The 72,089-nt window shown below is 38.0% G+C and overlaps 1 long non-coding RNA gene across 2 annotated transcripts; it reads left to right on the top strand.

The window, feature by feature from the left end:
• Positions 1-27,757: 27,757 nt before the first annotated feature.
• On the top strand, positions 27,758-41,161 carry LOC116232972 (uncharacterized). 2 transcript variants are annotated; one of them, XR_004167852.2, is made up of 5 exons: positions 27,758-27,805; positions 29,977-30,202; positions 34,090-34,214; positions 37,293-37,487; positions 39,344-41,161. It is a non-coding gene; the product is annotated as an uncharacterized LOC116232972 (long non-coding RNA). The 2 variants fall into 2 exon arrangements; XR_016464649.1 differs by having other exon boundaries at positions 27,765-27,805; positions 29,959-30,202.
• Positions 41,162-72,089: the final 30,928 nt, after the last annotated feature.

The following is a 72,089-nucleotide window of genomic DNA, read 5'->3' as shown; positions in this document are numbered from 1 at the left end:
ATTTTTCCTGCTCCTTTAAGTTAATCATAGGATTCCATTATACTGACGATAATCTACATTATTCGTATCTGAACACTGATCCCCAGTGAAGCTGGGATGGAGGTAAAATGCGTGGAATTTCTTCTCTTTAGTGCTGCTTTTCATGTTGAGCAAAAATGCAGCACTTACAATTTGTTCTCCTGTAGTATTTGTCATTTTTTTACCGTTCTCTTAAGATTATAATTCCTGCCCGATATTTTCTTTTTAAACTACCTCTCATTTTAATACAAGCTTTGTGTTTTCTTAAAATAAACGCTGTCATGCAGCTCTTCTACTTCCTTTATTGAGAAAACAGTAATACTCATACAATTGTGGAAAAAAAAAGTTGAGAGGGAGGGAGAGACAGGGAAAGGAAACAGAAATCATAACCAAAAAGTTCGCACTGATTATTGAAGTAGTCAGTGCTCCCTTGGGCTGTGGGGAAGGGAAAGGCACTTTAACAGTGTTTTGGAACATTTTTCTTCTTCGCGATTCTGACTTTTCACCACGTATTTATGCTACATTGAAAGAGGAGAAGAAAAGAAAAAGAACTCAAAGGTTTTACAGTAAGTTTTTTCATTATTTTTTCTAGCAACACTTACTCGTAACAAATCCCAGGAAATATTAATAGCAAGTTCTAAAAAACTGTGGTTCTTGATATTCCTGTGTAAAATTAGTTAATAAGCATATTATTTTAATACTAATTGTTTCTCCTTCTCTGCAAAACTTTTGTGGCTTATAATCTGCATGGTCAAAATGACGCTGTAGAGTCATTATGCTATTTATTAGTGTGTTATTACTGGTGGGAAATATTGATGTATTTGAAGATTTCAGTGAGTCTGACGTGCAGTTTTGAAGGAAGTTTTTAAATACAGAAAAGAGACAAGATAGTGAAAGACTGCTATGGAGCATTTCTCCAAGTCATAAAGGGAGAGCTGCAATATTTTAAGAAATTCTGCCTATCAAATTCAATTGAAATCAATCTTAGGACTCCTATTTATTTCAGCCAATATTGGATATTCTGAGGACAAATCACAGGCAAAAATTGTTTCAGACTTCAAAGGAAATAAAGGGGAGATGCTGTTGTGGCTGCAGAGGTGAGCAATGGACAGCTGGTGGAACAGAATCAGGCCCTGTGGTAGAGAGGGAAAGGATGGAGCAGCTCTGTCATCTGCCACAATGTATTGTGTACTATTTGAAAAATCAACTGCATTTCTCTAACAGACTAAAATATATGCCATAAAATGTCATTCAGTATAAAGGTATAAGTAGCAGTAAATTACCCATCTCCTTTTACCAAAAAAAATACAAAATCTTCCCACTATGAGTGCCAGATGACTACCTGAATTTGCAGTAGTAGCGTATTTCTACTCTAAAACTGCTACTAGCCTTCTGAACACAAGCAATAACTACATATGGACGTGTTTAGCAAATCAGAAAGTAAAGATTGTTTGCTGGCAAATGTTTTGTCTCCAGTTATTTTCTCCAGAAAAGCTAGAATTCCAGGCAAACATGGTCACAAAATCCCAACATTTTATCTGTAAGAATACACCACTTTAAAAGTGCTACTAAACTGCTTGTATTAAAATCACCTTAGCAGAGAAGACAGAAAAAAACCTTTTCATATTGGTCTGCTTTAGGGTTACATTTCAGTATTTTCTAGTGAGTGCCTCTGTGAGTAAAATATTTAGTGCTGCTTCCACCAGAGCTCTGTGTTTTAGTTTTATTTCTTTTACCCTCTTCTATTAAACGTACCTGATTTTTCATGCTGACAATATGCAAGATGTATTTCTCATGTCCAGCATGCATGACATTTGCTAAATCAACTCCTGACACACTAATTTTAACTGGGGAAGTTAAGAGATACAGCATTACTTATTATTTCTAATGTGTTTCTTAATATGAAACTTGTCATTTTCAGCCACGATGCTGACTCAGCAGTAGGTTTATTTCCAGAATTACTAAAATAACTTTCCACATAGAGTAACAGGGGACCTATGATTCACTGGTAGAGAACCGTGAAACAGAAGGAGGCCTTTTTCAATCTTCTAATATTAAAAAATAAACTGGTAAGTGTTCATAAAATAGTTCTGGGGAATTTCTAGGGTACAGAAAGTAGCAGTAGATTTAGGAGACAAATTGAACAAAACTGTATTTTATTTTGGATTGCATCTTATATATATAGCCTGTGTTTTTTGCACATTTAGCAGTGCTGCAAAACAAGATTTAGAGGGATCACTTTTTATTTCCTTATACCTACTTCATATTTGTCAGAATCAATCACTTATTCAGACAGATGTTTTCTTATTCATACACTGCAGTAAAGTGACATTTTGTACATGTAAACTTTCTTTTGGTTCACAGCATTTAATGACTGCTCTCCCATCCCAAGTTTTTGAGAATATTCAGATGACAATTACAAGATTCAGAGATTTAGTCTGAGCTGTTTTACAAAATACTGGAGACCCACTTAGCTCAAAAGGAGCCTTTGTTTTCTTCAGGTATTTTTTCAGGCTGTTTTTTTTTCCTTCCTTTTCTGAAAATGAAACACATTTTACATCAAGCATCTTACATTCATATCTTTACATTTTGATAATGTTTTAAAAAAGAGCAGAGTACTGCCTATTACTCCTCAGCTAATAAAAAACATGAGGCTTTTGCTAAGATAATTATCTATTGAAATGCTTTTGTGAAGTCTTTTGCAGGTATATGTACATGTACACATGGATTGCATGTATGAAAAGCCCAGATCTGAAAGCTTGCATAAGGAAAGGAAAGACTCTTTGTTTTCTACTGTTTTCATGATTCTCACCCAGGAAAAATCACACCATTTCTGGGCACCTCACGCCCTTTTTAAACCAAGAAGAAAGCTGTAAAGAGAACCTCTCTCTTAAAGGGAGAAAAATTATCCTATGGAACAAACTTTTCATAAACAGACATAAGCTACTATTCCAAGATGGGGAACGGTGATCAAAGATTTCCTTTTTCACCATTCTCAAATGATGCCAGCATTTCTCCCATATTATTCCCAAATTGTACTGATGACCTAGCTTCTTCCTCTATGTCCATTTTAAAGCTATTGGATCTTTCTCATCTGCAGCAAGGAGCACTGGGACACATCTGGTCCTTGATATCGGGTTGGAGTGATGGATAAGACACTGTGGTTTCTGCCTTTCCTATTAAATCCCATACAGTTCCAGCCTACAAAGTCCCCATGAGTTGTCTGCTATCAAAACTGCCCAGTTCAGCATGGACATGATCCTTCTACAGTGCAGAACATCAGCAAGGCATAGACAGTTCTTGTCATGCTCTCTTAATTGGAAACTGCAGCTGGAGACAGACGAAGCTGATTCTGAGAAAAAAAAAAAAAAAAAAGGAAACTCAGCGATGAATGCCAACCTTTAAGCTACCTTCCCATTTGCTTTCCCTTCTTCTTAACTTCCCATGGCTTGCTCCTCTCCTTGAGATCTGAGTATTCCTGAACGTCCAAATATGGTTCACAAAAGTTTTTTGAAATTTACAGAGAGCATTTTCCTTCCTCACAGATATGGACATATTAACAAGAATTAGAATGTTGGATTTGTAAAATTTTTTGTTGGTATGAAAATGCTTGATTTCAGGGCAGAAAATAAAAAGCAGTTGTTTTGGCTTAAGCATCCTCCTTAGTGAGGCTATTTCCCCTTACTGCCTCAGTGCTATGTCCCTTAGTGAAACTCTTCAAGCAATTCACCCAAGCCATAGTCTGGCTTTTTCTTAGCCCTGTTTCATGACTTTACATAGCACCACTTAGCTGCAATATTTTGAAATTTGGTAGTAGAGGCTCTTGCAATTAGAAAATTCTATTAGACTTGTACAGAGTTCTTGATATCCAGAGCAAAATACAGTACCTAGTTTGAACTCAGCCATCCTGCAGAGAAAATGTGCTTCAATCTCTTTTTATCCTTAAAATCATTTCATAGAATTAAGTCTAGCTCTTGATGTCTGTAAAAAAAAAGACCAAGTTTAATGTATCTTGAATGTGAAGGAACTGTCAGAACTAAGCATGGACAAATGTCTTCATACATGTTCTCTTTAGTCTGCTAATGCACTCACTGCCGAAAGCAGCTGATCACAACTGGTGCATCTTCACTAGTAAATGATATTTTCTTTACTGATATTAACAAACTTCTGAAGTCAGGACAATCTGTAACCTCCCTGTTTACCCACTACAACTTAAAAATAATGGTGTAATCAAGCACAGGTTTTTGTCTATAATTTGAGCAAACATGTTAGGCCGCCGTCATAACTAAGACTTGGCCTCATGTTAATAGACTTAAGGTAGGTGAATAAATCAAGAAGCATATGTTGTTAATGCACAGAAGGCAATGGGATCCCAACATCCCATCCCAGGCAGGATGTAACAGTTTAAGAAATGATTAGCCACTGGCTGATTGCTTTTATTGGATAGACATGTAGAGAAGATGGCCGTCACGCTCTATGCTCTACTCTGTGGCTATTTATATGTCAGGTATTAATTGCTTGGCACTAGTGTACAGTGACCACTTTGAGGAAAGCCGTAGTATAGTTGTACTATTGTTCATATGACTAATTGGTAATCAGTACTATTTCATTTTTTTAGATGGGTGATCTTAATTGCTCCTCCTCACCACTGCAGGGTAAGGGTCCCAGTTTTCTTCTCCTATAAGCATATTAAGTGATGAAGCCAAACTGTTTAATCTTGCTGTAGTTTTGTCTGCACAAATATGCTTTCCCATTCCAATTTTATGTTATATTTATTAAGCCTACAAAATGTGGAAGAACAGTGTCTTACTGTGCATATTCATAAAAGAAAGTATTGAGAGTTGCAGCAGACAATATTAAAATCTGAATAAAAATGTGCCATTTCCATGAATGTTTATCGTCTGTATATTTTGGACATAGACATTTTATGTTATAAATTTTCATAATGTTTTTCTCTGTCAGATTATCATTTTGACAGTCAATTGTTTTTACTCTTAAAAAATGCATTAATACAGATCCAGAAAGAAAACATTTGGAGATGTTCACTGTTATCCCAGGATATTGTGTTCATTTTCTAATAAGTGTCTCTAGTGCACTCGGAACCCTAATCAATGTAAATATTGTTTAAGATGAACATTGCAGTGGGCATACCATGGAGCCAGACCACCAGCAGAGCATTAAACAAGGACAGATGTGAATGCCAGCATAAAAATGAAGACATTCCTGAAGTGTAAGTATGTTACTTATAATATATCTGTTTATAGGAAATGGTCATGAAAAGGGAAAAAAAACCTTCTGGAAAATAAGAATGCCAAATAAAGTCATTATACTGAGATACTGCAGTTGTATGTTTGCTAAAGAAGCTAACATAAAGTGTTTGTTATTCTTGTATCTTGGAAATTAGGATCCTAGAAACTTAATCTTGTTTGAATATTGTTATTGATTTAATAAAGGTCTAATCACTTTGGAAATTATCTGTACAGGAAAAAAAAGAAAGCATTTTTTATTTTGTATGCAAGGTTTTCTGTCAGTGGTCGAATCTTTTATAAGATTGGAAGACCTAATTAGGAAAAGAGACAAATAGGCTTATGTTGTCTCAAAAGCCGTTTTTCAGTTACAAAGCAGAAACAATGATCTTCAGAGCTTTTTCTGCTTACTGTTTCTAAAGAAAATCTGATTTCTAACTCTTACTTAGGATTTACCTTGATTAATTCACTAACTTCCAATTTTCATGAGCTACCACACAGTGTGTCTTTTTGATGATATTTAAACATTAGTTTGTTCCTTGCTTGGTAGTCAGACTTGTGTATGCTGTCCTGCTTTGGAGATTACGGGTGACATTTGCAAAGGATTTGGAGCCTTCATCACACTGACTATTAATGGTACATATATATTTACTGCCTGAGCTGGGATCAGCACAGGCTGAGACACGTGGGTCAGGCAAGGACAGGTGTGCCGTCTTGGGGTAGGCAGGCAGGATGGGGATCCCCTCTGGGAAAGGGAAGGGCCAGGCAGGGAAATCCCCCGGGGAAGTAGGGAATGGGACATGGCAAGTGATGGAGAAATAGCATTGGAGTGCTCTGGAAGTAGGACCCAGTATTGGTCATGGGATGCCAACGACATGATCTCAGAGGTTCTCATATATCTTAGATGGATTTTTAGAGCGTGCAGTCCCCAGAAGCACAGAGAGTTGAAAGGTCTCAGCCCATCACAGACAACTGAGAGCTGAAGAATCTGCTGGGTAGGAGTCCTCGCTACTAAGCTATTAGAGGTCTGAAAGCTGTGTTATGATCTATTTAACCGTGAATGCAACAGGCAAATTTAAAGCAAGCCATAGTGTTAAATAGCTGGGTAGATATCAGGTTCCCATTAGTGCAGAGTCTTTAATAAGAGTCTGATTTAGCTTGAATATTTATTTCTCAATTAGTAATGGTAGAGAAGCTGTTGGAACTAATACACTGGATTACTATCTAAACCAAGAATGATTTTGAACCAAGTTGATTAAATAGTGCAGTTTGGCACAGGACAGAAGATTTTATTGTTCACTATTTTATAACAAAATCAACTATGATAGCAGTGTTCTAAAATGTGATTAGCACAAGTGCTGTTGTTGTTTGACATGGCATATCAAATGTAACAATTTCCATCCCGGTTCTACAGCTTCACTTGCTTACATTTGTGATTGCATAATTGAAAGCAGCAGCTTTATCTTTCCTCTACCTTTACCAATACCAATACCACTACCAACAAATAGTACCAACTACACTGCAGCTTAGAGATGGTCTCATGTAAAAGGCACTCCGTTTTCCAGCTCTTATTCAATAGGAGAATACTCTGTTCTGAACCAAGTCATTACATTTTTTTATAAGACAACAACTGAAAGTAAGCAGAGTGCATGTCAATATTGAAAGCACCATGCAGACTGCAGAAAAATCACTTAATGCCTGAATTATCCCATATTCTGTATCACCCTGCTGGGTTGTTATTCATGTCAAGTATAGGGTTTAATATTAAGATCAGTCACTGCATTAAAAGGAAAAATACGTTTACTGCCATCAGAATTTATTTTGAGTTTGTCCGAAAGCCTACTGTTACCAGTATCGCTTGTTTTTTTATGGAAAGTGGGACTCAGCTCTAAATATGGCTTGTCAGAAAAACAGTCCCCTGAAAAACTCAGAAAAACCATACTTACGACTGACACATGCGAATATTTCCATGGCTACAGAAGATATTGATTGATCCTGGTGGGACTACTCATGTGTAAATGCTTGAAGGATCAGGTTCTAATTTTGCTCAATACCAGAGCTAATTACTGCAGATAGTATTGACAAAAACTGGAAGGTGTCTCCATCTTCAGCATGGTCGCTGAAGATGTTCTGCAAAGTTTTTTCACAGGGTGATTTATTACACATTCACTTTTTTAAAACAGTCCAAATGAAGTCAGCAACTATTTATACAATTAAATTTAACAACTATGAAAGATGTGTTATGGTGCCAGTTTGAAACATATTCCTAATTGCTAGTTTTATGTATGATGGACCACCAGGAAGCTGTCACCAGAATAATACTGTGCCTTTTATACATTCTCTACATTTCTTTTTACTTAATAACCTGTTTAATAATACTGTACTCAAAACTGAACAATAAAGATTAATGATTTGGTGTAAGAACACTGCAAGGTAAAAATTAAATGTGTATAACATTCCAGCTGGTGATAAACTGTAAAAAGTTCTCGAGCACGGAAGAGAAAATTAAGGACTATATTAGAAAAGTACCACATATAAAGAAGTGAAGGGTGTGTGTTGTGAAGTGTATCCCCATGCAAGTTTTTCTCTCTATGGGAAAGATACTATAAAGACTACCAAAAAAAAACCCTCAAAACTGTTATTTCAAGGAACTCCTCAGAGCGAAAAGAGATGAAAAAGTGACCTATCCATAAAACAATAAATGGGGTGAGGGGAAGATACATTTTACTTATTTTTTTTTCTCAGTTATCCTTGCACATGAAAATTACTGTGTAGCAGACAGTGCATGAAACAGCAATGTCATATATTTCTTTCAGGCTCTTGATTTACTGGGCTCATAAAATGTAAGACCAGAAGCTATTCTTAACACGGACTCATTCTACCACTAACACATGCAGGCTGCTTTTTGTCTTCATGTCACTGTATGAGAACCTCATTCCATCCATTTGTAACACAACAGAAATGCAGCCTGCAGAAGAAAAAAACGTGTGTAAAACATGTTGAAACATCAGCTGTTAGTTTTCTCTTTTTAACTTGAAAACATGTTCAGAAGAAATAAAGAGGAAGAAGAGAAAGTCCATTTGAAAGCACCATTCTGCTGGTCTGTAGACAGTCCCAGCTCCAGCAGAATCACTAGTGCTGCTGTTCTTAGCCTCAGCAGAGTTGGCCAGATGGGTGCCAGTGGTCTGGGCATATCCCTGAGAACCAGGGTGCCCAGAAATACTCCCGAAAAGATTCAAGCAAAATCCATTCCTACTGAATCAAAAGCAAAGTGTCACTGAGTTCAACAGGAAGAAGGAGAACAGAGAATGGAAATGGTCTTCATTGTGGCTTTTGGCTTTGCAGTCACTTCCAGTAGGCAGCACAGGTCCTTCTGTCAGCAGAAGCTAGCTGATACACTAAACTATGCTAAAGTAGTGTTTAGAGAAATAGTAATTACTAACATCCTCTCCCAGTCAAGCTGACACTAGCCAGGCCTACTGCTAGGTGTGTGTATATATATACTCACACTCAATAGATAAATAGGTACGTGCATATACCCCAGGAAAAATATCTCTCAGTAAGGTGACGAGGTCTTACTTTAAATCAAGCACTTGACACTAATAAAAACAATGTATTCGGCCATAAGATCTTGCATACTGACTGGCTGTGGGGTAAGTCAGTATTAAATCTTTATTTTCTGCTTTCTCCGTTGTTTGTTCTGTGTCACAAGTATTCCTTACATCTTGCCAACTGTTTGTAAACAGAGCCTTAAAAATGTAAGCTTATTATATTGTTTGCTGGAAATGTATGTAATCAAAGGAAATACGGTGGAAATTTGGCAAGAATTGCATGCATTCATGTTTTGTGGTTTTAAAATGACCCAAAACGCTGACAATTTCACTTAAAGACTATATGTCACTACTTCCTTCCTTCTCATAAGGGATTTTACTATGGAAATTGTTTTGTCTGATTGTTCTTTTTTAAATACATCTGAGAGATAAAATAGTCCTAAGTATCAGCACGATTTGAGAGATTACCAAGCTGATTACAGTGTCAAAGTACCTTTTGCAGGGGGACAAAGTCACATAAACTGTTCTGATGTTTTGAAAATTTTATCTTAATGCTCATACCCAATAAATTTCCCTATGATTTTGGAAAGGCTATAAATCACATCAGCAGCTTATTTATAGTAAATAGCTGGTATAAAATACTGTTTGATGATTTGGTGAAGCAGTAAAAGGTTAATTAGGAAGAAAATTCAGACTAGGCCATCTTACTGCCTGAAGCCATTTATTGCTATTGTTTCTAGTGGAAAATATAAACTCTGCACAAACACGAGCACTGATAGCTAACTTGCAGATGCTGTAAATAAAGCAATATATGTGATTTTTGTTTCTGGCAGCATTTGTTAGAATACTGATTGTTATAGAGGAAAAACAGTGAACAGTTTTACAGTAGCAGAATTAATTTAAGAAACATATCTGAGTGAAAATATTTTGTTTTCTGTGGGCTAGATTTTGCTCCCACTCAATAGTCCTGAAAGATGCTGAACAGCCAATCTCCATTTCAGCAAAATACTTAAATGTGAATTTAATGTTAATCCTATCAGTTTTACTGAAACCACATGCTTACCGATGCTGAAGAGAAACTTCATCAGAGTTCCACGTTAGAAATGAGAAATTCAGTATTCAGTGCAGTACACTCAGAGGAGAGTAAGTGCCCTGCTTTACAGTTAGCATCCGAGTTAATCCCAGGCAAAAAGAACTAGACTAGTGTTTTCCTCCTGTCTTTCGTGCACATTTCTTTGCATTTCCAATAGCACTTTTAGGGCCTGTTCCTGCAAATATTTTTCTACATAAGTAATTCTCCTCCTCTGATAAATACTACTGAATTCACTAGGGCTATATTCAAAAGCAAAGTTACTTATCTGGGCAAACGTATGCAAGACAAGGCTGTTAGGCAGCTCCCCATGACAATAGAGAGCAGAAAAATATGCTTGTGGGACTAAGGCTTGGAGGATTGGGCCCACAGCCAGTGATATTATAATATTTTTTTTTAATAACAAGGAAAACCCATGCATGAGTGAAACCATATGGAAAACTGAGTTAAGGTGAGGAGGTTTTAAATAATGCCTATTTATCATTTTGAAAGAAAAAGAAAAGTCCTGTTTCTGCCCATTGCATTTAATACTTTAAATGCAGGGACTGATTCTGTGGCCAAAAATCTTCTCCTTGTCAGGGGGAAAATTATCTGCTAGACGGCTGCAGGATCAAGCCCTGAAAAGTCATCGCAAACTTACTGGCAAAGTTTGCTCGCTTCCACCTCCCTCTCATTTTCTGTTTTTCCTATCCCTGCACAGGAAAAGAATGAGAAGTTAAGCTAAAATGCATTAACTAATATCAGTTTATTAATTGGAGAATTTAACTTATCCCTCTTGCTGTTCATCTGAAATTAATTAAGTGTGTAGAATTACAAGGTGGGTGTATCACAGGCAGCAGGCCAGGCTCAAGTTAATCAAAAGAGCACATGTTGAATGCATGCAATTTAGTTAAGGTTAATCCAGTGAAGATGATCCCTCGCTGGTCCTAATTACTCTAGGTGATAGATTGTGGAATGAGAAAATAGGAAGGAAGGGAAATTTTGTCCTGCTGGTCCACCAGGATTTTCTAATTAAATTTAGCAGGCTATGCACAGGAGCAAATAGTTTCAATTTAAAGAGAAGACCACACTGCAAGGGTGTGTATCTGAAATGAATTTAAGGAACTTTGAACTGAAATAGCTAGGTACCACAACTTTAAAAAGAAAAAACAAAGTTAAAGCTGGCCTTTGCGCTTTTATGTGCTTTCATGCTATCAAGGTCATCATGTTCCTGCGCAGTTCAGAATTGGAATAGTGGTGCTGCCCTTTAGTGTTTGAGTAAAGGCAACAGCACATTAAAATGGGCCTACTGTTCACCAGCTATTTTACTACCGTTGCCCAAGAACCAAATAGCAGAGTGACACGGCTAATTTGCCATAGAAATATATTGGTGTTGTGTTAGCTAAAGCCATTTCATTTAATTTTGTTTCTTTATGTCAATCCAAGAGAAAACGAAGGTTTTCTAAGACCCTTTGATTGCATGTTCTATGTTCATCGCTTCATTATTTTTTTCTCCATATTTGTCCTTTGTTTCAGTTTTTAAGAGAACTTAAGAAAAGCTTTTCCTTTTTTTTTTCTTTTTTTTTCCCAAGCATATGCATATAAATGTTGTCAAATAATTTGCCCTATTTTTCAGGTTAGTGATATATTTCTGCTCAAGTGGAGGTATCTGTTTCTGATTTATTAACATTTGATCCCCTGGTTTCCTGCCATTGATCAAGACTAATACTCAGCTCAGCTGATGAGTTTTATATGAAATCTGATATTACAGGAAGAGAGAAAAGTTAGTACCATTTTTAATATTTTTCTATTTCAAGTTTTCCAAGAGCACGATGTGCACACTGAATGCCTAACAAAACCATGCAGTATTTATTCTTACCGGGTTTCCCTGGGATAAAAATTTTTGGAAGTAAAGCAAGTATTTATCAATAGAACAGATGTTTGCTCGGTGTCATTCACATCCTGTAAACTGTATATACATTTACACCCTACCGCCAAAACATGGTTTCACCCTACTACTGACCGTCTGTCTGCCATTCAATCTCTAGTTAAGTCACGGTCAATAAGGTCAACTCTTTGGCAACATCTGTATTTGATCAGTTCACACAAAATAGGAGCCTTCCTAATGCCTGACTACCCTGAAGTATTTTAAGAGGCAGCGTATTACAATAGTTGATTCACCGCTGCTGCAGACTCCGCACTTGGAAGGTTTGGCCTCCTCTGAGGAACTGAAATGTGAAGATTAAAATCCTTTCTAGCAAAATAAATCTCTGAAATGAGCGAGTTTAGCAGTCGCGTTGTTTCTAGACTGACAAGAAGCATTTAGCAGTTTCTCTCCTCGAGTCCCTCAGCCTAGGGATTTGGATTTGCGATAGTTTATATTCTAACTCCATTTTGCACACAGATTATGTTTAAAGCACATCTAGGTTTTCACAGAGATGAGAAATATAGATGGAGGAAAAAACTTTCTGCAATTTTATTTCAAAAGATGTCGTCGTGGATTAATATAGCCCATGGTTTCTTTCTGGTGCTGCCACACTCCTTACAGGCAACACTTTCAGCAAGTCAGGGTATTTTTTTTTCAAATGGGTGAAGCAAATTCTTCCCTCAAAGACAGTAAAACCATGCTGGGTGGAGCCCCAGCCCTGCTTAAACTGGGAGGGACAGAATGCAAACACTGCCTTGATTCAATGTTGGAATCTACCTTAAAACACAGGGTGAGGGATGTGATTCTAGGCACAGTCCTGCTGGTGCTGGTTCAATGGCATTCCTGGGTTAGAGCAAATGAGAACAAAATCTGTTCTCTGGGAAAGGAAACATAGGATGTGTTCCCTTTATTTTTTTTTCTTTAATTTTTTATTGTTTTCTTTAGGAACAAAACATTAGGCTTTTGGGAAACTCAGATAATAATCAGTGGCCTCTGATGCCATTACGTTTCAGCATTGCAATATCTGGATCATGCATTAATAAATATGGCTGCCAATGCTCTGATTATACAGCTGGTTGTCTTGGTTATGTTCAACACGAAGAGAAGCCTGACATGGCTTCATATACCAGCTGCTGTTGTAAAACTTGTGCAGGACATCAAGAGCAGAGCAGTAACCTGCAGCCAGCTCCAGCGTTTGGAAGGGAGCAGTCCTTACAATGAGATTGAGCAGTGCCATGGACAAGAAGTCAGCAGAGGTTTTGGAATTCACATAATGACAAAATGGCTTTTTAAAGGATTTTTATGACGGGGGCTTCATGCACACAAGCTGCTGCTGAGAAATGAGTGCCTTTATTTGTCTGTTTTTTCAACATTAATATCTTTTATTTACACTGATGCTGAAATTTTCTTGTAAGCATTTCGCCGCAAATTATAGCAAGGAGCAGAACCATTCGTTTGAATTGAAGGGATTGGGGGAAAAAATGGGTTTTGTTTGGGGAGAGCTGATCAATATTAAATCCAAATCAAACAAAATACTGAGGGTGAAGAAATGTCTGTTGTGAGCTGCTGTAGCTACCCTAGCACACAAGGTACAAAATAGAAAACATATTGAGATCTTATTCCTTCCATGAGCACTACTTGTCTAACAGTAATATACTAGTATTATAACACTATAATAGTATTATTAGCTTATTATCATGGTGTGTTAAATATACCTTAGATTTTCCCACCCTATTGTTTTGTCCTCTACAGCTGCCTTAATAGCTCTGTTTTAAGACTACTGACTTAGCTGTGTTTAGAATTTAACAGGAATGACTGGGAAATCTTTTTACCTTACATCATAGTTTCAATAGGACAACATTTTGATAATTTAAAAGAACAGGGAATGGAAGCTTGAGGTCCTCTTCTGCTGAGTCGGGAAAAAAGAAGTGTTGCAATTATTTTGGGATTGTCTGGTTAGACTAAGTAAAGCATAGATAATACCATGACGATGTACTACTACAGTAGTATACTTGTTGGTGAAAGCAGAATTGTAAAGAAAACTGTCGGAGAAAGCCTAATGACAAATTAGCCTCAGCCAAGGCAATGCTCAAGAAAGCCATCAGTGAGCTAGATTTTATTGCACTAAAGCCAGTGCCCAGTTCTGACCAGGTTCAGCTGGTTGTTGCCTCTGTAACTGATTGCTGCATCAGGCTTTGGGCCTCAGGGGATTTTGCCTCTGAGCTGGGAATGTGTGGAAAACAGATGACTCATCACATGAGAGATTTCCTTTACAAAATATCCCAAAATCAGTAGCCTAAGAAAATAAGGTGGTTTTTAGTATATTAAATCAATTAAGATATTGACACAGAGTCTTCTGAGATCTCTTTCTGCAAATACGTTCCAGTTGGCACTATTGATTGCTTAAAAACTGACTCTAAAACTAAGGGTGATGCTGAAGAGATATTAATGGCTGGGAAATGGACAAACTGACAGCTTATGTCGCATAGAGGATAGTTCCTGTTTTTTATTGAATGTTTTCAATAAAGCACAGAGGGAGAGAAAGGATGCTGAACCATTTTAATTACAAAGAGGAAAGTCACAGACAGTCTTGTTTTCAGAGCACTTATTCACATTCATTGAAGGTCCTACAAGCATCACCAAAGACAAGAGGTAATAAAAGTGGAAGTAGGGCGACAAAAAATATGAAGCTGGAAAATAAGAGCATTCATGGGAAAATGTAACCCAGTATACCCAGGGAAATGTAATTTGAAACATAGACATTCAAAGGCAGGGAGAATCCTAGAAAGCAGCAATGCTGACAGAGACCTCAGGGTCAAATTAGACATGAATTTGCAATATGATATGGCAGCGTGACCCACCCGTGCAGTTGTGCAGTACAGATAGAGACATATCAGGGAATGTGAAGGCTGTACTCCTGCCCAACACAACCCTGACTGCACCAAGATTGAGTCTCTTCTCACTATGAAGAAATGAAAAACCAGGGTAGCTGAGGAAGGAGACAGTGGACTGGCATAGAATATCTAAGGACAGAAGCACAATAAAGACACCCACTGAGAACTTTCCTAATGCTGATGGCACTGATCTGACTTGAAATGTTTGCCAGCAGCTGGAGTTTGCATTCTCCCCATGACCAGAACAGCCTCAATGTGAGCAACAAGGCACTTTGCTGCTCAAAAGTCAGAATATCAGCAGATTCAGGGCTCAGTGCCCTCAGCTGGCCACCCACTCAGACCAGAAGCCCACATACTCTCATTCCCTGGGAAGGTCTGGCAAGAACTTCAGCATCTGGCCTGAACAGGCCAGTGGAATGATAAATGGCTGCTCTCCTCACATAGGATACTCACCTGATCCCAGCAGCCACCACATGCTGCTCAGGGAAGAAGACCAGACCCACCTCAGGGCCATCCTTCTGGATCAAGGGCATGGCCTGCTCCACACAGCCCTTCTGCAGCTGCATTTCTGCCACGAGAAGACAGGAGGTGGCAGCAGCAAGGATGAGCCTGGACACTGAAGACACCCCAGCTCCTGGTACCCACACCAAGACATAGATGAATTTCATACTTCAAACGGAGTAATCCTAGGAGCAGAAATCAAAAGTTGACACTTCTCCCTCTCACCCACTCCCAGTGTTTGTTCTGTGAATATAAAAGTATTTGAGTCATTGAGTGAGCATTCAAAACTGTATCTCCCAGAAAGACTGCATGTGAAATAACTCATCAGTTTGTAGCTGTTGATGAACATTTTTACACTCTCTCGTCTGGTTTTGTGACTCTCAGCAGAAAGCAGGTGCATCAGGAAAGCATGCATGGACACATCCCACCTTCCCACCTCCAGTCACTGGTTTGCACTTCGAGATAAACATAGAGAACCCCTGAGTGCAATTACTCCCCTGAGACTTGCAGTGCCTTGTCACACATCCTTCCATTAGATTAACTGGGAGAGGAATGACGCATTTCCTAGGAGCCATGGAGTTTGGTTCTGAATATTGGTGCAGCATCAAGGAGCTGCCTCAGGGGCTGAGGCACTGTCCTTAGCGTTTTGCATGGGGAAAAAAAGCCGGTGTTTCTTTTCTTGTGTTATTTTATGTTCTAACTTGTTTTTTTCAAAACTGTTCTGTCAAAGAACATAGAAAAGAACAAAGCCGGTCAGTATCTTCGATCTAATTCTACTTTTTGCTTTCAACAGCAAGACATCTCATCCGCTCACTAGCATATGTTTGGGTATTATAAAGAATAAAATTTAAATTCACCTGGGAATGCTTGCTGCTAAACCAAACCCATGTACGAAATTGACAGCTTATAAGATAAGAAGGCTTTTTATTCAAAACGAAAGCAGAGCCCTGAAATATAAGTTTATACACGAACAATACAAAATCCTAATACTGTCTACCAAAAAATTTGCATGTAGATGCACAAATAATATCCATCTGAAACCAACAAGGTTATCAGAATTCCAAGGCAGGCTATATATTTTAGGTCACTTAAGTCTGTTGAGAGGAATTTTGGGGGGTTGATTTTCATGTTATTACTATTAATAAGAAAAAACTTAACAGCCTGAAGCTAAGTTTGCAGCATGAAAAGATTTTTTTGAACAGACAAGTTATTAAGATAGTAAAGTAATATTTTGTCCAGTAGATGGCCAATTATGCTAGCGCAGACAGAAAAAAGTCAAGTCCCCTTACCTTGCCTTGCCTTGCCTTCTTCTCCCTCTTTTCCCTCTCCTTCTCTTCTCTTATCTCCCTTTCCCAAATAATATTTTTTGACAGGTCCTCCCTGAAGCAAAATACATTCCTGTACAACTCTGGGTGTGACCATGAGCATAATTTGGCACAAGGTCTGTAAACTATGGGTATTACTCCACTTACTACATTTTTATCCAAGCTCAAGGAGAAGTTAGTTAGGTGATATGCATCAAACACAATGTTTTGAATGCTGTTTTAATTTTTCCATTGTTGCATAATTTTTATCTTGAGAAAGTAATAGTCAGTAGACAGAGATGGATGGCCAGTTAGTTTTCATACAAGGGGTATATTCTATGATTCTCAGATGTAATAAGAACAACTCACCATAAAATTAGCTAAATCACACTTCTTTCTGTCAAGAAATAGTATTTAACTAAATTAAATGAAATCCTACTCTGTTACTGCTTCTTGTAGAAAATCCAAGGAGGTAAGGTACCTCATAAGGTAAAAATCTCAGGGAGTGCAAACTCAGTTACTTAATTTGGTTTATTTTAGCTGATATCCTAACTGCTGAGTTTCTTTCTAATTCTCATGGTATTCCCAGTGCCATCTTCATCTGCAAATTACCCTATATGAACTGCTCTGTCTTTGCCCTTTTGACTTTAATGAGGTGCTGCACAGTGAGAAAGGTCACACTTCACAGACTGATCACACAGGTTCACAAGTAGTTTTCTTCTTCTTTGGTTGGCAAGAATACAGGAGATGATCACTGTGGAGACCATGTGATAAACTGAATGTAATGTATCATCGTGCACAAATTAAGTGGGGAAACTTCTCTCTAATGCCAGGCAGAAACATAGCATTAATTAAGGAATGCATCTTTCTAATTTAATTTCACTCTCCATAAAAACGTGAAGAAAATACCATGCTACTGTTGATATAAAGATTAATTCCCTTATATTTGCAAATGGCTTTCTGAGTTTCATTTAGAGAGTTTTGGCGATGCTGCCAGTAATTTAGTTCAGCCCTGTGTTTATAAGGCAGAACACTGTTTTTTCTTTCTTGTATTATCTCTGGCACAAACAGTATGTCAGGGAAAAGTATCATGAAGAATTTTAAAATAAAAACCTCAAAATTTTTGACCTGTTGTCAAGAATTTCAGATGCTAAGATTCCAGGTCAGAGATTTTAATGTGCTTCCTTAAGATGCACGTTTGTATTTTGATATGAAGATATGATAAGTCACTTTCCCAGTGAGACACCCTGTTGTCCTTAAAGGACAATCCAAGTGGGCCACCATGGGGCTGTGGCTGTTTCCATCACTTCCACATCCAGCCTCACTCTTCCCTCTGCCTGCAGTCCTGCTCCAGGCCCCAGTTGGCTCTAGAGAGCAGTGTAGCTTAAGGCAAAGGATCAATGCTTCCTACCTCCAAAGGACCAAGTCACTTCAAGTAAAGAAGCCTGTATATCTATTCATCAAATCGCAAAATCATTAAGATTGGAAAATGCCTCTAAGATCATCTAGTCCAGCTGTCCACCTATCACCAATGTTGTCCACTAAACCATGTTCCTTAGTATCACATTTACACATTTCTTAAACACCTCCAGGGACAAGTGGCTCAACCATCTCCCTGAGCAGCTCATTTTAGTCAGTCAGTTTGGGTCTTGAAAGTCTTGGCATCAGCCCCAAACTCAGGAGAATTTTTACTGTTGAGAAATATATGATCAGATCATGTCAGGAGCAAGTGCCACATGTTTTGCAGCAGAGCCAAGAGTCAAAGCTTGAAGGTGCTCTATCATTAGCTCACTGGGGAATAAGATACTGACACATTTTTTAAAGTCTGACCCCAAATGTTTTCCCAGTAATTCTGTTCCTTTTCCATACACTGGGGCATGATTTAATAAGGAGGTATTTGTATCCTGCTTTCCTACCAGCCTTTAGTAAATGAGAGGTTGTCATGGTGTGGTGAAGCCTCAGGGGGCCAATGCAGTTTAGTGTGAACTACATCATCCCATGCCTTCTTGTCAGTGCAAACAGTACTGGGAGGAATCCTGTCTCCACTGCAAATTTAGACATGTATTGCTTTCAAATAATCTGTTGTTTCAAGCCTATATTTATTCCTCAGTATTCCACAGTCATGTCCATTTAATTCATGCATGGAACTCACTCATTTTCCAAAATATTTGTGACAATATTAACAAGGCGATGATGAGATCTCTAGGGCCTTTGTCACAGCATATCCATTCACTAGGTTTTATTAAATTTTAGAGGGCAATAATTTGGGAAATACTGCTCTGCATAAGTTACTTAATTTTCTTAGCAGCCTGTTTCCTTTTTATGCACTTTTTGTATGAAAGTTCCTCTTCCATGTGCAAATCCTTTTTTCGGTTGTTTAAAGAATTGCACTTGTTTGTTTTTTTCCATGTGCATTGGTTCAGGAACCATTGCAGTTCTTGATAGACATTTTTTTTAAGGTCTCCAGAGGGTTCTTTTGAAAATCAGGAGGAAAATAATCTCCTGTCTTCTTGGTATAGCATAACTGTTCAAAGATTATTTAGAATATGTTTTTTATTAATAGGATCAGGAGAGACAGCTTCCTAATAATTATAATTTGTTGGTTTTATCTGAAAGTATTGTTCTCACTAAAATCTCTCTAATAGCATTATAAATTATAAAAACATTAATTAGGTCATTAGATAAATGGACATTAGTTCTCCAGCCATGTATAATGCATCCTTTGATGTATCCTGCTTGGGAGCTTTCAGTCTGTCCAGTATTTCCTTTTCCCAAAGTATATTATTTTTCCAATAATTAAAGCAGGTATTTTGCCGCATTTCTTTGGTGTTCCTGTAGGAGAATAATGTTCTAGTTCAGTGGAAGTCACTGAAAGAGCCAGTTTCCAGGGCATGAAACCCTTTCATTTAAAAGGGCAAAGGTCGACTCAACAAGAAGTTGAGTCATGCCAAAAGCAGGACAAGTGTGTCCCCTGAGACAGCACGAAGGAGAGTGAGAAGGCGAATGTCACAGAGAGGAATTCCCTGCCTCAGGAAGGTGTTTCAATCTGGAGGGGTCTGTGGGTGGTGCTGGATCTCCAGTGCCTACAGGATTTTCTTCTAATTTTTGGCAAGAATGGAAGTAGTGCTTAAATCATTACCTAACTATACAGCAGTACATATTCTCTAATTAGAATCAGGGAAATTTGTAATGCTAGTTACAGCAACATATCCTTACTGTATTTTTTCAGGTGTCTCCAATCAATAACAATATTGGTGGTCACACAGATCCCAGTGTGTATTTTATAACCATTCATGTTTTTTGTTGGTTTGTAGTATTAGAAAAAGTGCACAAAATAATTAGATGTAGACAAAGAGGAAGGCTGAAATTAACAGGATTTGTTCTTATAGAAACTTTTGAGGGATTTCTGTTTGTTCACCAAGTGCCATTTTGCATTAGATTTATCAGCATCATTTGTCAGAAAGCACATAAGCAGACATATACGTGTGCTTTGTTTTATGTGTATGTGATCAGGAGAAAAGGAACAAGAAGTCAACAGTGTCTCATCAGGCTGCATCCTCCAATGTGCATGCATTACTAGAGAAAAATTACTTCAGAGAATTCACCAACTTTATTAGAAGGAAATACAGCAATGTACTAATATTATGAATAGGAAAAGTTGAAAACTGTATAGTACTATATAATATTTTTAAGACCTTTTCACTGCATTTGCACTTAATATGGGTTAATTTACTTGATTTACACAAGAGTGAACAATAAAAAAACTCCATGGGATGTGGGCTGTGTCTTCAAGATTTATGAAGATGTTACTCAGAAGTGCTAACTGTTGATTGCAAACATGACGATGAGCTGTAGATACAAGATGTGTACTAACAGATAAGGTGGATAGTTGAGAATGCATTCTCATTTCCTACTGAGCACCCTCTGTTTCCCTGCAATATACTCCTTTGGATAGCTGAGAGTTTCCCTAGAGGAAAGACCCCTGCGATAGTGTGGCAAACTGGCTTGGCACTTGATGATAGGAAAATGCTTATAAGATAACCTTAAAAAATGACCCTCAGATTCAACAGTACCATCAGACACTATACTGCAGTCAAGTGTTTGGGAATTTATTCTGTTTCCATCAGTTGCCCAAAGTGTGAATGCTCATTCTGCAATTTGTGTAAACAGACCTATACTGCTTTGGTGTGGATGCAGGTCCCAAAGTGCTATGGAAACAAACGTTCCCTTAAGATTTTTTGTCATAACCCTTTCTGACTCATATTCTCTCATCTTACATTCAGCCATTAACCAGCCAGTCAGTTATTAAAACAAAAAACTCTCCTCTTTTAGTCCAAACACCAACAATATTTCCTGGTAACACTCAGCAGACTTCTAGCCATAACCTGCCAGTGCATTCCTGTTGTGTAATGCGCTCACACATTCCCAGCAGATTTTTTATTTACTCTAGCAATGCCTAGACTAATTCACACACACCACATTGTAATGCAAATGGAATGGTTAAAATAGATCACACGTCTCTCTTCCATCTCAATTTCAGTCTAATGTATCATTGCAGCTCATTCTGTAAACTGTTGAAGCCATCTTCATTCAACTGTAAACTAAAGAGACTAGATGTCTATCAGACTAAACCAAAACAGTCCTTGATTAATCACAACCTCTTGACCTAATGAGTGATAGCTGTGTTAAAAATGTTGTCATTATCTAAATGGAGTACTGAAATGTCCTGCAGATCCTAAGCAAATTGACTCTCTTCTATTTATAAACAACACTGGAAGATGAACTCCTGGGTTTATACTGGGAAAGGAACATCATTCATTTTTATCCAACATACCTGCTTTTAGTGATATTACCCACACACGTGGGTTTTAGAAAATCTTAACAACTGAAGTGGTTTATATGCTTTTAAGACTAATTTTGAGGTTTATGTGTACATTCATCACACTGGAGCTGGGTGCTCAATATCTACCTAAAATACACGGTATTAATAGTACATGTTAAAGTTCCTTCTTAGGCTTTCTGTTAGATGCTAGACCTCATTAGCACTAGATTTGGAATTCTGGCTTTCCAGGGTTTGTGTAAATGTTATTTGCTGGAGCTGAGGGCATTTTTCCAACAAGAAAAATGCATGTCTCTTTGTACACATGACAAAACAATGAATTCTTGAAAAGCCAGTTTTTGAAGCTATATACTGCCAGATTTTTTATAAATAATCTGGTCACATACAAGTAAAGATGCTGTTGCAGAAAAAGAATCAAATGATGTACAGATTTTTTTCCTGTTGCTTTTAAAATATTGTCTGGTTCTTTCTACATGTTTTTCCAATGAAGCTTTGAGAGCAAAGAGGCCTGGACTGCACATGTCTCTAATGATTTATAAGTCTTCTTTTCCAGCAGATGTCTATTTGTTATGATATTGCTTTTAATTCCTATCAGGTATAGTATATAGTAGTTCTTATTCCTATTTAAAAAAAAAAAAAAAAAGAGGAAAAAAAATTTAATTAATATATAGGTAGCTCTTGTGCTGAGAATAGATTTGAGATCATGTACCTGCTAAGGAAACTAATTACAATTTAGTGTAATTAAAAGATTTCCATCATCAAAATGACCAGAAAAATCCACTCTACATTTGTAAATTACAACTGCTTTTAGAGCCTATGATGTTTACAGTATTGTGGGGTGAATTAAGTCTTTACTGTGGAAAGCCTTTTTTAGCCTACATAGGTCACATAGGTTGATCTGCAAGTAGGCACAGGCTCTCAGAGTGGTGCAGATAAGTTTTTCTACTGGTCCCAGGGCAGTATCACCATGTAGCCCGGGCTTGGAATTGCCTTTTTGGGGTAGATGCTCTGAAACACTCTACAGCATCCTCTGTCCTCAAGTTGACAAGAGTTTCAGAATTTCAAGCTCTTTCTCACTGTGCAGTGGAGTTAGAGATTAACACCTCCCAGGGAGCCCTTTCACATGTTGCAGAAGCCCTTCCTATCTTTCCTTGATACTTTTCATTTTTATTGCTCGAGGATTACATTAGCTTTTTCTGCCACAGTTTGCCCTGCAACTGCCTGTGGAAGCAATTACCCACAATGACCCCACAATCCTTCTTGGAGTTCTTGATTTCCAAGATTAGATCTCTCATCTCCTAAGAAGAGACTGTGTTACTCATTCTCTCCTTTATATACCTGCCATTTTTAGGTATTAAAGCACATCCTGTCAGATCATGACCATTTAATCAAGTCATCCACATCATCCAGTTGCAGTAGTTTTTATTTCTCAAAATGTTTTGCTTCATAAATCTCTAAACACTGATTTTACCAGCAAGGACTCTATGATAGTGTTCAAACCTTTCATATAGACACCAAATAGCACTGAACCAAGAGATGGTCGCTAGATTTTATATTTAATTAATATTTCCCTATCATCAGCCACACTTCAGATATATCTACAATCCTGTTTTTAATGTGTGTAATCTGTGCTTTATAATGCTGATGTCAAATGGCCCTCGATCAAATACCTTGGAGAAGTCAAAATACACTATAGCAACCCTCAAGTAGAAATAAATTTGTAAAGAAAAGAAAAAGAAATAACTTCATGTGATAGGGCCAAATCTCCATGAGGCCATAATAACTAATGTTAGCTTCATTTTTGTCCTTAATTCCTTATTGAACCACAACAGGCCATTCCAGTCTTTTATTAATAACTCATCTGAAATTCCTCAGACCTAAAAGCATCTGTCTGCAGTTTTTCTAATATTTAAATTGTTCTAATGTTGAATATTTCTAGTCTTCTGGATTCTTGTACTACTTGCTACATCCAAATTCTTCAGGTGGTTGTAAGGAATTTAGTTAGTGGCTACTGGTGTACCAGGAGGTTCGACTGAATGATCTTCAAGTCCCTTCCAACCACAATTTCTATGAAATCTTTGAAGCCAACTTTGGCAGTAATACAAAGGAAATCTGTAAGGAATGATGAACCACTCTTGACCAAGACTTTTCACTGTGGCTGTGCATGCAAAACTTTTTTCATAGGATTTTACTTTCAACACAGAAATTTCTTCTGGCTAAGTCTGTTCTTTATAACCTTCTGCAGTATCATTAGAATTACAGGGCAATTGGTGATTTGTTAAACTAGCCTTTATAGACAAAACTAACTTTCATAGAAAACTATTTTCCTGTTGTATACTATTTTATGCTATCTGCACAGTAACATGCTCACATGCTTCAACATTAATGATATTATTTTTGTTTTATAGTATCATTCCTTTACATTCATCACTGCAACATACTAATAGAGATAGAGTTAACTTCTGGTTTGGTCACGAAATTAATTGCTCATAAAAGATTTATATTGTAATACATAGATTATTATTATTATTATTAATAATAATAATAATAATAATAATATATAATATATAGTATCAATCCAATATCAATCCAATAACATTGCATGCATTAATTGTAATATATGTCCTATGATATATACCATATATAAAACGTATGTTATGTATATTATACACATGTATATAATGTATATTATACACATGTAACATAGTATTATCTATTTTTTACTCGAAGGCTTACTGAAGCTGTTGCCAATAGTGTTTCAGAACTTACAAGTTTTCCTGACCCAGCTTTGAGCAGGTAGGTTTAGCAACGGTGAAAGTTTGTGCATGGATTTTGCAAGACTGTTGAATTCTTCATATAATTGCACAGCTACTGATATATGTGCTGGTATGAAGTCAGCACTGCTAAGATTACATGGGACACACTGTTGCAGTATAGGAAGTGTATGTCTGGGATGAGGGACTGTTTATCTGCATGGGCTCAACCAGCCCTTACAGCCCTGATGCTATCATGGGCTGCTCTTGCCTCCAGAAAAGGTCCTCCCAAAACTCATCTCCAGTTCTAACATTTCAGGCTAATAGATGAGCTGACATCTGGTCCCCATTTTTACATTATATTAACCAAACCAACTCAAAGCTTCCAAAAACTGAATTTCATGTTGAATGGGTCAGAAGATAATTTCTACTTTTCCTTTCTAAAATAATTTCCTTTCTAAAAGGTCCTGTGAATTTATTTAGGTGATCACACCTCACATGCTGTAATTTTTCTTGAACAGATGATTCAGTTAGCTTATTTGGAAATGTAGAAAGTACAGTGTTGTCCAGACTTCCAAAATTCAGCAGTGCTGAGTGTGGAAGACCTGATGACTTCTACACAGAGTTCCTTTGAGGCTCCAGTATTAAACAAGACAATATTCAGTCTATATGGGGGAGATTGTATTTCTGGGGCATCTGTGCCATGTTATGCCCCTGTGAACAGCTTTTCCACAGATAAGTTATCACCGTGCAGAAACATATCTGGAGCATCTTCATATATGATGCAGTTAATTTGCAGCCTAGATACGTTACTGAAAAATAATCAAAATTCACTGTTATTCTGATTCTTTGCAGTTGATGTTTAATCAGTGCAAGAATGTAATATTACTCCCACTTGTCTTTGTATAAATCTGGATGAAATCCACTTACAGACTTTCCACAGAATTGGAGTTGATCCTGCAGGCATTTAGCTTCACTTTAGCTCCATGATTTTTCTGATGGAAAGAACAGTTCAGGTGCAGACTGTGGGAGTAGAGCAAAATCATGTTCTCTATTACCTACACATCTCTAATTTCAAGCTCCAAAATTATTTGGCCCCCCACACGGTATCTGTTCCTGGAACTTATTATCTGCTTTGTTAAGTTCAGATGGCATTCAGATAAGGAGAATTTAATTAGGCATCTCAGTAATCATACATGCATACTTACTGCCTCAGCAGGGGGTGGCTTCTTCAAAACAAACCCCTTCACATTACCAAGGACAGCATGTTTTCCCTGACAGCTTTCACATTGTGTGTATGTATGTGTATGTCGCCTCCTTTTTCTCTGGAGTTCATATCACACAGTGTTTCCTCTTTGAAGATTTTCATGTTGTTTGGGAATATCCCTACATAGAAAAACTTCCTGATCTTATGTGTTCCTCTGAGAAAATGCTCATTTTACTCTGATGCTCCACTTTGAAGATGACCATAACATCAGAGGGGTGCCTCCAAACCAAAATGTTTCTCAAGCATGGGAGGATATTTCTCTAAGATTGTGGGGCATATGTGCAGATGACATTTCTTTGGGAATCTGCCCACTGCAGAGGTGTCCTCACTCAACTGTGCTGTTTTGCAGTTTACAGAGTTGTCATATTTTCCATCTGAAAATCCAGGCAGAAGAGCATGTTTACAATAGTTCCATTAGAAATAGCCTGAGAAAGTCTTCAGTGGGAGGGATCCAAAAGTAAGTGGGAAATGAGTTTCTGGCTTATACTGTTTTATATTTTTCCTATTTTCATATTTGAAGATCTGTTTCAAACCCTCTGTGGCAATTAAGAAGCTGATGTCCAATAGATGAACTGACTAAACACAAAAGTTTTACTCAAATTCTGCTGAACTTTGGAGTGATAAAGAAAAAAAAAAAAAGAATTGAAATCCAGATTCATCCCATACTTGAGAAAACAACCAAAATACAACCTTGCTGTAAACTTTCCTAACATTTGGAGTGCTTGAAATATGTATCTCAATTTGAGGCTGCCGTCAATATCTGGTCAAATGAGGAAATCAGTTGCATCATAAAATTCATGAAAGTGATAGTATAAACTTGAAACAACTTATTCAGGAGAAAATGGTTTGCAAAAGAAGCACAAGTGAAAACATTTAGATTTGGCTGAAGTAGATACAAGCTTGATCATTATATGTATACCATGCAAGTAAATAGCTTGAGGGTGAGTCTAAAGCCAATGTGAACCTTTCTGTGGAAAATATTCCTATGTGGGTATGGAAAATAGCCCACTTAAACTATACTTATACTGAATGTGTGCAAATAAAACCCGAATAAAGCACCCAAGTAGAAAGCATATTTCTTTAAAATTTCTGTGGGTATATTCTATGTTATTCTCGTGGTTTTAGGGCAGATGAGATAATACTGTATTTATATTAGTAGCTTGGAAGTAAACAGTATAGAAAATATCTTCTTAAAACATACATTAAAAAATTACAGTGGAAGAAAAAGCACATGTAACCGAAGTTAGATTGGATCTATCAGACTGTTAGAATCTGTTGATTTAGTTTGCAGAGTAGGAGGCTCCGCTGGAATTACTGACTCTTGAATAAGTCAGCAAGATATTATTTGAAAGACACTGATTCGTGGAGAAGTAGATTAGTTTCACTTATGACTGTTTTTGGAGTTGCTTTGCTACCCATCAGCTAATATTTGAGCAATGGCCACTTGGAGGAATAGGGCTGAAGTCAACATATACTGCATTTTGAGTGGTTATGTTCTTGCTTCCCCCTTCTCACGTTCCTCCTGTTCCCAGTACATGGCAGGACAAGATGAAACCTGGTGGAGTACATGCTGTCATGGCTCTGCTCTGTTTTTAGTGTCCCTTGTGCTATGTCTGTGGATATGGAAGTTTCTGGCTGTAATATACAGTAGCCTGAAGGGACAGAATGAACTTGTTTGTTTGCTCTAGTAGTGTCAGGGCCTTCCTAGAATTTACATGTGCCTCACATCTAATGAACTTGGTGCAAAATTGTTATGTAAAGGATCAGACCTCTCAGATGGACTTTGGCGCTGTGATTTTCCAGGTGATGTAGGTCTCACAAGGGACATACACAGCCTTAAAGAAATAACATTCTTGTGTTAACTGCAGCTCAATGCCGTCAGTCTCCAGTTTCATTCTCATTCTGTAACAAAACTAAACAATTGAATGATAAAAAAGGTTGACAGTGTATCTGAGCCTGCTCTCTGTTGAGTGATGACATCTCTACCAGAACTACAATTTGCCTCTATGCTTTCAAAATCTCCTTGTCTTAATCTGTAACTTTAAAAAATATTCAGCACTACATAGTGCCAAAGGACAAACAGTACAGGTATTTCACACTAGTATCTGTTTGTTCTATTTACATTTTGTATCATCAGGTTTACAAAAGAGCTTAAATTTTTTACCAAGAACTAATTCCACATTGAAATCTTTAAAGTCTAGGTGTCTTCCTCAGACAAGCTGTATGGGAACTATTAGGTCACAACCTGAAGCAATGATTGAGCACCTGGTGAAGGAGCATAGCCCTCCCTGGGAATGCTGGTGGAAGCAATTCACCTGTGTGATTAGAAGGGCAGACCCTTACATAATTTAAGGGCATGCAGCCATAGAGAAACCTTCTTTATCTAGAGATCACCTCCATTGTAGTGTTTATTGAGTTATGGTCCTTGGAAAGGTGTAAGTAATTCCATCTTTACTATTATTTGCTATCAGTTTGTGAGCTCTACCTTTCTTGGGTGATTTGGAGCTTGTTTAAAGCTATATCTACTGTTGCCTATCCTTACATAATCATATGGATGGTACCTTTCCAGAGAACTGGCAAAAAGACCAGGTAAAGTTTTCTGGCCTGTCCTAATTCATAAGCAAAGCTAAAACTCTTCCTAATATTCCTTTCAAATTCCTTTCCATTAGTAATGTTGTGTTCATTACAAAGCAAAATATGGGATCAGTCAGAAACAAAAAAAGGAAGAACTTAAATATGAATTAATGAAAATAATAGCTCACAAGAAGAATTTAATAATCTGAACGAGGATGGCTGGTGCAGGACAGAAACCAGGAGGTCAGAAATGCAAAGCAGGCAGCTTTTGTGTTAGGCTTGCAAATAGAGGGTAGAAATGATGATCACACTTATAGGAGTAAAGAACGTGTTTTTTTTTTTTTTTTTCCTTTATAGCAATTTCTTCCCTCAAGCAGTGAGAACTATTTTTAAACAAACAAAATCTAGCCTATGCCCCTGAGATGTGCTTTCAGGTTTACAGTATCCTGTGGCAAACGCGTTCTATGGGTTGGCTGTGTGCTGCGCGTTCATTATTAAAGTATAGCTGTGATATATATGGTTCTTCTGCAATAAGATGGAATGGGCAAAAGGATCTTGAACCTTATGCTCACACTGACAGCTCTCCTCCACCCTGACAATGTATGGTAATTAAGACTGAAGGTTTAAACTTTTTCATGGATTGGTATACAGCATTTTCCATGCTGTTTTCTATTTCTTTATTTATAATTGTAAAGGTTCTCCTCATTTCTCTATTGCTGTTGAGTGCTCAGCTGACATTTCCATTGAACTAGCCATGAGAACTACTAGATCTCTTTTTGAGTGGTAATAGCTGATTTAGAAATCAGAACTGAGTGAGAGCAGTTAGGGTTCCTTTCTCCATGCGCATTACTTAGTATTTGTCTTTCATAAGCGGTCTTATGGTGTACCATGACCATCAACCCTACAGATTCTCTGGCAGAATTTCTGGATCTAACACTAACATGTTTGGAAAAGAAAGATTTTATTACTACTTCTTCATGTCTGTGGTGTGCTGTTCCTTATAATCTTTTTGGCCTGCTTTAATATGAGTTACCATTTGAATTGCTGAAGTTTATGATCTTTTCTATTTTCCTCATTGCTCCACATAAGCTCCAGTGTTTGAGGGATTTCTTTTTACCCCAATTAGCTGCCTTTACTGTATTATACAGCCATGCTGTCTTTTTTGTGTGGTCTTTTAATTCTTGGTTTCTGAGAGATTTTTTTTGGATACATAGTATGTGATTATTCTGAGACTTTAATAACATGTACATACATGGTATCTGCAATCTTTTATTCTTTTGGTTGCTCCTTTTAAATTCCATTTTAACAAGATTTCTCATTTTTATGTACTTCCCCTTTTTGAAGTTACAATTTTTGGCTCTTCACTCCTGTAGGAATGTAGACTTTAACTGCTTTATGGTCAATCTTGAAGAGTAATTGTACATTTTGAAGTAGGGTCCCATGCATTGCTTAGGCCTAAATAAAAAATTGTCTCTCCCCTTATGGATTAGCTTGCCATTTGTTCCAGGAAGCAGTCATTTATGGTATCTTAAACTTTAGTCTTCTGCCACAGACCTAGCTGTGCATTTGCCCTGTAAGTATAACTGCAATGTTCTTGAAGGGCTTTCTGAGGAAACAGTGTACATTAAGGCTCACTAAAGCAGCACAAAGAGTGCTGTATGATGTATGAAGTTTTCTCTTGAGCATGTCCTGTCTTCATCAGGATGCTGCACAAGCCATATTCCTTCCCAAAGATATGGGCTATCACAACCCCTATCTCTTGATTTCAGTAAAATGGAATAGTTCAGTAACAATATGTGAATTGCTGAATTAATGACGCTCTTAGGAGTCTTAGAAAGCAAAGGTAAGCAGGTAAGCTCAGATATTTTGGCTCAAGCTGTTTGCTTGGTGTTATCTAACTCTTTAACTCTGCTTTAGCACATTCAGCTTCCTGTATAATTATATATAGCTTATAAAAATATACAATTACATATATGTGTACAATTTCAACACATCAAACTCTTCTCCCTCCCAGTAACTTCATTCTCCACAGCTCAGCTCCTGAAGACCCTAGAAAGGGTTTTTGGTGGATGGCACAGCCCTCAACCAACCTGCTCAGCTACAGCTGAGAGACAAGAGTCCTGGTTTCAACATCAAGTTGGCTAACTTTTACAGTGATGTGACTTGCCAATTGAAAACCATCAATGGCTTTGCCTAAATTAGAAAGTAAACCAGGAAGATGTTTCCTGTATGTGTAGCTGGTCAATGCATCCATACAGGTAAGAACTCTTTTTTTTTTTTTTTTTTTTTCCCCAGAAAAATTATACATACCCAAATTGCGTGTGGGGAATGGTCCTTGGCCTACAAGATGCCCAAGGACCAGTTATTTTTTGGCAGATGTTCCTCCCTACTCAGTCAATATATAGGTTTACTGGCAGAAGCTAGCTTTGAAAGAGTGTAGCTTGCAAGGACTGAAAGTGGGCATGCAGTAGTTCTCTCCTCGCAGTTTACACAGAAGTCTATCCATTGTCCTGCTGTGTAAGCCAGTGGCTGGTGTCTGTTAACAAATAATGCCTGAGCCTTTGTGTACCGTTTCATGCACACTGTAGATACACAATCTATGTATGTATGTACCTCATGCACTGTTTCCTGTCTGTGGATTAACCCAGAATATTCTCAAATTTCCAGGATTTTGGAGATGAGTCTATGAAGTGCATGAGGTAGTTTCTCTACTACCTTAAATAGATCAACATTTTCCTGAAAAATGTACTAATCAAAATCAAAAGAACAGTGTTTTATTTTCTCCTATATTATCTTCATATTAAATTTATGACTATAATACCGTGGGAAAGAATGTTTGTGTAACATGATGTAGAGCAGACATAACACACATTACTCTAAAGAAAACTGCACTGATAACATGTTGCTACTTATTTATGCTAAGAGTAGATAGTAATTTTAGCACTAAGCTGACAGTATGCATGTTTAGTATGCTTCACTGAAAGCACTTTTTTAATACACAAAAATATTAAATTTGCATATTATATAGGATTATTGTTTAGAAACTACTGCAAAATTTCAATTAAGCAGTTGTAAGAACATGGCATATCCAACTGAGCATCTGCAAAACAACAAAAGATGAAATTTTTCTGTTTGGATATGTTTGAACCTCTGAGGGTACCAGTTCTGTATAAACACTCCTGTATGAAATGCTATAATGGATAACAGTGCCTGAACAGAGCTTTTCTAAAACTTGAATCCTTGCAAGAGGAAAGGTTCAGACTTGGGGGTCTAACATTTTTCTAGCAGCCCCAATCTAACCAGTGGTATAGACCACTGAGCTCACAGTTTCTTAGCAGTGACTTTGGACTCCTGCACTGAAACAAGCCTTAAAACAGGCTGTGTAGATATTTTATTTTAAAAGGGAATTATAGATACTACAGGTCCCCAAGGGACAATAGCTTCCAGCATAGGCATAATTTGGAAAATGATAGATGAGTTTGTTTGGAATTCTTAACTTCATTTCACTTGATCTGCTCATATGTACACACCAAAATGCCTAGAGAAGTTCAGAGATTTAAACTGTGTCAAAGGTGTAGGAAACTATCAGAAAACTATCAAAAAACTATATATAGTAAGCAGAGAAATGTTTTCTACTATACCATGTACCTTGGAATAACGTATTTAAAAAAAAAAAAAAAACATAAAAACAAAAGAACGTCAGTGGGTTGCCATGTAAAACATTTATCTGGTATTCATACTATCCCATCCTATTTAAATGTCTGTCAAGACTTATATATGGTTTAAATTAATGGCAACTTGACTGTTCTTTAAAAACTGAGTGAGTCATAACAATCAAATTTTATTATTTTGTCACTTTAAAGCACAAATCATGCTTATCACAATTAAAATGCAGATAATTTTCCTGAGGTATGTGCCAACATATGGATATTAGTTACATCCCAGTTGATTCTTTCTGAGTTAGGACTTCATTAAGAGTGACATTTAGGTCTGATGCTCATGTTCACTTCTCAGTCATAGTCCTCAGTGTTCAGATGAGAATTAACACAGACAGAAAAACTGAATAGCAAACAGTTGCTTGTGACTGTGCTATACTTTCAGATCAGTATCCAACTCACAAATCCTCTTTGTTGCATTTGTGCACTAAGGAAACTGGTCATCAGACTCAAAGCTTGGCCTCATAGGCAAAGGTCTGAACACCAGAAACACACAGGAAGCCAGTGGTAGCAGAGAGTGAGCGCACATCATTTGAATAACCTTGTTTTTCTGTCTGTAATCTTCTCTTCGGTAGAAATGAGGATAGTCTCAATGTCTCCCTGTAGGTATGGTATCTTCCTTTGAAGCTCCCTGAGAGCCAGGAACAAGGAGTTCCTGGTCACAGCACCAAGGTTAGCATCAGCACCAAATAGCAGAGCTGGGTCATTAGAGATCTGTGTAGAAATCTGTAATCCCTGAGGAGTACCGAGCATCCTGAGCTTCTGATTCACCCTTTGCAGGATTAGTCTGATAATATTTTTAATGGGTATCCATTCTATTGCAATGTATAGGAGTGCAGTGACCCTGAAATGTCACCATCTAACATTACATTAATTCACTCCTAATGAAACTAAAGAGGGCTTAGAGAGGTTTGTGACCAAAGGCTGTTCAATAGAATTGCACCTTTCATTAACTGACTTTGGAGAGATGAAATAAAATGAACATTTTGAAATATTTTGTTATTGGATACTCTGATTTTTGAGAGCAATAAATCCCTCTGGTTCAGACCCTAAATAGGGGCTTCTGATGATTAGGGTATAAAATGAACTGTGAAATCCTATATGCCTAATATCCCTTCCTAATGCAAATCAAATTTGCTACCCTGCCAAGTAGTTTGATCCTTCAGAGCACAGAAACAAGGTAGCGTGCAAGCAAGATCTTACATTTAAAAGATGAAATGTTGGCAGTTTTACAAGATGACCCTTTAATGCTGGACATCCATGTATAAAGGTGAATCAATAGAAAATGAAAACTTACAATAGTCTCATTGTGCTCAAAGGGCAAAAAGAAAACGTATCGTTCACCAGGATGTGCCAAAGAGTAGGAGTAAGATGCACATTTTATTTTTGGACTGACTTGTATCTAAAAGTCCTAAAATTTGGACGTTCAAATCTTGGAGTAGAGAAACCTATCACAGAAAACTAGCACCACAATATGACAGGTAGTCTATAACAGTAGCAGTCTCTAGGATATTAAAACATCTTTATTTGAGAGATACTGAAGCACTACTTATGGGCGTTTACATAGCTCTTTCACTCCCTATGTGTAGTTGGTGAGTGGAGCCATCTTCCTGCAGCTCTACTCTACTACTTAGTTATCTACCGGGGGAAAGAAAAGAAGAAAAACTCAGTGTGATATGAAGTTATTGAATGTGTTTCTTAGTGTGTATTAAAAATAATAATAATAATAATAAAAATATGAATTTAATTATGAATTAAAATAAAAACCCTTTTGACCACATTCTAAGATTTGGATGTAAATTGTTACAAGCGCGTGATATGACAATCCATAATTGTGATATTTAGCTGAAGACTGCATAGGATCAGTGAGGATTTTTTGTCTAATATTGGTGAAGAGATGGTTCATGTTGGAGATATGAAAACAATGTACAAAAGCAGTTTATCCGTGTAAACATATAGCCCTCAGACTGCTGCAATAGGACAGCAAGACCTATTTTGATCTGGTGAATAAGTCTTGGTCCATATGCTGAGTTGCTTAGGGAAGCTATATGTTACGTACTTAACTTCTCATAATTAAATTTAAATACTACCTGAAATTTGATGCGAAGTAGACCACAATTTAGTGATTAAAACTTTGGTTTACTGACTAGTTGTGACAACCAGAAGACTGCTAAGAGATTGGGAAAAGGGGAGGGGATAGTGTTTAATCAGAACACATGCTGGCAAGGAACACAATTTTAATGATTTTACAAAATCAGTTGTCCAGTACTAGTGACATGTTATTTCAAAATTATTTAAAGGATGGGAGAAAGTTTAGTCATGTGACATCTCTTTCAATGGTCTGTCTTATTTGATATTGCGGGGATTGGATTCACTGGGATACATCCCATTTCCACTGTGATTTGTAAACTAATGTTTTGTTTCTTCAGAAGATACGTTCCAGAACAAGTGCTTGCCATCATTAAGAAGTTGCATCTTGTCCTTGTTTCGCAATTGTTTGGTGGTATTAATGGAAGCAAAAAGAACATTCAAGATACCTTCTTGGTACTTCTCTGTAAGTATTCAGGGTAGTTGCTAAGAGAATGCCTTTACAGCTGAGAGAAAAATCTGTTTGCATCCCATTCTGAATGGCAGGTTTATAACTTCCAGACTAGCCTGGAGAGGTGTCCCAGAGTTTGAAAATACTCATTGTGATAGTGCCCATGTTCATGAGCAGAGATGAACAACTACTTCTTAAGCATACCTAAAAATACATCATCTTTTCAGACAAAGACAGTCATTGCTCTGTAAGCAGAAAAGGTTTTTTTAAGTGACTCCTTGCTTCATCTCTACTTAGCTGTAAATTGGATTTGCTCATTGATTTTCGTTGTTGTTATTGTGTTGCTTATTTAGTTTATTTTGTGGGTGCTTTTTTTACTGTTTGGTTGGTTTTGTAAAGGGGAAGTATGGGAGAAAATGTATGTTTGGCCTATATGTCTTACTGATGTGTAATCTCCATTAGCTGTTTTCGCTGCGATGGAGTTTTGGTACAAAGGGCATAACGTCATCGACTCTACTTTTGCCCAGACATTTCAGGACCAGTTGACTGCCAGTTTTCCAGAAGAAATGAGGAAATAGTTGTCTATGAACACATTTCTCTTTTATTTTGTGAGTTATTTACAAACCTGACATGTTTTCTTAAGTATTTCTGCAAAATTATCAGACAGCGTTTTGTTAGTATGTTGTCTGTAGGCAATCCACTGCTAGTAATTAAAATTGAAATTGATTGGGTAAGAGCAATTCTCAGTATAATCTTTCTGATAAAAAAAAATCTTAAAGTTAGGAATTTAGGAAAAAATCTCTAATGTTTTTCAAAATTTGCTTGACATATGTAGTACTTGTGTGCTGGCCTGTCTGAGAACACAAATAGTTCAAACAGAATCATAGCAGAAGAGTTTCAAATTATGAACAAATATTCATGAATACTTTTTTATTTTTTCAAGGGGCAGTTGGCTGATCTTGCCTAGATGGTGGTTAACTGTCCATCCTCATGGAGGAACAGTACTGAAACCTGCTGATTCTTTTTTCACAGTTCTTGGATACGCAGTTTCACACCTAGAAAAGAAAAATTGTGTGAAGTGTTGTAACTGACATTGTCAGTCAGCAGGAAACCTGAAAAGAGATATTGAGATTGAGCTGTGAAAAGTGACAATAGCAGAGCAGTACATTTTTATGTGATAGATAGAGCTGTAGGGCGCAGGTCATTGCAGCTGCAAGGGGTGATCTTTGTGTTACTGATATCCCCAAGGCTGCAAAGGCTGAGTGCCATGCTTGGAGAGCTGACGGGCAATTTGCTAATGCAGCAATCTAAGTACAAGAGCCAGCATAAATGTGAAGGCCAAAAAACTACACAGAATATATGTATTATACAGATGTATTGTACTCTTCTTTGCTTATTCAAGTAGCATGCAGTGAATATTTAACAAAAAAAAAAAAAAACTTGTACACAAATCCAGGAAGTCACAAAGATTTTAAATTGGGAAGTTTTACTGCTGAAAACTAACATTGTTTTATGTTAAACTACTCTTGTTTGATCAATGGCACTGCACAAACTCTACATCTGCATGCTTTCTCTGTTGTTTTTTTTTTTTTTTTTTTGTGCCCACTAGACAGTAATCATTAAAAACTAAAGGGGATAAAAAGTACCTTCTCCCAAATGTCTTCTGATTTCAGGAGCAGCACTCAGAGACCTTTTATTTCCTTTGTTCTGTAGCTTTCAAAGTCTGAAAGGTGTACTTTTCCTAAATATTTATAGCTGAACATGTGACTCATCAAGTTTGTATGAAAATGAAATCATAATAGTAGTAACAGTGAATAAAAAGTAAAATCATGTTCAGCTTTAATATGCAATTCAACTGAAATCATGTTGATTTCATTTGATTTCTCCTTACATCTATTCATGTTTGAGGATACATTTGATATATGTTTCATTTTGTCACCATTAGGATAAAACTTTTTGGCTTTTTTTTCCTTTTCAAATTACTTTTCATTTTGAATATTTTAAACTATAGTGTGTAATAGGAGATAATTACATTGCAAACACATCTTGTTGCACTTAAAGCTTAGGTCAGTGTGCAGTATTGCTGCCATTTTCCTTTACAAAAAAATTTAGATATTTTTTGATTGGAAATGAAGATAAATTTGGGAACATTTGGGGGAAAGAAAAAAATTGTCTGTTTTACTGTCCAGGCTTGTCTGGACCACTTCCACAGATGGCAATGCCAAGAAGTTCATTAGCCTCTTGCTCTGAAAGTATTGTTTCTATGCTGCACTTCAGTCTATGACCTATGATATTCCTGGCATTGCTCACTTCAATTTCTCCCATGCTGAATCTTTTATATTAGTATAAAATTAAGATAATAAGAATAATTGCTCTTTTTTTAATAACACTTCATGTGTTTATGAGCAGTCATACACTCAAGGATTATTTTCTAAATTGCTGTTCGTTTTTGTTGTTCTCTTCTGAGTTCTCCAATTAGTATGTATTTCTTTTTTCATTGTGGTGTTTGTAACAGCATGCAGTGCTCCAACTGACGCTTATCAAGTGAAGTAGAGCAGAATAATTACTTCATTTCTTTTACGCGTGACATTCTTATTAACATGACTCAATACAGAGCATTTGCCTTGTTTTGCCACAGTGTTGCATTGTTGATTCATATTCAAATAATTAGTCACTGTAAACCCACATACTGCTCTGCTGTGTAACTCTGTGCTAGGATGAGCTATCCCACAGCTGTCAACAGGAGCACCCAGGAGCTGCAGTGAGGGTGTTGGGCACTGTACAAAAGAGGGGCAGGTAAATGACTCTTTTTAAGCAGGTTGCTGAGCTCTGTACTCATTTGTGACTATTGGTTTACAGTATTATAAGTATATTCCAATTGTAAGTGATTTCAGACTGCTGTCTCCAGTGTATAATATCTCATCATTTGTCATGTTTCTTTTTCAAAAATGAGGATTCGCCCTTCCTTTCCACATACATATTCTCCAGAAGATGTAGTAAGAAGTATTAGAATCATGAAAACTGTCCTTTTCCTGACACAGATATTACTGGAATCATTGTAGCGACAATATAATATTTATTTCTACTTTCCAGTACTACTCCAGAGTCCTAACCAAGGCCATGAGCTCTGCTATTGCAGAAAATGTGAATGCAAGGACTATGGAAATACTGGATATTGGAGAGTTTCTTTCTCTGGAAGACCTGTAGATCATCAGCACTCAAGCTATAACTCGGTTTGGACCTCCTTCATGACTGGATTCTGCTACTCTCTCCCCAAACTAGCTACAGGTACTTTTCAGTTGATAATGTATAGCACATAACATAATTTCCTTCAAGTTCAGGCACAGGATTTTGCTGTTTGCTTCCTAGATAACTTTTTAGCCAGGAATGAAGCGATCATGGTGCTCACTGTTCTATTAAGTGTTCAAGAGGAGAACAAATGTCCTCCTACCTAAGAGGGTGTGAAGATTTTTTTTTGTGTGTGTGACAATGACCAGCATATAGGAAGAATAGTCCTACAAATGTGATCTGTGCACAGCTTTTTTTCCCAATATGAACCCAAAGAATGACACATTTATGTCTGTTTGGCTTCTAAGAAGTGGCATTAAACCCATCTCATTGCATTGGCTGGCAAGATCCTTGGTAAGGTGACACTGCTGCTCACCCATGTAAATGAACTTCATTTCACCCTAAAAGATCAGTTTAGATTCATTGCTTGAAAAGAAGGAATTTGCATTGAGGTAATGACTTGGACCAGGGTCCCTGCACTCCCAGTGAAAATCCTGAATAGAAAGCTGTTATTGCCTCTTTCCCACCAGTCTGATAAACATTTATTTCTAGAAAAACAAAGCCATTCCAACAAAATAAACTGAACCTACAGGCTTACTATGCGGGAAAATCAGGAAGGGACCATTTTCCTGCGCAGACCTCACACACCTCAGTTGTGGTCTGCTTAGCCAAAGAGGCATTCTCATTCTGTTTTGACTCCTTTCTTCCTTGTTTTTTATGAAGGAAAAAAAAACTTTTTAAAATTAAAATTACTTTTTTTTAAAAAAAAGATCTTTCTGATAATTTCAGTGAGATCTGTACACGTGGAGTTGTTTTGCTATTTAAAATACTCAGAAATAACCGGACTTCTCCCCCCCCAAATAAAATATTGTCTTAAAAATTGAATGTGTGTGTAGGATATCAAAGTTGGATGTCTACACCATTCCTTTCTGCCTTTTCTTCTGAAGAAAGAAGTTGAAATGCCTACAGTACTGTATGAACCCAGGAAATAGTTTGGAAAAAAGTGCAAGCCATCATGCCATAGAATTTTTATCTGGCTATATTACAAGCTGGAATTTCCAAATTGATTTGAGGAAATACAAGGGGAAATGTCTATTGTGTCATACTTGAAAATGTTAGGTATTTTAGATTCCTTTTGAAGTCCTGAAAATTAAGTACTTCACATCTACAAAATTAACTGGTTTACTAAATATAATGCCAATTATACAGTCTGCAAAGTCTGAATACGCATGTAATAGTAACAAAATTGTACCAAAGCCATGTCAAAAGAACTTGATTTGTGGCAAATTTGAGTTAGTAGATACAATGTGTTCTATGATTGGAAAGAAAAATGGCAGACATAGATTCAATGTGTTAGAAAGTAGATGAAGACTTTTCTGAGACCATGAATCCCAATGGAAACGCTGCTGATCTACTGAATATAGAAAGATAGAACCAGATCACGTGCTGATGCAAATGAGCATAGTTTTCTTGACATTGGTGGACCTACAGTGATTGATTCCAGATGAAGTGATGAGATGATTTGGGTGTGCTATGCCCTCTTGAAGGGCTGTTGAGAGATGCTGTGAGATCATTGCTGGGATTGCCTTACCAGAGAAAAATACATAGAGTAATGGTCATCCCTTTTTTTAAAAAAAAAGTGTGGAAAGGAACAAAGTCATAGCATTTCTCTCTGTGTTGATGGAAAAAGTAGGCTTTGGTGGAAAAAAAGGAAAAAAACTTCTATAGTCAAGATTTTGGAAGGAAGGCAGTAAAGGCAATACTAAGGAAAAGAGAGCACCAGAAAGTTTTACAGCTCCACTGTTCTCACCATCTTCAGAAAAGCTCTGTGTGTATTTACCTTTGCATGTCTTTAGGTGATCACTGAGGTTCAACTCATTGAGTACTCAAGTCTGTTTGCATGGGAGCAGGAGGAAGGATGGAGGATCTAAAGGTATCCTGGTTACAACAGCAACATAACTGAATCAGCTTTAATGGCTGGCTGAAGCTAGCACTGTATCCTGGCATCCAGCATGGGCTGCAACACTGAGTGACAATTCAGGCTACAGCTGGTTTAGGCTGAGTTTTATGGTGTGTGACTAGCAAAGTAGCTAAGCTAGCTCACTGATGCTCTCCCAAATTATTTCTATCTTAACAATACAGGTAGGCCCAAGCATGGAGGCAGTTACCTATTAGTGGTACAAGAACTATCTAAAATATTTAAACATTTTGAGATGTTCTTCTGGAAATGAAAATAAAAAGCAAACTAGTTCTGGAAGCCTCAAGACATTTGAAGTATATCACTCCTCGTGCAGTATCAAAATCCAAAGAGACAGGAATTTTGAAGACTTATCTATGGACTCAATAAAATCTAAAAACAGATATTTAGTAAGGTGAGTATTTTCCCTAGATCATTAGTTGCAGTACTTAGAGGCACTGCAGAGCTTCGACCATCAAATTCTTTACAGTGAGCTGCAACCTGCTGTAACTACTGCTCTTGCATTTGCCTATCAAAAGAGAAAGTATAAGACTGTTTTCTTTTCATACAAGACTGTTAATGCTGAAACCATTGGCTAGTAAACTACTCAATTAAGGATATATTAACTAGGATACTTTATCTCACTCTTATTTTCGAGAGTCAACAATCCAAGTACAAGGAGACTAATGACTAAAAATTCAGCCTCTTCTGTACAACTGATGGAGTTCTGTTCCTGAGCTACCTCCTCCTCGATTCATTCAGCATGAATGGCAGATTCCTACATCGTGTCAAGTTTCAGATCACCATAGAAACAAACTAGGAGGCAGTTTCATTAATCATTTAGAGCACAAGAAGTCTAGGTCAGTCTGATTGCAGCATATAGAGTATCATCCTAGCGCCACATGGGACTCAGTTGATTTGAATTAAAAAAGATTAAGCTGCCCCTAGGACGCTCAGCATCATCAGTTTAAGTTCTCATGTAACAGTGGTCTCTGGAGCCACATGGATTAGGAGACTGAAGCTATGCATTTATTTTTCAGGGCTCAGTGAAACATTAGATGAGTGCAGGTGTCTGAGGGGAAAAAAGGACAAAGATCACATATAGTTTTTTAGACTTGTTGCTGTTCTTTTGAAACTGGAAACAATAACTCAGTTTTATTTCTCCAGTGACAGTTACCACTCTTTTTTGGCAGTGCAATGGTACATCTGTTACCCAATGTTTACAACTTAGATTTATAACAATTTCATACTATGCACCCTAATTTTAGTGCAGAGCTGCAAGTTGGGCATAGAACAGTTTACATGAATGCTGACTTTTTTTTTTCATGATGGAGTAAAAAATGCACAAAATAAATACTGGTGACATTTTAGTTTTACTTGAATGAAGATTTATTGCTCCCAGGAAGCTTACTTACAGGCAGCTACAAATCAACTTGACTGTGAAATAGCTGTATGTGTACACCACAAAATGAGACCCCCCCCTCCCAAAGTACTCACCTTATTTATGGGTCTTTCCAGTACTTCAAAGACCTTTAGTAACTTAGTCCAGGCTGGTTTATTGCTTCATAGAACTAAGACATTTCAAGAGGAGAGTTGTAGGTTACAGTGGGCAGCTGAGAATCCCATGATGCTATATGAACTGTTGATCTAAAGCTTATTATAGCTTCACTTCCTACAGTATAATTCTTAAATCTTTTAAGTTATACAGTGCTGTCTTTAATCCCAAGCTCTAAACCTTAAAGCAGAATTAGCGTTCTGATATCCAGAGTACCATCTGTGAGTAGATGTAATTATGCTTTGTTAAAATACAGTTCACTTGCTTGCTCAGGTGGTTCACAACCTATTTCAAATTAGTTATTTGAATTTTCAACAAATGTTTTACATAGAAAAATCTGGGAGCAAAATCCACTGTCCCAGTATTCTTCATGGAGAAAAAAAAAATATGTATGTGGATAGAGGTATTTCACTCTATGTAAGAACCAGAACACCTCATCCTTTGTGTTTTACCAATTTGCCCTTTCTGTGCCAGTTATCTGGGCTGTGATAGCATCAATGTATCAACGGTGAAGTCTCCTGTTACAGAACACGTCTATAGACATGAAAATAGTCAATACATTTCCCCCCCCCCATTATGTTGTCATTTTTAAATGTGTTATTCTAGGGATTTCCGGGAAAGAAATAACATTATGCTCTGGAAGTATTTTTAGATTTTTCTAGCACTGTGCAAACTGACTGATTATTCCTCTGGGAAGGGGGAACTGAGTATTATCCCCACTTTGCACAAGCGGAAACTGATACGGAATCTCACTAAGCAACTTGCCTCAGGCTGTGAAGGTAAACAGGGACCAACGCTGTGGTGCTCCCATTCTCCTGCCCAGTGCCCCACCCAGACCCTGCTATTTACAGCTTGCTGTCAAATGCCCTTAAGAAAATGCGGAATACAGGAATTAAAGCATGCACATAGAGCCCTGACAGGCAGAAAATATTGTGTTAGCTAATATTTATTGAGTGTCAGCATTATGCCAGTTGCTACACAAACAAAAAAGAAAGCATGGTCCCTATGCCAGAACATATGTATATTCTACTTTGAGTGTTGTCACCCAGCCATTTCCAACCAGGCTGCCTAGCTTTGCTGTCCCTTTCTGGTCCATGAGAGAGCTGAACTCACTAGTGCCAGGGGGAGTAGCTGTGGCAGCCCACCAGCCATGGTGAGAAGATCCAGGCTGTGCATTTGCTGAGTTCTTGCACATCACCTGGGTGAGTGACTGTCACCACACCCACATGGAACTGGACTTTGTAAAAAGAGCCATGGGGTTGAAAAGCAGAGAATTATTTATTTATGCTGAATTATGTCCTCACCCCCCTGGGGAGCATGGGCAGACCTGTGAAGCTCCATTTTTCTTCCAGGCTCCTTCAACCTGGAGGGGGATGCAGTGAGTCTGCAGTGATACAGAAATCCACGTGGGATCCCTGACCTCTTCTGCTGCCCAAAGCCACAAGAGAGGAGATATCTTCTGCATAGCCTGTTTCCAGGTAGGTGTGGCAGTCTTGTTTTCTCATAACCACATAGGAAAACATTTGTCACAACATATAATGCCTACAGCTGGTCTCCAAAACACTTGTTGGCATAAAATTCCAAAAAAAAAAAAAAAAAAGTTTCACATTCGTTCTGCTATTCAAAGGCAATAAAAAACCATTTCTGACTTGTTACATCAACAGACTTTTCTGTTAACTTCAGTGATTAAAAATGTCAGAACCCTTCCTCATGTGGAGCTGAGTGGAGCTACCAGAACATTACCTGAGCATTCATCTCCAGTATTTCACTGCCGGGCATCACCTATGCCTGACTTGGGCAATTATTCAAAGATGCCGAGGCATCAAAAACGATCTGAATCATTCTGTCGATCTTTTTTTTCATCCAGCTATTATCCCATAGCTCTGTTTGAATTTGGGTAGCCTGAGGTCAGAAAGAGAAGCGCCATTTTTCTTGTAAAGCAAAAATACTTGACTAAGAAAAAGTGAGCTAATAAAAATGGAAAGGTAAATTTAAAGTCACTATTTAGAGTGCAGGAATTTGTCTAATCATATTGCTCTGGAATATTATTACAAGCAATGCATTCATGTTACATGGGAGGAGATACATCTGGGAGAGAAATGATCCATTCTGTTTCTGTGTTCAACATATGGGCATGTATAAAATAGGAAGATCTAAACTCTACCAATGTTCACAGTTTATTGTCTGTGAAGAAATAATGGAATTGCTTGAAAATTTCTGGTGAGAAGTATACGAATTTGAACACAGGTTAACACAGTTCACCCAACTTAATCAGTCTGGGTTACAGAAAATATAGACATGAAACAAATCTTTCTATCCGTATACAAGTCAGTGTAAAATTATTGGTCATTTTTCCACACCTCTCTGCAAGTTGCTGGTAGCAAGCAGAGATTTACTGGAGGAATTAAAGAGGCTTCATTCCTCCCACCACCAGCAGCTGTTCGGCCCTGCAGCCTTCCTGCGTAGGGCAGACTGCACCAATCCTTGGTATGTATGACTCATAGGAAAGTAATAAAACCTTGAGGCTAGAAGAGACCTCAGGAAGGATACCAGCTGATACAGAAGAGTTAGAGCAGCTCATGTAAGATCAGGATACAAGGAGCTGAAAGACACATGCAGGGGAAGCATCTGGGCGAGCTGTCCCAAGTGACAAAATTACTGGGACTCCTGCCCACATGGCCAACCCCTTGCATGGTCTGGAGCATGGCGTAGTGATGGTCACCAGAGCAATTCCTAAAGGGAGTTGTGCAGATAACACATAAAAGCCATATGCAAGAAATGCCAGCCTCTAGACTCAATGTTCAACTATGGATTGACCGAGCAGTTCAGGAAACGCATGGGCTCCACAGGTTTTCCAGGGACTGATTTTTTTTTTCATTGCATCCCAGTAGCTGAGGCACTGAATCAGAATTCAGAATTCTTCTTTCATTCTCAGTATTTTACAAATTTAATTCATATATTCTTGGATTATGCCCACACTTTGTTATAAATTGTGTCATATGTGTATTTCCATTTTGTTAACGTGATGTGCATTTGGGCAGCTGTCATGTCATGCCTGGAATGTGATGAAAACAAGAGGTCCTGACTGCTCACTACTGAGGAGCTCCCAGGGCAGTTCTCACAGGAGCAGGGGTGTTAACCCTGATATCCTGGTCAAATTCCAACAAGGCTAATTATATCCCACTTACCTAAAAATCTGCCATGCTTTCCCTGCTTGCTGCAAGGTTTTGCTATGTGAAACAGACTCTCTTCTGATCTTTTTAAACGCTATGGTCTTCCACATCAGATGGGGTTGTATTTAGGGGGTAGCTAAACTTAGTTCTCAGGTTGTTAAATTTATTGTCCAATGCAGGAATGCTGGACATAAACTGCCATTGTTACTAAACTGGATTCAAGGCAGAAATAATGCTGGAAGAAGAGTCTGCGTCACAAGTGTAAGGACAGCTACACGCAAGCAATGGTAATGTCCATAGTAACAGTATCCATTGATTTCCTGTATTTGGCCTTCTGCCTGAAGGACATTATGAGAAGGATCAATGTGCGTGGGGGCTGAACATTGAACAAAACTGTGGGGGAAGAGTGGCACAGGTGACTGCACGCTGGAGGTAAGATCAAGGTGTCCAAGAGGAGACGAAGGGGGCTGTGCTTCTTTCTGAGTCTGTTTCAAGTAGACTACATTATGTTGAGGTTGCTTTTGACAGTGTAGTCATTCAATACCTTATAGTATGTGAGTTTTTCTGAGGCTCTCAGGCCTACTTCTTTCATGTATGTATGAAATGGTACTAAGAGATTATTTTAGCTTTGCAAAGCTGCAGTGGTATCAAACAATGGGAAAAAAATATATATATGTTTATAGTTTTGTCTAAAGAGTAAATTATCAAAGATGACTTTGAAGTTGCAAGATTCTATCTTATTATTTGTTTTTAAAGACAGTGTAGATGTGGTGTGCAATGCAAATGGCCACACAATAATCCCAGTGAGGCTTTTTACTTCTTGTTTAGAAATAAATATTTCCAGAAGGAAAACAAATCATGTAAATGCATTTCTGCCCCTTTATCTACTGGAATCTCATCTATCTCATTATCTTTTTTGTACAAGCTGCCACCAAAATGAACAGATATTACAGATTCATTTAGAATTGCCCAAAGCAGACATAAGAGTGGATACCATTCTTACCGCTGTTTCTTATCTCTGTGCCTGCAAATCAAAGTTGCATCTTTGTCTGCAGAGGTTCCTGCTGATATGTGAGTCAGCAAAGCCACCTCCTTATTGCTCACCTTGTGTGGCAGAGACCTACATTCACAGATTTTCTACTCCATGATGCACATGCGTGCATATGTACATACACACACACACACATATATATGTATTTACACACACATTGTTTAGATTGTTGGCAGCATAGCAGTAGTGTTACCTAGAAGAATTATTTCAGATTGCTTCAAATTTTTAGTTGAATAGATGACAGTAGAATATGTATTTGATAAATTAACTGTGAAGTTGTTCACACACAAGTATATGCACTTGAAGCTATTCTTGTTTTTTGAAGACAGGTGCCTTTAGCACAACTAGCAACCTTCAAAAATGAGAATAAGGGCACAGAGTCTTAAAAGCCTCTTCCTGTCTACTGTGTCTCCCCGGACAGGCTGAGGCCACATTAATGGAAAAGCACAGAGTGAACAAGATGACCTAGCAGATGCTACCAGGATGTACTGTACTTTTCCTAAGATAAATAAAGCCTGCTGTCTTCAGCAGTATCAGCAAACCCCACATATTCTTTAGAGTGTAATAAAATATAGTATTATAGAGTTCCAAATTGCTCTGTAAGTCCATATTCTGTTCAATGTTATTAGTTCTCCTTATTCTGTTTAACATACCTAAATATTAATTACATGACTATGGCATAAAATATCCATCTATCTAGCTCATTTTTACTGTCTTAAATGGGAGCTTCGAATAAAACAACAGCATACAAAGTAAACTCTGAACTATTGCAATTTAGGACTTCAGATTTCAGACTTATAAGCTGCTTTTAACCAAAAGTCCAAAAGACTTTGAGTTCCTGTAAAAAACTACAGCAACAAAAAGGCACTCAATTTCTGCAAGGACTCACCGATTTATCATCTCAGAACTATAAAAGAGCTGGGAAAAAGAAACTCTCCCTTCACTAAAGATGACTTTGTATTTCTTTTTTTTACTGTAGAAATGTTTGTACATCAGATGAACAAATCTTAAAGTTCCTCTGAGAAGAGAAGGATTTCTTTCAGGTTAACAAGTGCAGATGCCATCATCAGTTTTCTCAGACACGCGCAGCACACAAATTCAGGACAAAATTTCAGATTATTCTTGTTCCAGCAGAGCCAGCTTATAGTTTCTCACCCTAATCAGCAAAGCAGAATTTTTCTACTCCTAGAGATAGGTTTTGTTTTGAAAGAAATCATTCTTACAATGGAAGATGGCTTTGCAGCCATCTTCACTGCCTCTATTTAGCCCTTCTGTGCTTGAAATCTTATCCTTTCTCCAGAAGCACAGAGCTAGTTGTATAAACTGGCAGCTAATTTCCATCTCCCTGTCCACAGGGAAATAGGTGATTTTTTTTGCTTCTTAAAGACTGTTGCTTTCAGCAGCACTTTTTTTTTTTATGGTCAGTATAGTACTGCCTCCAGCACCTTGTTTCTAAGAGTGACAAGCTGTCCTAAGCCCAGTAAATACTCATAATGAGTGGTTATAGAAAAACAGAAAATCAGGAGATTCTTTCCATAGCAGAGTCTCAGCTCTGCAGTGTGTCCTGCACAGCCTGAGTTATCCCATAATACTTGAACCATCATTAGGCCACAGAATGTTACAAGGGACTGTAGGCCAAAAGAGCTCATTGCTTTATATGACTGCTCTTATATCATATTTTTTTTTTCCTGTCTAACATAATTGTGTTATTATTCTTATATATTTCTAATCCTATTTGAATCCTGTTCTGCTCTTGATCATTCGGATCTCACCTGGAAAACGGGTAATTGTCACTATTTGTCTTACTAGCAAGATATTTATCTAGGCTTTTCCAATTATCTGCTGATATTTCCCTTATGTAATGGGAAACATGAAGTCATCTGATACCAAGATTTGAGTAAATCTAGCTCATGTTTAAATTGCCTCAAATGTTACAAAGTCAAGATGCGTAGAAATCACAGTATACAATATTCTGCTAAGAGTTAAAACAGCCATTTTGAAGAAGTTTTCTACATCCCAAGTTCTGGGTCAAGAGATAGAGCTACATATATGCCATTTGATGCATGAACTTCCACAGTGCATTACAATTCTTCCATCCTGAAGCAAAATACTACCTGAGCTGTTCTACTGTATCAGCTGAAAATCAATAAGGAACTGCAGATCTATAAAAGCGGGCATCTGAGTGGTATAGAAGACTATGACATGGAAGATGGATTCATTTTCAGTTTTGTCATGTTTCTCTCCTGTACTTCCATAATCAAAAATGTATCACTTCAGCAGAATGCTTAAAAATTCATACATGTGACCTAATGCTTCACTGAACTTTAAGATGTCAGTTTGGAAAGAGAAAGATGGAAAATTTGGACTTCGTATTTTAAACAATTTCCTTACAATAGGCTTTTCTGGTCTGTTGATCCTTGTCTCAAGTGGAACTGGTGAGATACATCCTCAAGAGGACAGTAACACTGCTGAAAACACTTGGAAATATTTCCTGGCTGTGTCTTAATTATAGAAGTCAACTGAGAGACAGGTGGTGGTCTGTCGTATTACTCTTCCAAGAGCCTCATATTTATTATTCTCAGTTGATAAAAGTGTCCTTACTTGAAGTTGTACAAGTTAATCTCTGCCAGTTTAGCCCAGGAATACAAGATTGCTTTCGACCTGCTTTTCCATATCCCTGCTTTTAAGACATCACCTTCATCAAATGCTGGGATGTGATGTGTCTTCTTTTCTGTAGATGTGTGACGTGCAAAACAATTTAATGCAGCATGTAGCATCTATGACATCACAACTATTCCCTGCCAACACTTTAGCAAGTTTCCATTTTCTGTATCCAGCTTCAGGCCTTTCCCAGGGCTCTGTTGCTTTAAGATGCAGAGGGCTGGTTCAGAGCTTCACACACTGAAGCTGTCAGCAGAGTTTGCAATGTCCTGCAAACCTTGAATTGGATGTAGGATTTTGTATTGGCTTGGTATTATTTACAGTGTTTCACTGTTTGTGATTAGGTTTGCAGGAAAGCTGACTGCAAAGTTCTGATCTGGATTTCTCCAAAGTGTTTGGTTCCGTTCTGGGCTGCAGCATGCTGTAGTCAGCATTTGTTCATATCAACATCTGTAAAACATTTGGCATTACTTGAAAATATTAGTCACAATTGTAAAACTAATAAAAATCCTTCTTTTTTATTTTAACTATAAGGTGGTCATATATGCTGGGCACTCATCATTGATTTAGATGTTATCTCTCTGCTAGTAATATTTTTGCTGTGCTTGCTCCAGAGCCTGGATTTTTGATCTGGGAGCAATTCTCAGCTGAGAAAATTCATTCAACTGAAGCTCTGTGCCAGAACTTGGAGGACTTGCAGTTGATTTACATCCAGCTGCTCTGTACCGATTTGTACCAGTTCTCAAAACTCTCTGACAAACTCCACGGTAGATTTTCAGCGTGTCCTAATAAGCAGCACTTTCTTGTGCAAAGGGAGGCTTCTCAGTTGATCGCCTGGACTATAATAAAGATGAGGACTTTGTATAGATATATTAAACACTCTAAATGAAAGGTATTAGCAAAGTGTTTTGAAATAAGGGCTTCACTATATGAATTACTTACCTCTGAAATGCAGTGTTACTGAAGCAAATTAACTAAATCTGGAGGCACTTTCCCCAGCAGATATATGCCTACAGTTGTGTCTAAATGCAACACGGGATGAATAAAGTCCTGAGTGCCATGTGGTAAAAAGCACTTTTCATGTGGCACAAGCACTTCAACCCATGAATTTGCAATTAAAATGAATTTCAAGAGGCATTTTACTGAGATTACTTAAGGCATTTGTCAAGTATACGCCAAATATTCACTGCTTATTGGGCTTTCTGAGTCAGAAAATCTTCAGTAATTGTGTATACTTTCCTTCACTATGGACTAAATAAGGACCAACCACTTCTTAGCTGCTGTGGCTTGAAACAGAGTCAGATATTATGATTTGGTGACTTGTTATGCTGAAATAACTCAGTCATGCAGCCACAGCCAGAGGGTGTATACCTACAGAACTGAAATTTGCTATCAAATTATGAGAACACCCCTCATACAGGCACTGCTTATGCTTCAGACTACACAATTTATATATGACAGCATGCTTTTTCTTGCTATGTCTACCAAAATGTCTCAACTTTCAGGTTACAGAATGTGACCCACTTCCAGTTTTTGCTGGGTAAAGTCAGAAGTTATCTTTGTGTGTGTGTAATCTTGTAAAAATTGATTCACTTTGGCTTGTTTCAACTCCAGAAGTCAGTCAGCAGGAATTGCACCCTTGGTTCCCAGGAAGCAGAGATGAGCTGGTGCAGAGTGTCCTTGAAAATTTGCCCTGTATGCCCATTGGTGATAGTGCATAGCTGTGCTGAGCGCTTCAGTGACAGACCTTTTTTCCCAAGTATGGTTATGATGTCTTTGTTTATAGAATACTTTTCTAAACCAGGTCCAGCATCATGCCTACAAAATTAGTAATCGCATTTTTGGCAAGTATTAAGTCATACTATCTGCAGATTGTTCATAGCTGGTTTAGGCCTAAATAAAATTTGCTCTTTGTTCTGAGATTAACTTTCACTTCTACTTGGGCAGAGCTTCGGCTTACTCATTTATCTGCCAAATGTCACTTCACTGAGTCTATCCTCCCACCCAAAAGAGGAAGCTCCTTCAGAGCTACATTTGCTGATCTTGGAAAATAACATCTAAGGCTCCCTTAAACAATGACCATAAAGGATACTTCCGAGATAGCAGCCATTAGTATGATGCTATTAGTATCAACCTCAGCTCTTTTGTTCTTGTGTTTTGAAGAGCCTCAGGGAGGATTGTGGGTGCACCTTTCCCACTGGTGTCTTTTGTTGACTGACCTGGAAGAAGTAGGTGACCTTTTAGGCTATAGTGAGTTTGTCTGGGGCTCTTCATTCCATCTGGTCCACTGTTCTGCTAAGTGTTCCCATTCCTCAATAAATGTGTACAAGCAGCACCCTGGGCTAGCTGTCACCCACTCACTTTCTGAACACAGAGGAGAAAAGGAGCACATGAGGAGAGCACGGTGAGTGGGAGTCGTTTCCCTGCCTTCCTGCTCTCGTCAGGCACACGTTAATTATGACAGTAGTTTGAACATCAAAGAAAGTAGACATGAGAAGTAAAGATGTGAGCCGACAGAAAAAGAGAAAGAGGAAAGAATAGGTGTGGTGTTACAAGAGGAGGTGTGTGGTAGATCTAAGGGCTTAACTTCCATGAGGTAATTATAGAAGCATAAACAATAAATCAGGCTTTATCTGGCAAACCTTTGACCATAAGAAAAAAGGAAGATACATCAGTGGGATTATAGGATCTAGCTCTGTAAGGCATAGGGTATAGTTATGCAGTTTTGGGCCCTCGGTTTTTCTTTGAGCAGCTTGATAGCAAGGCATGCATCAAAACTATTACTGAAAACATGTTGTGGGTTTCTTGTATCTTCAACTGAAGGAGAAAGCTGTTACTGATTACTGGCTACGCCGGTTGTATTTCAGGTCTGGGCTCGTGTGGTGGTTTTCTTTTCAGCTCTGAAGTCAGGTAGCTGTGTGATAACCTCCTTCTTCCCCACTAGGAAAGACCTCCAAGAGTCCACTCCTGTGACAGATCTATGCAGTAGAAAGAACTAAGGTGGAGACAAAGGCTCTTCTTCTGCCTTTTTCCCCATCCCTATCCCCTTCCCCACTTCGGCAGCACCAGAGTGAAAATCAGGCTCCTTCCCTTCATGCTTATGGTGAAATCTGTATCACCATTGTCTAATTAACAAAATGATTTGTAAAGATTTTATCTTTGATCTTGCAAAACGAGAGTAGCTTTAAGAAAAGCCAGATACTTTAAAGATTACCACATGGTTTTAATAGCATTTTCTACTTTGTGTCAGAACTTGAATGAACAAGATATGAACAGTATTCCTATTGTCACCACATTTCACTGTGTTATCGCGTTTGCTAATATTTCCTAGTTAAAAAAAATTTGGCAGCTATTATGAAGCTGATGTAACTTAATATCTGCTTCTAACTCCATCAGTAGAGCCTGTTCCAAAGCCTACTGAAGCTGCTAGAAACTTGCTCTCTGGCTTCAGTCAGTTTGAGATCTGAAGTACAGAAAGGGAATGTATGCTCAGAAGGTTTCCCACCTTTCAGATCCCATTCCTTTTCTCTCTTCAGCTATGCAAAAGCTCTCACCACATTGCAGAGCACAGTGTGGTTTGGATGCTGTATGCACATATGTGAACATGATGGGTTTATGGGTGTATTTTTGCTGACAAACTGAAATTATGGGAGAAAGAGAGAGGAAGTACTTTGTTTCAGATTTGAAGTTATATTTTTGAATTGTAAATAGAGTTCCTGAGAAGTTAAACAAAAAAAAAAAAAATGTTTTCATTCCTTTGCAGCTGAAAGTACACAGAATAAAAATTGAGAGGAGGAGTGGTGAAAGATGACGTCCTGGACTCTTCCGTTTTGTTTTCTCCCCATTACTGCCATGCTCCTTCACTTTCATGACAGGGGTGAGTCTAAACTAGTGCACAGATTGCTCTTCCACTTCATAGCCAGGCAGCTGCTTCCTGCCCTGATAACTAATTTCATTTATTTCCTTTTCAGAAGACGGGCTGCCCTGGGTGGTAATTACAGTTGGTTAATTTTGGCACAATGTGATTAAAAGCAGATTGATATAAATCACTGAACAGTGTAGCTTATGAAAACGCAAGTTAGAGTAGTGCCCCAACCACAGTGCTGTCATGAGAGAAGCTGAAAGCCAGATGTTGGTCTAATCATGATAGAAATAATCTAGTAGCTGTCTTTATCCTCTGGAGCTTGAAAGCCTTACCTAATGTTTTTTGTCAGCCAGATACCCCAGTATTGCAATACATATTGAATGTTTTAGAGGATCAGAATTTGGTTTATTTTCTTGGCTTATAGGTGGATATTCTGGAAGTAGGTTTCTGTACATGATCTGTGGGAGCCTCAGGTGAAGAGCACCTACTAGGGAATAATAGATATTCTGAATATCTAAGGCATCCAAGTGTCCTGGGCATTCAAAATCTTACTTTATTTTAAAGTAACCTATGTGAGGTTGTGTCATATAGAATAATGAACAAATAATGAGTGCTTCTGGAATCAGCAGAGGTGGATATATGTGTGTACACCGAATGTAATTAAAACTACAAACAGATCCTTCCTGCATCTCACTGCATTTATCAGAGAAAAGAAACTACATTAATTGAAAATAGGGCCTACAAGTTAAAGTCTTTATTTTTTGCATAGCAGAGATGTGATAGGATGAGTTCACCTTAAGTTAAATGTGAGTGCCCCAAATACAAGCTTGTTTCAGGCTCTGTATGACTTGAAATGTGAGGCTGTCCTGACTACTGTGCACCCATAGATGATTTCTGCAGGCTGAGGAATAAGCATGGCGGCTCCTGAGCCAGCATCCTGCCCATCACTTTCACCTGGCACTGTCATCTCCTCTGAGATGCCCTGCGTGATACTGGGGTGACACAAGGAGCAGCTAGGGAGAGATGAAGCTATGGTCCACAATGACACAGTGAGTGTGTACTAACAGACACCATGTGCTACTGCTATCAGTTTTGATACCAGATTATTCACTGGGCTCTGCAATATGCAAATGGTAGAAAATCTATTAATTTGCCTGGGCTGAACAAAAGGTCTTCTTAAAGACCATCATCTGCTTTCTAAAATAATATAGTTCAGATGAAAGGCACCTAAAAAGTCATCAAGTCCAGCTACCATGGGTGGCATAAAAACATTCAGTTCAGGGAGAATTTATTCCCACCAAAAATGTCTTTTTTCTAGGGACAAACTCTGCACTTCTTTCAGAGCTGTTTTGCACTGGTATGTGCAGCCTACATTTTGTAATACTTTTAACAAAAGAAAAATGTAAGAAGAGGGAACTCCTTTGTTTTGCTTGAGACTTGTGCCAGAACAGTCTGTAAAGAATTGGCAGTGTCCTGATCAGAAAGAAATAAATTATGGGGGCACTATTTAATATCTTTATGCATCTTTGTGCAAATACATTTGGAAATGTCAATGTGAATGTGAAAAAAATAACATCTGTGGAGAGATGGAAATGAGGAGTGAGGAAAAAAGAGAAAAAGAGAAGGGGAGTGTAAGCTACTAAGAGCACAGCCACTCGGCCAGCTACCTGCATAGGACAGTGACCAAAGTCTCTGCCCAATACAGTTTTTGTATTCTCTGATATGAATTTCCTTCAACAGTAAAACACAATTTTCCTGAGCTCTCTTTTTATTTTCCTACCAAAAAGGATGTTCTGGAGAATCTTTGCTTTGTCACATTGCAATTACTGCAGAAAGGATGATAAAGTTTGTGGGAAGGAGGAATATTGAAAAAGAGTTAACTAAAATTAAGGCAACATGTTTGGGTTTTTTGTTGTTGTTTTTATCCTAAAATAAAGTTTCATTTTCAAAATATGGGAGAGTGGGTTTTTTTTGTGTTTGGGTTTTTTTTTTTTCATTTTAAGAAAAGCTTCCAAATTAGGACAGAAAGATGATTTTTTTCTCATTCCCAGTCGACCAAAAGAATACTCCAGTCTTTTATTTTAACCATCTGTGCTTTGTTTTAACCGTGAATGTGTATAATCAAGGAATTACACTGAGATCTGCTCCCATTCCACGGAAGACTCAGAGCACAACACCACTGATTCTTCAGAGTAACCTTCTCTTGCACTGGGCTCCACACCATGTACTGCTTAAATCTGAGCATACGCACTTTCAGAGTCAAGGCTTTGCAAGATCTGGACTGTTTCTTTGATGAATAGGATATGGTGCCAAAATTTGCCAGATCCTGCCTGTACAAAACAGAGGCTTAGAATTAACACCGTATATGTTTAATGGCAGAAAAAACCTGACTTGTTCCTCTGGTGGAAGGGAGTCTTATGCACAACAGTATCTCTGGATTGCATTTGTTACTTTCACAGACATAATGACTTTTCCATGTGTTTGCTGCTGCTGAAATCACCATTAAAAGAACTAAATTGATGGTATAAAATTCTTGTACTTTTGTGGTAACCATGTTCAAACAAAGCAAGAAATTTCACACTTTTTCAGAAGCTGTACCCTTGACACTAGGAGATATGGAAAAATAGGGAGAGGTGACGAGCGATTCTCAAATCGAGAATATCTAAGCCAGTAACAACACACAACACTGTTTTGTTTGTCCTTATTCCCCTGTAATCAGAGAAGACTGCAGATTCCTAGAAATTCAGCAGCTTGTCTTGTTGCTGGTATGGCACGGTGGTGGCACTGTGAGAGATTTCCAACAGTGCAAACCATGTGTTTTGTGTCTGTTCAGCACAAGCACTGGTGGGATAGTAAAATGCTTGCTCGAATCAAGATAATGTCAGTTGCTTATGCTCCTTAAAAATTTGCTGGTGCTAAGAAAATGTTGCTCTAATCATCTGAATGTTGCTGCTTTGAAAAAGTATGCATATGAAATCCCACATATGTGACAACGATTTTGAAAAAGCAATGATCACTGCAACTAAAGCATTTGCATCTGTTAAAAGCACAGCTTGCTCTTTCACTAGTGTCAAAGCTGCTGGCACAGAATTCAAAGTACTGGATTGGCAACTCTATCAGGAAGCAAGTGCAGCACAAAGCCATAATAGCTGTCTTGGTTTGCTTTTGTTATCTAAAAAATTCCAAGTGCTTTGGATAACAGAAGGTGCCACATAACTATGGAAGCTGTTGGGCAGCAGCTTGACAGCCATATGCATGTATCGATAATGTATGCACAGCCTCATCTTTAACTACGTGTTTTCCTTTAGCAGCTGTGGCAACAGTGGTGAGTTCAAACAATTCCCACACAGTGAAAATACAGCTGGAGGCAATGGATTTTCTACTGAGGGCACAGAAGACACAAGCACTCTGGTAACTTAAAGAATTTCAGAGGGGCCAAAGCAACCTTAGTGCACACTCTCTAATCTATGCCAACTGTGTTGCAAAGATTCCCATCCTAACATTAACCAGCTCACTGTGAAGTCGTGGACAGTGCAGAAAGGCAGGGATATTGGAAGCCAGTTCAGCACTGTGGTGAAGCAGCACTCCTGCTCCTGGTGCTCATGCTAATGCATGTGGGTCACCAGGGCTATCTCTGCACTGCTGCCAAGGTTAAGCCAGTTCATGGTTCTCTGCACCTGTGAAGTAAACCTTTTTTCTCTGAAAACTCTTTTTTTGCCTTCTCAGACAATGAGCATGGAAGAGGTGAGACAGTATGGGAGCAGCTGCAAACAGAATCCAAGCTCAGCTAGGAGAAGGTATATGTGGCTGGCTATGAGGGTGCAGGAAATTCAGGCAACTTTCATTTGGAAAGGACAAGCAAAATCTCTCCATGTCAGAACTTTAGAGATTTGTTTTATATGCTGCCTCGTGCTCTGTGTAATGAAATCCAGACCACATACGGGACCAAATCCTGCAGTTGTCATTGTCTTACAAGTCCTATCCAAACTTCAACCAACCATTAGGTGCTCCCCTGACAAAGATAAAATCTTTGTGTTCCAAATTTTCTGAAGTGTCTTTCATTAGAATAAATGTCTCCTGCCCAGTAGCTGAAGAACGTTCATCATAAAGAGCCTTTGTCAGGGATGGAGCACAGCAGAGCTTCCTGAGGATTTCTTTCCATTATGAAACTGAGGTGGGTCTGTCCTCCCTACTCATTTTAATTTGTTCATTTTTTCCTAGGAAACAAGTACTGCTCTGGTTTTCATTTTCTACAGGCTGCCTGACTATCTTGGAGTCTGGAGCTGAGGGAAAGGGAAAGGTTGTTATCCCTAATGGTGTTGCCTTTTATCATCAACATTGGCTGGTAGTACAGAAGAGGAGTACATCAGCAAAGAGTATAAAAGCCACTTCTACACACATAGTCCACGTGGACTATTCAGCAACAGAAGTTGTGCAGGATTTGTGATGTGTTCTCCCACTTATTCTCTCTGAAATATTTCTTAGTACATTTGGAATATGTTTTCACTTTTAAAATCTGACCTTTTACAAATAAAGTGGTATCTGCCCAGATAGTTCTTATTGTTAGGCAGCACTAGTATTGCTTCATTGTTAATATCTTTCCAGCTGTCCTCTTCTCTTCTCTTCTCTTCTCTTCTCTTCTCTTCTCTTCTCTTCTCTTCTCTTCTCTTCTCTTCTCTTCTCTTCTCTTCTCTTCTCTTCTCTTCTCTTCTCTTCTCTTCTCTTCTCTTCTCTTCTCTTCTCTTCTCTTCTCTTCTCTTCTTTTTCTCTTCTCTTCCTCCTCCTCCTTCTTCTCCTCCTCTCTTTCTCCCTCTTCCTCTCTTTCTCCCTCTCCCTCTTCCTCTCCTTCTTCCTCTGTTGCTCAAGAATCTCATGGCTCTGTCGCTGGGATCTATTTTAGAGCTACCAATCTTGAGGATAGGAAAGCACATCTCCGTAGCCTGGAACAAAGTATCTAATTCCTGTAGTAGGCTGATTTAGATGTGCCTCTAGAGATGGCTACCTCAGACATGGTTAAATCTCTCCAGAAGGCGCTGAGGATCCCTTTCCTACTAGGGAGCTGGTTCACATGCATCTTTCCTCAGGTGCCAGTTTGTCCTTGAGATTTCTATATGAATGTTACAGAAACTACTTCAGTTTCCCTTGAGTGCTTACATCACAGATATGATTGTTTCTAACACAGCACAAGAAGAAATCTCACACAAAAATAAAAGACCTGAAAAGGTGTATTTTTATAAACTGGCTTGCAGAAATAAAAGAAAAGAATACCCTGTAAATCCACCTAAAAGACATCATAGTGGTAATGCAACTTCACTGTTTTCCAACTACTTTGAGATTGAATTGGGCTTTTGGCAATTTAATAACTTGAGCAAACAACTCTAAACTAGTCTTAGCTTTCTCCCTCACACACACTTCTTTAAATAAAGTTTAACTTGTAATATGGAATGTGAATTGTTTGGACTGTTAAATCATTCCAACTCAAAACCCACTCATCATAAATGTGTTGAAAGAAGAATATATTTCAGTACTGCGGCAGACTTTGAGTACAGTAGAGCAGCAGTCTTCAATCAACTAGACTTTCTTTCCAGAAACAGAAAATGAAAGCATAAGTGCCATATACATTTTTAAATGATTTATCTAAATTCAAAGAACTTTTTTGTGTCTGATTATAGCCGCGTATATGAATGGCTATGGATAACAGGTTTCTTTTGCTTTTCAAAATGATATATAACGAAGTTCCATGCAGAGACCTTCTATTTACACATCTGTTCAGCACCTGCCCATAATTACTTAGTTAGTTTTTATTATTAGGCTTGTCACCATATTAATGTAGCAGTACATTCAAATTGATTGTAATTGCAAATTTCCTGAAAAATCTTGGTTTCTGCAAGTATTTAATTAAACTGATATCCTAAATTAAAAATAATTATGTAACTGTACTCCACTACAATAACACATGCATACTTCTCTCTAAATAGAAAATGGGTATTTCACATAATTCATACAATATGTGGATTAATATTGTACAATCAAAGGTCAGTTTCCACTGGAAAAGGAGGAATAATTAACTTCAATATTTAGAAACCTGACATATTTCAATTAAGCAAGCAATTTGTCACAAACTTCATAAATCAAGTTATCAAGGAACAAGTTAATAATGGTTATAATAAATAGAGATGATGAAAAATAAGCCTACTCTTTTTTGTGGCATAATTTTGCTTGAGAAAATGGTTTATATAAAAAGCTTTCCATGGCTTCTAGGTCATGAGACCATATCTAGCATAGCTCAGTAACTAGTGACATTTATTTCCATCTAATGATTGCTTGGAGATCTGTGAAACAATTGGTTGCCTCTGCTAAATAGTCACTCACACAAATAAACCCTGTGGAAATTTCACATTTGTTGTTGAAAACACATTCGAAACTTTTACAGTACCTCATCTGGAAGGACAGTCAGGTACTGTCAGTTCAAGCTACTAGAACAATAGCCCAAAACATGCTTCCCAGGAGCCCAAAACTCACTTTGTTATTTTGTTTTTGTTGTTTTTTTTTTTTCTTCTGTCCTTCTTCTAGCCCACAGAGGCTGATTTTGCCTAGGAGAGGGAAGAAAGATAGGTGAACTGGCAGAAAAAATAGTAAGGTTTTGGTCAGATGCCTGCTGGCTTCTTTTCAATAGTCTCATCAAATTCACAGCTATTCTACAGAACATTTAGCTTCCACCAACGAGCCTTTTCTGTTGGGAAATTTCCAAAATGTTTGACCTGACGCTGCTCGTGCTTATCTTTAAGTAAACTGCAGAACCTGTTTTTCACAATGGCTGAGTTAATCCATTCAGAAATGCTAATGCCAATGAACACATATCCACTGAGCAGCAAAGTTAAGATCAGGATTTTGAACTCTCATAATTCAAAGAAAATATGAAACAGACTTCTGATTTGATCCACTATGGCTATAAGAAGTGAGTATGAAATACTGCTCCAAACTCTGCTCCAAACCATTCAAAGTCCAGTGGTTGCTCTCAGGATTTGATTTGAACTCTTACCTACAAGTTTGTCAGTATTAACTGTGTTCAGGCTTTTTTCCATGAAATTGGGATAAATAAAGTTAATCATGTTCCCTATGCAATATACACCCCTAATCTCAGATCTACTCTCAGTTCCACCTTCTGAGGATGCTACTGATATTACAATCAGTAGGGAAAAAATAGCTTTACATGCTATTTAAATGATCATGCTCTAAAGGGAATGGCTACATAAGTTTGCGTTTTCTGACACTGCTTGATTCAATTCCTTGAGTATATCCACAGAAAAACTTCACTGAAATTAAAGTATATCCATATATGATAATATATCCATATATAGGTTCAAGTCTGAAGTTTCCAAGTGTGTATCTAGAGCATCACTGATGGATATGTAAAATGGGATGGGAAAAGGGAGAAGAGAGTTGGCTTTCCAACACAGAGGCTCATCTTTTTTCTAATCCTTCACTGGCACTCTCCATTTCTCCACATGCAGCATCAAGTCAGAAAGAAGCAGAAAAAAATATTACCCTGTCTTGCTGTAGTCTGTCTTCTCCATCTCTCTGATGTTCATAACACAAGCATAAATTCAAACCTTCATTTTAGTATCCTAATCCTAAGACAAGATCCTAAGATCCCCTGAAAGAAGGCCAATTTGGGGATCTTAGGATCTTGTCTTAGGTCAAATAGGACTCTGTTGGAGAAAAAAAAAGATGCAATTTGCTTTTCAAGTAACACTATTTTCTGATAAGTATTCTCAAAGTGTTTTTCGTAAGAAATGGCCATCTTGAATTAGAAACTGGCATTTTCTTTATTTGTGCATCTTAAATTCTAGTGTCCTGGGCCAAAACGAAATGGGAATTGTCACATGTACAGGGATGAAATTTGTTCTGGCATTCTCTGTTGTCCACATGTTCACAACAGGACAACTTTTCCCATTTCTACATTGCCATATACTTGGCAGGTACAGCAATATAAACAGTAACATAGTTAATCAATCCAATTCTATCAGAGAGGAACAGAAGGGCGACCTTTGTTGTTATACAAATCTACCAGCAACAGAAAACTCTAGGCCTCTTTTTGCCAATAAGAATGGGTTGGAGATTGAATGAATTGGGAAATAATAGTTATAAATATGCTTACGAATCACTGGCTTGATCCCACAAAGCATTTTTATTAACATCAAAACTTAAAATGGGATTGAATTTTAGGCACAAGCTTAAAATGAATATGATTAATTGCATAGACAAATAGTAAAATCTGTTTTTTCAATATTATGCTCCTGCTTCCAGGGAAGCTTATGCTCAGAACCAAGGGGACAGAGGTCTTTCTATAAGGCAAGAGATTTATTCCACCTTTATCTGTACTAAAGATCACAGAGATATAAGATGGCTGCTGTCTGCAGATGGAAATAACGGATCTGCCTCTTATCTGCCATTCCAAGTTCATGCAATTGATCATTTCTCCTACTACTTTTTCCTTCCACTCAGTGCTGCCAGAAAAGTGTGATAACTTGTTGTAACCTATACTTCAGGCTGCTATCAGATCAACAACACCGATCAGGAGATTACAAGTACTAGAAAATAATGCAATGTCTTGCAGAATGTATATCTCTGCATCTCTTGGAAGTAAATATTTGTGTGGGTAGAAGTGATCTTGGAGAATATCAGGACTATAACTATGGTTCAGCTTCTCTTTCTCACGATCCCAGGTAATCTGGCTCTCATGTGAGGAGTTTTGAGCAGTGGGGAATTGCATAGGTTCACATTTCTGTATGGAACACTACTCCAAGGTCTGCATAAGAGGTGGGAGAATTCATAAAGCTCTGAATACCTGAGACAAGGGCATGCAGTACTTCTGTAGAATGAAAAAACAAAACAACTTCACTCAAAGGAGCTATCATCCCCATATGGAAACCTATGCAGCAAGAAGTTCTATCTCACCAAGTCAGCTCTGCAACCCCAACCACATTTCCCTTTCCTCTGAGCCTTTTCCCCAATCTTGGCTGGGAAGGGATGCTGCTGGGCAGTAGGGCTATGACTGATTCTGTTTCTCCTTCATTCAGGTAGAGGGAAAAGGGAAGTGAGCAGACAAGCCTCTGGAGCTTTTTGCCTCTTCTCTTCCTTCCTTGGCCAGGTGATATACAAAGGTGGAAGGAAATGCTCTGTTGCTCACCCCTTGCTAGAAAAAAGCAGAAATGTGTTCTGAGTGAGATTTCCACCTCATAAAGCATGGTTTATGGTAGCTGAGAGGATGGGAAAAGAGCTTTGCCACAAGAGGTCAGAAAGGGACAGGTACACAGTGGGGAGTCCCCTCCCTGCCACCCTCACACAAAATTATATCCCTTAAGACTGCAGTGTAAAGCAATATAGAGTGCTTCCCCAGAAAACCCAGAGTCTGTCCTGTTCAGCCTCATGAAAGTGTCACTGTCCCATCCTGATTCCCTATAGCATCAGGCAGAAAGTGTGCCTTTTCTCATTAAAGTGACTGCTAAACATGGCCTTGAATTGGGCTGCAGCAACCGATAACACCTTCCAGCACTTTATGCAGAAGAATGTATTGGTCTCTAATTGGAGTAAATATATAATTCTAATAATCACTCATATTCCGCATCTCTGATCAACACATCACTGTCTGAATGAAAAATGTGTCAGGTATTCATGAGAGTATATTTCTAATTATGGTTTGAATACTGAATGCATGAAGGTCTCATCCATGTTAACCAGCCTGAACTTGCTTAGTCCAAAGTCAGATCAATGGTGTACAGGTAATACGACATTGCCTTCACTCTTCCCAAGCACTGAAAAGCCAATCTGACCACAGATTGCTAGAAGAACTACCTCAGAGCTTCCCCAGAAGACCACGAAGTCCATGGTTCCAGGAAGTCATTTTGGTTTGCGAGGTTGTGTTTCACAGCTCAGAGGGCACCATTCCCTCCACCAGATGTTATAAGTGGCCAGCGGTACCGAGTTAGTGCCTCCTTTTACTGTTCTCCTGGCACTGATAATCCAACACCACTAGTATTTTCTAAATGACACTGTGCAATGTATTAAGAGCCAAGGGGAACTTCGGGTAACGTAGCTCTTTGATAAGTGTTGTCAGAGTTCAAGAGGCATTTGAGTAATGTCCTTAATAATATCCTTCAACTTTTGGTTAGCCCTAAAGTAGTCAGGCAGCTGGGCTCAATGATCTTTGTAGGTCCCTTGTAACTGAGTTATTTTCTTCTACTCTACTCCGCTCTATTCTATTCTGTCTTTTTAACATAAGATCTTTTCATAAGACTGCTCTCTAATAACACACATTCACGAGTGTTTGAGTCTGTGTGTGTATGTATTTGTGTTGGATGGAAATTGCAACATTTTAGACATGAAGGATGGGAGGATGTGGGAATATGTATCTCTGTGACATCTTGGACAGTTTTGGCCAGCAACCTTTCCCAGCTGGATGCTGTACTTTAAATGTATTTGAAATATGTTGAAAGTCTAATTAAAATTAATGGAGAAATAAAATTTTGGGAGAAAGAAGGACACCATAAAGAAAGAAGTGCTAACACTTGAAAATATTTGACCTCCATGGGCATTCTTAGAATGTTTTTTGTTTAATGAACAAATCAAAATATTGCTCTGGGACTTGCCTTAGTCTTCAGAGTATAATATATTTTTAAAAAGACTATGACTATGTAATAAACTAATGAGTTTTCCTAGACTTCTACCTCTCTGCAATATTGGAATCAGAATATGGAAGCAGACAATTCATAATCTGTCTTTCTCCCATTCACTTTTTACCCCAACAGCCTCTGAAACAAGAACCATCTGACCAGCGTTCAGAAGAAGTGATGGTGCAGTAGAGCCCCTGAGCACTTCAGTACCTTGTATCACCCCTTCCGTCAGGTATTCCTCTTTTGTGTTCAGCTTCTTACATTAGAGGTAGGCAGCCAGAACTTGGAGGGCTTTTTCCATGGACTGGGATATATCATGCTCTGTGAGGAATCTGCTTAAAACATGATTATGCAACATGACTGTAGTTGCACCTCGAGTCATGATGCTGTTAACAGAAGAAAGGAAAAACAAAAGTTAAACAGTTAAAAAAAAAATAGGCTCCAAACCCTGCTGTGTAACCATGATAAATACATCGTTATTTAATGGAGTCACTACGAACAAGGTAAATTGAAGTGCCTTATTCATGTTTTTCTATGACTTAACTTGTGTCTTTTTTTTTTTTTTCAATGTTTGTTTTGAGGATAATTGCAGACCCTTTGGCACATTTATACCCCTGACTTATTGATACACATTCTTAAGCCAGAAAAGCAGAGCTTAGCTCAGGAAATACTTGGTAAGACTGCTTGTTAGAGGGGGTTTCAATCAAAAGCAATCCTGTTGATTCATACAGGTTTAAAATCTTTACAGAAATAGATGTTTAATTAATGAAATCTACACAACCCACAGCCGAGTGAATAATAAATTGTCAGTAAATTATCCCTGGCAGATGCAAGGGAAAAAATGCTGTTGTGTTACTGCAAGGGTACGCTAAGGACTCTGTTCATTGCAGGGGAGTTTTACCCGCTGACATTTCATGGCCCTTCCAACTCAAACAGTTCTGTAACTTTATGATTCTATAAGTGTATTGCTATCATGTACTTCTGTATGCTATAGATGCAACCAGATCATTGATGGGTGCTGAAGGCAAACCACTACCCCTGCTGGGATTCTGCAGCTTCTCATATTCCACCACAGAAAGACAGATTTCTTCCCTTCATGACAGACTGAGGTGAAGAGTGCAGCACAACACTATTGCTTCGTTTCTACAAGCTTCGGTTGTTGGTTGCAATTAAAATGTCAAATGGTCTAATTTGGTGTGATTAAGTGAAGACTGTCACTAAATCAAATTATTTGTTGAAGGCCTATGATTTCGAGTAACTAACCACTGTTTTGAAGCTAGTTGCAATGTGCGTATAACTAATTAGAAACATTTCTGCATTAACATGAAACTGTACAAGCTGAATACCTATTAGCTACATTGATGAACTTTTGACACCATCATATGCCATATTATCTTAATCTTTTAAGTCACCGCAGCATAGACAAGCATTGGAATGGTTTGGCTTTTTTCTATTACTTAATCCTGAGAGATTTCAGAGATCATCCAAGGCGTTGGTTAGAGTTTTTGGAGATGAATCATGTTCAAATATAAGAGCAGGAATACAGACAGTTACTCCATGCCTGGAAAGAACAAAATTTCCTTCTCACACTCCAACCAGCATGTCCCAGATATAAATCCGGCAAAAAGGTCTATGGATGCATTGGTCCAGGCATTCCCTTCAGTAGGTCCAGGATTTGGTCCTCAAGCCTGCTGCCAGCAAATCTGGATGTTGTTTTACAGCTATGTGATGTTTCCACCTAGACGACACTGTTCATTGACCACTGCTGCTTTCAGAGTATGCATGCATTGGACGTGTACATGCAAAAGACTGGCAACCTAAAAACTGGCATAAAGAAGTTAGGCAGATGGAAAGATTGGAACTAAATATCAGTTATCATTTTTTATTACTTTTAGCCGAGTGTTATGCAAGTTTGTGCAGCAGATGCAAGATAAAAGGATCTTCCAGTGTTAACTATCTCCAGAACCCCAGCAGAAGGATCTTTGCTACTGTTGTGTTTCTGTACAAGCAGTATTCCTAACATGGTTTGCACTGTAGTTCACAAGCTTTGCTAGCACTTTGAAACATTATTTGTATGAGAAATGCCAGACCAGGCAATGTGGTGATATAATACACTAATAAAGCAAATTCTGTTCAATGTTCAATAGGAAAGAATTTTTATTTTATGAAGAATTTTTATTTAATGTATTTTTCTTAAAAGCAAAGACGCTATATCACCCATAATAAATCATTCTTGGAGCTCATTAATGACTTTGTTATCCATTTCCACCCTCTCTGTTTCTAAATTATGGAAACAAGTTTTGGAGTGCAGTTGGAAGCAGCTGAATGCTCCAGCGTTTTGCTGTGAATGCAAAACATTTTGTTAAACCTCTTGCACTATTTCCAAAAGAGCTAGAAATACTTTAATGACAATAGAATATAAGAGGCTGTCTTTTTCTATAAAATATACATGTACACACACATTTTCCTTCCTGATTTTCTTTGCATGTGTCAAGTTAGGCAGGAAATCTATAGCACTTTGTAGTTGCTGATGTAGAAATGACTGCCAAATGAATGGTTTATACTGGAATATCTTGTTATTTATATAAGTATGCTAAAGTATGGACATTTAATTTAGTTCTCATTCCAAACCCATGACAAGTCACTTTGACACCTTTAAGAAACATTTCACATATGGTAAGATGCAGCGTTCTAAACTGTAAAAGGGAAAGAAAATATGTATGAAACAAATTAAATCAGAGATTTTTAAACAATCAAAGGAAATACTTCTATTTTGTAATGATGTATTTCAGCCATTTGCTCTCTAATAATTTTAATGATGAATGAATATTTCTGGGGACAAAAGAAGGTTTGGGTTTTGGCTCTTTTCACTATCAAGTCCCAGGGCAATATTTTTCATGCTTTAATCGAAATGTCCTTTTGGATATGAAGAGTGAAAACCTTCACAGGAAACTGATATGTAGTGGGGCTGTTACAGATCTGAATGTAAGGCTACCAGGCTCTAAGCACAGATATTGAAACAGCAAGGTAGGGATTTGGTGCCATACCTACGCTCTCTGTACCTATCTCTTACCATCTTGCAGCCCTTCACTTCATTAGTAAAGCAGTCCTGTTTACCCCCCCACTCTATGTAAAAATATCATTTTAGCTAAAATACATCTCTGCCATAAAACATTTGAATTAAATCAAACTACTTGTGTAATGGAGCTGACTGGAAAGTAGCACAAAAGGTTGATTTACGGTGTAGGCTAGATGTGGATGTATTTGGTTTCAAAGCTGACTATACAGAGCACTTTCTACAACACGTGTTTTTGAGCCATGAAGTCTGGCTTTGGAGTAGCAATTCTCTAGGTACTTCCAAGATTTTGGGTACAACTGAAGCTCCTAATAGTTTGCTGTGTCATTCAACTTCAACAAAGCAGTAATGTCTTGTTACTTAGAGTGCAGCAAGCAGAAAGACGTGTTGGGAAAGACTCCGTTACAACCAGATGCTTCTTCCAATACATCTTGCCTTAGTGGATCCTTGCAAGAATAGGGAAGTGACTTCTAGCACTTGTCATGAAGATGAAAACACATGGAGTTCTCTGTGTTGTGTAGTTCTTTCCTGGACAAGCAATGGCCTGGTCTTGCTGTGCAGAGTGGAAGTGAGCTGCAGAATCAACTGGGTGCTGGCCATACATACAGAGATATATACAGGTATCATAAAGGTATCAAATGGAAAGCAGAAATATTTTCCACTTAGAAATGAATGTGTATGAAATTACCATGAAGACAATGACTTAAAAGACATAGAATGCAGAATTTATTTTGTCTGCCTTTATTCAAAAACAAATCCTTGACAAAACTTTTTGAAGGACAAAATATTGAGGGACATGGTTTAGTGAGAACTATTGGTGATAGGTGGATGGTTGGACTGGGTCTTGTAGGTCTTTTCTAACCTTGGTGATTCTGTGATTCTGTGACAAAGACTTTTTGCCAACTTGAATAACAGCATCGATCTGTGACGAAATACAAAAATCAACAAAGATTAAATACAGTAAGTTGTAAGTTTTGAAACTTTTTCTAAACGCCTATTCTTCTTATCTCTATCCATGTGGGTCTGCCCAACCTTTTGCATGCCCCGCGCTCCAGCCTGACCCAAGCCCTCTTTTATTACAACTTGTTACTCCCTTAACTCTACATGTGAGAGTGTCAGGATTAAATTCTGAGAGTATCTCAGAGGAAAGAGGGCAAAAAAAATGGCAGCATAGTTTTCCTGAGCTTTTTGTTAGTTGGTTGCTTGATTGATTCTGTTGTTCGTCTTTTTGTTTGTTTTGTGTCTGTGTGTGTGTTTGCTTCTTGAGAACATTTTCTGAGACCTTTTGTGGAGTGCATACACCCTGTCCCAACCCCTCCCCATCCCTATGGAGACCACCAGCCCCTGAAGGCCATCGGTTGACTTTGCAGCCTTGTGAATTAGAGGAGGACACAGGTGTCTCCCCAAGGCAGCCGGTAGGGTTGCCCATCTTGGTCCCCAGATTTTGGAGTGATCTAGAACCTGTAAGAAGGGGAGGTGTGTTTTTTCCAGTGAGGATCATGCATGTCCCGAGTCAGCTAGTTCGTTACAAAACCGGTATTTTAATGGAGTCTATGAATGTTCATACTAAATGGAAAATGAAAGGGGACTACCCCACATTTAATGAAACAAAACACAAGTGAGTCAGCCTTTAAATCTTTCACCAGATAATTTCTCTCTCCTAATGTGCTCTTTCTATCCACTAATTTGACAGTGTGCTCTTTTAAATGTAGGTACCTGATCGATGTCCCAGTGTAAATTCATCTGGCTGATGAAACAAAACAGCAATATCTAACGACAATGTTTGGCACAGGTACAAACACAACCCGTCTCTCACATTTATCTTGAGATTGCATTCAAAGTACGCTGAAATGAAAACGCACTACATCTCTTCTATTTTTCTTATGTTGAAAGATTTAAAAAGTGTAATCCACATTAAGCTTCTACATTTCACCAGCCAAGTCTGACTGAAAAGTGTGTGCTTTTAGATGGTAACAGCACTATTCATTGTTGCTACTAACTCTGAGCAAGTTTTTTTCTGCTCTTCTTTATGGAATTCCTGAAAGTGCTTTGCCAAATCATATGTAATGTTTAATTCATATAACTTTTTTCCTCCTCTTTCTTAAGTGAAGCCATTAAGTTAAAACTGGAAATAGAATCTTGTGCATCCACATTGAATGCTGGAGAAGAAACCACAAAACAGAGATCAGAAAGAAGTTAAAATTTGCATTTGAGAAATTCTTCAGTTAATGTTTCTAAATTAGGCACAATTCTTCTAGTATTTACTATATACTCTATTTTCCAGCAAAGGCTTCTATTACTTACTGGGCTGGCTCTACAACCTTCTTCCCAACAAGCACATCTTCTACAGCTTGTCTATCTGCCCTAGTATCTTTTCCTCTAACTCCCAGCCAAGAAGAAAAAAATCCAGTGAAATTATTATTTTTCCTATACTTTTAGGAAAGGTAAACACATCCACATGTTTGTTTTCACGTGTATTTCAGCAGAGGACCTGGTGGTGTGAAGGAGTGTCTTACATTGAAGTTTTCTCATGCTCTGGCACACAGGGGAGAAAAATAGTCCTGTGTAAATGTGTTAAGAAATGTAGAGATACCGAGTCAGACACATGGTCCACCTTCCTGATGTGCTGAATCACCCTTGTCAAGCACTTCTTTAGAGACTTAATGTGGCAATCTGTCATTCACAGAAAGGTGCATGAGGAATGTAAAATGCATTTACTGGAATTTATCAAGAGCAGCTTCCATAATCTGCTACGCTGTAAAAATGTTCACGTTTTAGCATGCCAAGGGAGCTCTAGTGCTGATACCTTCAACAAATAGGAAGCACATGGCATATTAAGCTCGTTTCCTCTCAAGTCCATGGTTTACTTTTGCAGCATGTATATGAAAAGAAAATCCAAGCATCAGCTGCACAGGTTAAAAAGGTAAGGCCTTTCCTTGTGTCTCTGAAGTGGGGAGTCACATAAAGCAAATGGACTTGGCAGCTTTCCTTTGCTCTTTTTTGTTTCTGAAGTTGAACCACAGTCATAAGATACCAGAAAGTAACGTGATCACTCAGTGATAATCTACCCACGATAATATACAGTGTTGGAGGAAAGCAAGCAAAAAGGCACTTTGTGTGCAAGGTTCAGCCTTTCTCAAATAAGAGGCCACTTCAGATGATCACGTTGCTTTGATGTATGACCCGAACTCATCTCAGCCTTCAGTGAAGATATTACAGAAAATCTAATCTGTATTAATTCACCTTTCTACCAAGCTTGCTGCTCTGAAATTAATGCCTCCTATTTTATGTTGGCCCACAACATCAGAGGTGGTAGCGTGTTCATAGAGCTTGAAATTTCCCACCAACATTCTGTTACATTTTGTTGCCACGTGACAGATGGCAACAGAGGGGCAGTCTGACAAAATGGCCTCTGACATGGAAGTGCGTGCAAAGCAAAGGTGTGTCACTGAATTCCTCTGTGTGAAAAAAAAATGGCCTCCTTTGACATTCCTTGACATATGCTGAAAATTTATGGAGTCCAAACAATGGATGTGAGCACAGTGAGGAGGTGAGTGGTGCATTTCAACAGTGGCAACAGAGACATGAAAGACAAGCCACATTCCAGACAGGCATGCATGGCTGTCACACCACAAAATGAAGACTGCCTCAATCAGCTCATCCACATTAATTGGTGAATTACAACCACAGAACTGAGTACAGAGCTGAATATCAGCTTCAGTGCATTGAAAATAGTGATGCTAATGTTGGAATATGGAATATCACGAAGTTTGCACGAAGTGAGTCCTGCAAATGCACACATAGGAACAAAAAGAGCATCATATGTAAGTCTTTTGGTACCTATTGAACAATACAAAGCTGAAGGTAATAGTTTACTTCATCCAGTTTCCTGGATCTCATCATTACCGGTGACAAGACATGGTGTCACCACTACAAACCAGAATCAGAATCCATGTCCACAAAGTTGCAAGAAGTGAATACCTCATCAGAGAAAAATTAAAGATAGAGCCCTCAGTGGGTAAGGTGATGTGCAGTCTTTCAGGATAGGAAAGGGGTGATTCTTATGGATTTTCTGGAGCCCAAACAAACCAAAAAATCTGACTGCTACAACATGATGTTAAGAGGAGTGCTCAAACTTCCAGAGTCAGGCCAGAGAAGAAAATACCTTTCTCTTGCAATATGATAACACCAAACCCACCAGTTTGAGGACTGTGATGTGTGTTGCCTACCTTGTCTGAACTGTCCTACTGAACACCTATTGTATAGTCCAGATTTGGCACCTTCTGGCTTCCATCTGTTCTGGATGATGAAGAATGGAATGCATGGGCAATGTTTTCCTATCAATTATGCCATCATAGCAGCTGTGAAACAGTGAGCCACTTCCATGGGTACAGATTTTTATGAGCACAGCATGCAGGCTTTTGTTCACCACAAGTGAAAACGCTTAGCTAATGGTGGAGACTATGTCAGAAAAAGGTTTTGTAGCTGAGAATTTCCTCTATCAGCAATGCTATTATGCTCTTTGTATCTGTTGTAGTTTCCATGGAAATAAATAGGAGGCATTATTTTCAGAGCAACCTATGTTATGTATATATAAAACTACAGATAGAGAAAGAGCATATTCTGTACCAATAAAAACCTTCCACCCGTGTCTGTTTGCTGGCTTCAAATGCTCAGTAGCTCCACCAAAAAAGTTTTGTCAAATCCTCTTCATGTTTCATCATTTGTCAAAGAAATGTACCTGATGCAACAATACTCAGAACTCTTCAGCAAAACTTCAACTGATTTCACAAGGTGATACAAAGAAAGGCTAGTCCATATTTATTAAAAGAGTAAATAAAGTTCATATGTATATGTGTGTGCACACATACATATAATATATATTAAAAGATATAGAGGTACACACAGATAATTTTTTTCTTTTCCTTCCCCTGGATGATAAGTGAAAGGGAAGGTTTATAAGGAATGCAGGCTTGAATTCCTGCAAGTATTAACCCTCAATTTGAGCTCTGATTTTTTTCTGGTTTTTACCTCCTCTGTCATTTCTTCATTTTAAAATAGCTCCTCATAATTTACTGAAGTGTATCAAGATGAACAAGGCAAGGCTCTCCTCGGTTATAGATACTTTCTCATTTAAAATATAAAATTCAGATCTGCATTTTCTCTCCTTCCCATCTCTGTTGTGAATCTAGGTTGTCAATCCCAGTGGTCAAATTCAGTACTGTTAGATTTTTAGCACAACGAATATTGGGCAGTATCAATCAGAAGTTCCAGCCAGCATGCAAACTTACCATTCATTATTATTCCTAAATTGCATGGTTTTATTTTATAGCTTATTATTAAAAGATTGGATTACTCAAGTACTAACTTCTAATGGAGGTCTGGAGAGAGAGGGAAGCCAAGGAATCAAAGTCATGTAGTTATTTTCATTTATTGTATATGAAATGGGGAGGTTCTTCTGCTTATTACAGAAATCCATATCCTCCTTTTTGTACATTAATGAAAACTTTTTAGAAGGACATATTGAAAGATCTTTACATAATACAGATTTCATAAAACTATAAATTCTTGGCACGTTAGTTAGACACATTTTACTTATGTGTGCCTAATCTGTATTTTTACAGGATTTCTCTATCCAAGAGTTCTGTTACTGTTAGCCATAGATTGCTTCCATGCAGAAACACACACATCTGGGTGTTAGCATCTCTGCGAGGTTTGATCGGTTGCATATTTGCCTATGAATTTTCAGATGTATCAGAAAAAAAAAAAAAAAAAAGCCTATTTCTTGAGGACTATATAAAGAAATAGTTTGAGTCTTAGGATAACATTGTCTTATTCAGCAGCAGAGCATCAGTCTGCATCACCACACACTACACAGTGACTTCTTGTTTATTTAACATACAGGAGGAAAAGTGCCTGCTTCCTCAAACTCCACATATAACGCTCATCTACAGATTGTTGCTTCTTTAATGCTCTGGACACATTCCCCTTCTGCTCAAAATGATTTAGCAAGGACCACTATATGGGTCTCCAGAGATCAAAATACGACTTCTCAAAAGAGGAACGATGTACATCTGCTTTAGTGTTGAAGGTTGCATAACATCAACTATATCTCAACACCTTTTGGAGTCTTGAAAGATTAGCCCAAAGGAAATATACACCAGGAACAAGATCTTGCACTTCTTTGATGCCCTTAGAGTGCTCTGTGAAATATAACCATGGAGATAAATGTTTGTCTTCTTGTCCCCAAGGAACAGAATCATTTTTAAAGTGTCATAATTAATAATACAGGGACTCATCTTCCCAAAATACCTGCCTTTCTGTTGAAGGCAAAAGTGTTTCTGTATCACTCAGTGGTAGTTCATCTTTGTGAAAACGTTACTCCTCTGATATTGACAAGATTTGTGCCATCCTGTATGGCCAATAGGTGTGCCAGTTTCCTAAGTGAGTGAACTAACGCTTTCTGAGTGAAGTTGGAAAACTTCAAACTTTTTCTTTAAAAACCCCATCCTCCGCATTCTTTCATGCCAAATCCTACTGTTTTTCCCCAATTCTATCGAATTCTTCGGAATTCCAATCCAGATCACA

Source organism: Phasianus colchicus, chromosome 2 (assembly GCF_987193195.1).
Source record: "Phasianus colchicus chromosome 2, bPhaCol1.hap1.1, whole genome shotgun sequence".
NCBI classification, from domain to species: Eukaryota; Metazoa; Chordata; class Aves; order Galliformes; family Phasianidae; genus Phasianus; species Phasianus colchicus.
The sequence above is the reverse complement of the archived record's forward strand: the minus strand, read 5'-3'. Positions and strand labels throughout refer to the sequence as shown.